The sequence below is a fragment of the Strigops habroptila genome, chromosome 2 (assembly GCF_004027225.2).
Source record: "Strigops habroptila isolate Jane chromosome 2, bStrHab1.2.pri, whole genome shotgun sequence".
NCBI classification, from domain to species: domain Eukaryota; kingdom Metazoa; phylum Chordata; class Aves; order Psittaciformes; family Psittacidae; genus Strigops; species Strigops habroptila.
Window position 1 is genome coordinate 11,706,495 of NC_044278.2, and position 60,948 is coordinate 11,767,442.

The 60,948-nt window shown below is 45.7% G+C and overlaps 3 protein-coding genes across 6 annotated transcripts; 2 read left to right on the plus strand and 1 right to left on the minus strand.

The window, feature by feature from the left end:
* Positions 1-8,291: 8,291 nt before the first annotated feature.
* On the minus strand, positions 8,292-24,796 carry CTC1 (CST telomere replication complex component 1). Its single transcript, XM_030472031.1, has 24 exons — positions 24,776-24,796; positions 24,550-24,701; positions 21,849-22,095; positions 20,755-20,951; positions 19,061-19,205; positions 18,371-18,673; positions 18,070-18,198; positions 17,499-17,725; positions 15,884-16,058; positions 15,597-15,797; positions 15,207-15,333; positions 14,899-15,013; positions 14,108-14,570; positions 13,683-13,772; positions 13,252-13,389; positions 12,893-12,963; positions 12,005-12,114; positions 11,502-11,667; positions 11,171-11,257; positions 10,927-11,086; positions 10,392-10,456; positions 9,968-10,130; positions 9,700-9,826; positions 8,292-8,771 (listed from the first exon to the last, which is right to left on the minus strand). Exons 1-24 carry the CDS (start codon positions 24,794-24,796, stop codon positions 8,611-8,613), a joined length of 3,840 nt encoding a protein of 1,279 aa, XP_030327891.1. The 3' UTR covers positions 8,292-8,610.
* Positions 24,797-27,062: 2,266 nt separating this feature from the next.
* TNFRSF1A (TNF receptor superfamily member 1A) lies at positions 27,063-44,161 on the plus strand. 2 transcript variants are annotated; one of them, XM_030472005.1, is made up of 10 exons: positions 27,063-27,228; positions 37,090-37,288; positions 37,492-37,620; positions 37,928-38,071; positions 39,473-39,554; positions 40,439-40,506; positions 40,717-40,839; positions 41,231-41,268; positions 41,830-41,989; positions 42,545-44,132. In XM_030472005.1, exons 1-10 carry the CDS (start codon positions 27,190-27,192, stop codon positions 42,889-42,891), a joined length of 1,329 nt encoding a protein of 442 aa, XP_030327865.1. In that variant the 5' UTR covers positions 27,063-27,189; the 3' UTR covers positions 42,892-44,132. The 2 variants fall into 2 exon arrangements, with proteins under 2 accessions (XP_030327865.1, XP_030327864.1); XM_030472004.1 differs by lacking the exon at positions 27,063-27,228 and having other exon boundaries at positions 34,927-37,288; positions 42,545-44,161.
* A 1,404-nt stretch (positions 44,162-45,565) lies between these two features.
* Positions 45,566-60,415, plus strand: METTL16 (methyltransferase like 16). Of its 3 annotated transcripts, XM_030472007.1 has the most exons (10): positions 45,588-45,803; positions 45,910-46,109; positions 48,945-49,085; positions 50,254-50,369; positions 51,107-51,249; positions 54,011-54,080; positions 56,914-57,003; positions 57,985-58,158; positions 58,252-58,891; positions 59,819-60,415. In XM_030472007.1, the coding sequence occupies exons 1-9, from the start codon at positions 45,676-45,678 to the stop codon at positions 58,867-58,869; spliced, it is 1,680 nt and encodes a 559-aa protein (XP_030327867.1). In that variant the 5' UTR covers positions 45,588-45,675; the 3' UTR covers positions 58,870-58,891; positions 59,819-60,415. The 3 variants fall into 3 exon arrangements, with proteins under 3 accessions (XP_030327868.1, XP_030327867.1, XP_030327866.1); XM_030472008.1 differs by having other exon boundaries at positions 45,566-45,748; positions 58,252-60,415; XM_030472006.1 differs by having other exon boundaries at positions 58,252-60,415.
* The last annotated feature ends 533 nt before the right edge of the window (positions 60,416-60,948 follow it).

Below are 60,948 nucleotides of genomic sequence, written 5' to 3' on the forward strand. Positions count from 1 at the left end.
TACAGAATGTGATGTAAAATGAAATGCCTCATTTTCTGTGTCTTTCTGTTTCTTGCCCCCCACATGTGTGTTGTTCCTTCTTGGAGCTTCCATGCTGTATTGCAGAGGGAACACGGAAGGATGGCACTACCTTCTAGCACATAATTTCTGTCTAAAAACATCTTCGTCAGCTCAGACAGAGGAATGTGTTTTCCCTCTGTGTGAGGCATCCTTTACACACCCTGGCGCTGATATTGTGCAAGAAGCTGTTTGTGAGAATTACACTGGCAAACATAGAAACCCTGCAGGGAACTGCAGCCAGCTTGGGCTGAGCTCTATGACACGAGGAGAGCAGTTTCAGACAGCATGGGCTACTAATCCTGCCAGGGCCAGGCCCTTGGGTTGATTTTTGTTAGACTTGAAGGCTCAGGCAGTCCCAGGGGTATAAAGTACTGACTGGCTACCGCTCTGTTTGGGCTGCACACAAGGACAGCTTGCAGAACCACATGCAGATGTGACCTCAACACTTTGTGGGGTTAGGTGTGAGTGTCTTCCCATAATTTGCAAGCAGACTTTGCCCTCAGTGTTCATTACTCAGAATGCTTTGCCAAATGAATATATCCTACTGATCTGCTGGAGTCTCACATCAGGCCTCAATAGCCATTCCCAGGAATGGCTTCCAGTGCTTGGTTGGTAACAGCTTTGGGCAGGCAGTGGGTTTGGAGGTGCAGTTAGTCTGCTGAGATACGTCGTGTTGTTTCTGACCAGCTGGTGCTTGAGATAACTAAGGTGTTTTCAAGACAGACACACCGGCAGTGCTGACAGAACTGCACCGGTGAATATTGATGTTTTTCCCAGGAGAAAAGCTCCCTTTGATAAAACTGCCTGTCTCCAAAGCTTGGGAAATAAAAATAAAATGGGGATGAACACGAGGAGGGGCTCTGGGAGGCAAAGGAGGAGGACTTGCTCTCTGGAAACACAGAGTGTAGCTGGAAGGAAAAACACAGCAAAAACAAGACTGTGGAAGACCTGGAAGGGGCCCTGCAGCCTGGAAAACTCCATGTAGGGTGCCTCTGGAGTTGGGTATCATTCCAGGATATCTCTCCCTTCTTAAAGGAGACAAAACACCCTGGTGACACACTGTGCTTGTAGCTCTGTGCAGGAGTGTCTAGTTTGTCCCCGGAAGATCTCAGGAGCAGTGCAGAAGCTGGCTCAGCAGGGCTTCTTGGCTTTCCCATAGCAGGAGGTGATTCACAAGGGTGCACTATTTGGAATGCCATGTCAAGACAGATCCCAGCAGTGGCACTCTGCCCCTAGAATTACTGCCCACCAAGCCATGAGGTGTGTAATTTTCTGTTTTAAATCAGACATTTTTCTTTAATAGGTGGTGTGGGAGGTCTCTCCTGTTGCCCCCGTGACTAACCAGACCTCTGCTTTTGACTGCCCTGGTGGGGGGGACCTGAGATGTTCACTGCTTCCTCATTCCTGAGAGTTCACTGCTTGGGCTCACCACTCCTTAGCTGAGTTCAGTTATTTAAGCAGGACAGCTTGGGAGAAGGAGAGGAGCTGTGCTGAACAGTGTGGGACCTTTGGGCACCTGGTGTGTGGCTTGTCTTCATAGGTGCCATGGCGTCCCAAGAAAATCCCAGTTTTCTGGAGGTATGGTATTATCTGCATCTGCTTTGGGACAGAGGAGGGAGGGAATTGCGTTTTTCAGACTCCTTGTCAGTCTCACCCTGCTACCAGGAGCTTTCAAGACAGCAGTTCTTTGCAGCTTGACTTTATGCTGCACTCACTCGAGCTACCTAAACATTGGTACGGCTTCTTAAAAACAATCGGTAAGGCCATGTAGCTGTCAGAGTCCCATGTGCAGGCCATCAACTGCAGCCAGGATAGAGATGTGTGTCCTAGAAACTGCGTGGCTATATTCCACTACCTTGGGTTGGAATGCTGTGGTAGGTCAGGGTATCAATGCCTTGAGAAAAGCTCTGTGTTCCTGCTGTTGTACGTTGGGATATCAATGTGTGGGTCAGGAGTAAGAGCTGGGAAGATGTGCAAGCTGGTTTGTGCCTCTCATTTGAATGAGCCTGCTTCCTTTGGAGCTATTGACCAAGTCCTGGTGAACTACAGTCAGAAAAAGAAGTATCGGGGGAAGGCCTTCAAAATATACCTCATATTCTTATCTCATGACTCGTTGAAAATAACCCCCACCAGATGGATGAAGTGGCAAACTTGCTTCAGCCTCCAATGAACACAGACCAAGTTTGCATCTAACCTGGACTGCTTGAACAGACACCAACAAGCTGTGTCTCTTGATCCCAAGTGGGGACTTTTCTGGGATGGATGGAGGCAGAGGCTCCAGCAGGGTGTGTGGAACACCCCTGCTTGTGCTTGTTCTGTCAGAAAGGTTTCAGCTGTGATGAGCATCCATCTCACCTGAGCTCAACAGTGGTGGGGAGAAGGACGGTCTATGTGAACAGAAGAGACCTCTCACGCTTGAGCTGTGCTCCAGCTTTCTCACACGGAGCATCAAGGAAGAACTAAATAGAACTAAATAGTGATATTATCTGCACCTTTTCACTGATGAGAGTGAGATCACCAGTAGGCATAAAGTAACACAGCATGAATATTCACTGGACATCGTATTCCTCATGCTTCTGGAATGCACGCAATAACCAGCTCTGTTGTTCCCAAGAGGCAGCCCAGCTGCTTTTGTCAGGGACATGCACCAAGAACCCCCTTGCACTGAGAGCCAGCCCCTGTCTCTTCACCCAACCCAACCCAAACCAAATAACCCCCCCCCAAACACTAAACAAAATAAAGTTGAAGTGCTGAGAAAAGCTGAGCTCTGCAATAATTAACTGCTGACTGGAATGGAAACCTTTCTTCTTGGGTTTCCCCTGCCATGCTATTTCTTTTCCATGGTAAGCTTTGATAAAAGGAGGAAGGCAGGGGACCTTCCTTACAGGTTTTTTGGTCCTCACACCTCCAAGCCCATTCCTGAGGCAAAGCTTACTCTGAGTGAAGCTAGAGATGAGGAGGATTATGCCTCTGCTGCCTGTCACAGCAGGGTGGCGAGCCTCTCTGTCCCTGGGCTGTGCTTGGCAGCATTTGGGTGGGGAATGAATGAATTTCATGCCCACTTCTGTTTGGCTGATGAGGAGTGGGACCATGGAAAAGAGGGTAGGATGCATGGAGCAGCATCCCACAGGCTGCTGAAGCGGTGCTGGGAACTGAGGGTGACAGCAGGGCTCCAGCTCGTGCAGCCCCAGCCATCTGCATCCGTCTGTTCCATTCCTCTGAAACGCTGGAAGTATGAGGGGTTTCGATGCATGGGAAATTGCTGTTTACTTGAACTGCTGGACTGGCCTGTTGCAACACACAGCTCCTGTCAGCATGTGGCTGGGTTGCCAGTGTCCCCTTGTTCACTCTGCACTCCACTCAGTACACATGGGGAGCTCACAGGCAAATTCAGACCCTCGTGGCTCTTAGCTCTTGCGGTTTCTGCAGAGGACACTCCAAAAGGTCTGATTTCCCCTCATCCCTGGCAAGGGGTGTTGAAGTGGGTACCCGGAATTGACATCACCCCCCTAAAATGAACGGCTTCTCCTGTCAGCCCTGTTGCTGTCCTGAACCAGGATGTGGAAGCACCTCTCTGGATGCAGAGCTATCAAGGCTTTGCAGCTACAGGAGCATGTGGTGCCTGTAAATGTGGAGGACAAAACCACAGGTGCTGGCCCATTTTTGCTGGTCTGTGTTTGCCTGTGAGCAAGCTGAAGATGGTTTTGCCCAGCAGAGGTGGTGGTCAGGCCAGAGGGTCCTTTTGGGGACCAGAGACAAGTATGGTGGCATCTGAAACGTTCAGGGACTGCACAGGAGGCATTCTGGCTCCTGGTCCCCTGCCATACCCCCCTCTGGTATTCACTGATGCAATCCCTTGCAACCTGCAGGCAGCAGCCCTCAGCTCCCAGCAATTTCCTCCCTGCCCACTCTTGGGAAGGAGGATTTGAATCTAGAGGGGTGAAGGCGAGTCACAGCTTCCATGTGTTAGCAGCTGCTACTTGCTCCATAGGCGTGAGAGCTGGGGCTGTTCATGGCAACCTTGGCTGAGTTTATAGCAACTATCTCGCTCTGAGATTGGCACCGTAGATACTGGTGGAGCTCCTCAAGGAGCTGGATGTGATTCAGCATACGGAAGAGGCTTTGTGTCTGCCCCAGAACGGGAAAGCACATGGTTGTCCAAGGGGATGGGTCCCCAGATGCCCAATGCCTGTGGCTGGAGGATATCCAGCCCTTTCCTCCCCGGCAGGATGAGCTGTGACCGCAGCCGCAGGGCAGCAGGGGGGTGCAGGCAGAGCACTGCTGCCCACCCCGGTGGTGAGCAAAGGCTGGTGAGATCAGGGAGGAAGCCAAACACGTCGCGTCTCCTGGCTCTGAGGGCATCTAGGCAGGGAACGCTTGGATACGAGATGCGAACGAATGTGCAAACTTGTATGAAGCTTTATGTGGATTTACCACATACTCGTGTGAAACACATGGTTCTGATCCCTCCTCCTGAGCACGCTGGTATGTGCAGACAGGGCTTCCTCAGAGAACCTGCTGCTGGCTTTAAGGATGAGGATGGAAGGGAGTCAGCAGGAGGGTAAGCAAGCCTTCTGCATCACCTCCCCTCCTCTCCATCCCCTCTTTCAACCCTTCTTCCCTCTCTCCCCTCCCTGCTGCTCCCTGCAGGAGGGGTTTGCTCTCGTGGCTCCATATCAGCCCTGTGATTGTGGCATCTGCGGTGACTGAGGCACATTGTGCAAGTGGCTGATGCAGGCACACATTAACCGTGGGAGGAGTTTGTGGTTGCACAGGCACCGACGGGCTCTTGTGTGGAGGCTGCCCAGATGTGTTGGGAAAGAGCGTGCTGCAGGCCAGCACACAGCTGTCTCTATGGGGAAGAGGACAGTGGTACCTCAAACGCCTGACCCGCCTCTGTGACTGTTGGGTACGAGCACATGAGCACTTGCCCCAGGATGAACCTGTGGGGTTTTGTGGGGGAACAACCCCCCAGCCCACATGAGAATGTGCCCAGGACCATGTGTGACAGCTCCGCTAGCTGCAGTGGGAGCCTGCACCCTGCCATGCTTATGGGTCTGTCAGAGATGGGTTGTGCTAGGCAAGGCTCATGGAGCATCCCAAATCCGACCATCTCACAAACCTGGCCCTGTTTCCAGCCTCCTCCTGCCCACTCCCTGGCTCATACTGGGTGTCTCCTGGAGCCTGTCTCAGTGCTCCACTCACCTCCCTGGGCAACTGGTCCCTCTCAAGTGCCACCAGGGACTGCCTGGCTTGCTTATGCCCCAGGGATGCAGAAATGAGCATCCTCCATTGGGACCAGCTACCTGCTCTCAAAGGCAAAGCCTGGGTCTCCTCCCACCGCATGGTCCCCACCTTTGATGATGAGTGCTCCCCTGAATGTTCACCACTACTGTGGTCATATGCTGCATCAGTCCACCTTGCTCGATGGCTGAGTCTTGCCCACCTCAACCTCCTTCCTGCACTGGCAGTGTAGGGTGTGAAGGAGGTGGGCTCATGGTAATGTTGTCCTTTCTTTTTCCCCCATGTATCTTGACTGCCATTGTCATCCTGGCTGTAGTGACTGTCCTGATCATTGGGTTTGGTGTCTCAGGTATGCGACTGCTCAGGTTTCTCGCTGTTACCTGTGGAACGATGAACTTCTGTCCTGCCTCTACCTCTGTGTCTCCATCCTGTGCATGGGATGAGGTGTGATCTTGTGTGGAAGTGACACGTACAGCCCTTGGCTTGCTTTATAAAGCTCATGTACCAGATGGCTGAGTTAAGAGGGCACAGGCCACTTCAGTTGTGGCCTTTCTCAACAAGGTATCGCTCCATCACATCGAACCAGCAGGAGCTGTGCTCGCCCTGGAAAGTCTGAGCTCTTGTGGGTTGTAAATAATACAGAGATTTACAGACACTGGCACAGGGTGCTCAGAGAAGCTGTGGCTGCCCCATCCCTGGCAGTGTTCAAGGCCAGCTTGGACACAGGGGCTTGGAGCAACCTGCTCTAGTGGAAGGTGTCCCTGCCTGTGGCAGGGGGTTGGAGCTGGATGAGCTTTAAGGTCCCTTCAACACAAACCGTTCTATGGGATTTTGTGTGTTAGCTGAAATGTCATTGGGCTTGGAGCCCTGAGCTTACACATACAGAGTCTTCTCTCTGACCTGATAGATGTCTGCCTTGCCGTGCTGTGCACCCTCTGGACCTTGGTTACTGTTCATGGGTGCAAGGCACTGTGGACTTTTCCCTCACTCTTCTCATGAGGCCTGCTGCAGTACAAGCCTTGCTTGCACCCGTTTTACTCAGACAACTCCACTGCAGTGTAGTATCTTCAGTGAGTAGTACCTACTACGAACACTTTTAACAAGGCTGGAGGGAGTTGCCAGCCTGCGCAATCCCAGCTACACCTGGAATAAGGAGGACTGAAGACAGTCAAAGCACATCAGCTTTGGGTGGGGGCTCTAGAGGCAAACCAGTGATGGAGAGCTACAGAAAATCAGCTAAAAGGAACATCTCTGTCTTTCCACACAGAAGAGTTACAACAGCTTCCCTGACGTCAGGACACGCTTCATGCTTTCTTCCCTCTTGGGCTGAGAACTTCAAGAGCTCCTCCCACTTCCAGAGAATGTAGTAGCACAAACACGAAGTCACCCGATTTCTCTTGTATTATTATTATTTCTTACCCATAACAACAACAGGATACTTTGGCTTCAGAAAGAGAGCGAGAGATGCGCTAAAGAGACTTGCATGAATAAAGGAAAAACTCTGATTGCAGGAAGATGTGTTCTCGTCTGTAGTAACCCAGCGACCAGAACTCTGATCATGGGCAGAATCTCAGAGACAAACAGGAAAAGTTTCCTGCAGCACATCTGGGAACTGGTCCTTCAAACTCATGAGTAGTAAAAAGGAAGCAAATCTTAATTCCCCTCAAACAGATTTGATTCATCCATCCCCTGTCTTGTGATGCTCTAAATGTACTAATAAAACATAAATAAGAGAGCCAGTTAATCTAGCTTCTCAAAAGACTATAATCAAACTTCCCTTCTGAAAAAAGATGTGAATAGCAAGATAGAAATGGGTTAGAAAATAGCTAACAGGCTTGGAATACGTCAGGTCTTCAACCTGGCAAAGGCTGACAGTGTCTGAAGTTCTGTATGAGGACTGATAATTGCATTTGTAATGTGACATGAGAGAGGAATGGTCAGTAATAAGTGTGGCAGCAGACAGAAGACTAACATACATGAGAAGTAAAAGAGGGAGACTACCCAGTAAGATACTAGTGGAAAGTTCAAATTCAGAAGTAAACACAGTTATTAAACACAGATGTAACTACGGAGACAAATTTGCCTTATTTGTTTTTAAATAAGTCGCTGTTTTGGCAGCCTCTTTTAGGACGGCATCTCAGAACTTCGTTGAATGGTGGCATCTGTCAGATCTTGTGCCACTCATGCTTTGGTCTTAGAAGCAGCCAGCAAGCCTTGAGAAGGAAGATACTTTACACATGCTCAGCACACCTACTGCCTGAAGTTTAATGTTTAACGTATAGCTCATACTAAGAGGGAAGGGGGAAAAGGCAGGGGAGAAACACTGAACAAAGCCCAAAACAGAGTAGCTGTTCAAAGATGCTGTTGGCACTACACACTGAATAAGGCAGGGAAGTAATTGTGTGTAGAATTTACTAGCCTGTAGAACAGGATGTTATTTTGAACAGTGTTATTCAGAACAGTGGATGTTATTTTGCCAAAAGGAAGCGCAGAACAGTTGGGTCATCACTGCAAGCAGATGGGAGAGGAATCTCTTCAATCTCACATGCTGTACCAGCTGGTCTGCCATGCCACCATGGACACTGGCAGTGCAGTCATCCCCTTCCTCTTCAGGAAGGGATGAGCCAGCTTGTACCACACTGAGTTCGTATCACAGCTCACTGTCCTCCTCTTGTTACTAGCCCCATATAACGTTCGGGCCCCTGTTTAAGCTGCAAAATAATGACTGTATAATCCTGTGCTTTAGTACCATGATTCGGTCTCTGAATTGTGACTTCTTCACTTCCCATCTCTTCTTGGAGGAAGAAAATGCTTTAAAACCAGCATTTTACTAATTTCAATTAGGTTAAGACTACTATCCCCTGTGGCAACTGTAGCTGATCTGCAGAACGCCTGGCTCTGCCTCATAAACCAAGGATCTGTGTTCTGCCTCATTTCTCATATAGCAAAGCCCCGTTAATATTAAGATAGATACAGCGTTATTTAAATTGCATTTTAATAGCTTTATTTAGTAGATACTACCACAAAGTTCACACATTGTGTGCCTTAGGCCCAAAGCAATGGTTACCACATAAGAAGCATTGAACATCTCTCTTCCAAACTGTAACCCAGTGTTGCTGGTGGCAACTGTCCAGAACGACTGTTCAGGAATTCCACCAGTCACAGCAGCTTCCAGGCTGCATCCTTCACCCTGTGCTCCCAGGCCTGTGCTCCCAGTAGAAAGGAGATTAAAAGAAGCTCCTAATCCCATCAGGTATTTCCATAATTCCTCTCCCACTGGGAGAGATGTTAAGCAGCGGCTCCCACTCAGCAGTGACTTGATGTCCTCCTCATCCTCTTGCTGTTCAGATAGCTCAAGGTGTCTTGTTCCACTTCCTTCACATTCAGGCACAGCAGCCTCAGCCGAGGTCCCACTTGTGACACAAATTCCACTTCATCACTCCGAAAATTCCTGAGCTGCAGTGGACCTGAAGGGGAAAGATAAAACCTGTAACAGCTCAGCCCAGCACTACTGCTCTGTTCTAGCACACAGCTGTAGGAGTTGCTGGGGGAGGGAAGGCCTTACAGCAGCTGCTTGGCATCTGCTGAACCTCAAAGGACAGCACGATTAATGAATCCAGGATGTAAGAAGATGAATGCATTTGGCCAGCACCCCTCCAGCTTGGAGGAAACAACATACTACACTGTGAAATGCTGTGAACTATGTGCTGCTCACACAGCTGATGCACTGAGCTTTGTATCTTCTATCACTATTAGCAACCTGGCCTTACAGACTGTTTTACATGAGAGCCAAAAGATAATGTCTCCACAGGAGAACATCGTCTGGTTAGCTCAGCAAATCAACCCCTGCAGTGCCTGAACGCATACTCAAACGTTAGTGCTAGAGCAAACAGCTAAGACAAATGTCCCCTTAACACAGCAACTGCATGGTTGTGGCAGCATGAGCTCAGGCACCAGCACCTATGGATTTAAAACTTCTCAAGCACTCTAAATTCCGTGGTCATGGTGAGGATTCCCAGGCCTGGTCTTGAATCTACCTGCTGCCCTGTCTAAAGTTAAAACCTGCTTCATTTGAGAGGTCTGCACAGTAACTCTGGCTGGCCAGAACCCCTTCTCATCCATGGGCAGGGATCCTTGCTCTAAACCAGCTTTATGCTTGTGTAAAGTAGGAAAAAAAAAAATACATAATATCGTTGTAGATAGTGACTTTCATAATATTATTTCTGTATTTTTGTAACCATGGTTCTGCTAAGACACATCTTGGCTCTACACTACAGAATTCACAATTCCATGGAAGTCCTCCTAAGACTTTGCTTTGTGGCAGCTCTCCTTCCCCAGCCTGGTGAGATGCCTCCTCCCTTCCTTCCCAGGTTAAAGCCAACACTGCTTGCTTACCAGGCTGCAGGATCTTAGAGGGCTTCCTGTCTAGGCTGAAATCCAGCAGGATAGGGCGACAGATGAGAGGACTCCTGCACAGGCTCCTTAGGTAGCAAGCAATGAGATCCTCAGGTTCCTCTACACACTGAGGAAGGAAAGGGTGTGTTGTCAGTTAATGTGCAGAAGGAGGCAGGGAGCCTCTGGAACACCTACAGCAAAGGTAAACCCAGCCCAGCTGAGGCTCGAGCCCAGCACACTGCTGTTGCTACGAGAATAACCCACTCACCCCAGTGCCAGTAGCTTCCCCGTGCTGAACAGACACACTGCCCCTGCTCTGCACACAGTTCTGCAGAGCTTCCCACTCGAGAAGGCTCAGGCCCAGCATTGCTGCCACGTGCTGGTTCCGGCACAGCACCAAAGCTTCACCCGTTCCATCCTCCACCAGCACCCTACGGAGAGAGCAGGAAGACCACGATGTGGAGGGAGGCCAGGACAATGCCTGGTCCCCTCACAAGGGTCATGTCCCAGGCAATGGATCTCAGTAAAGAGAGAGGGAGATTTGGTCGCATCTGGGAAGACGTGACAACTCCAACTTCTACCTTTGCTATTCTGTCCACATCCCATCCTTAATCTGATTTTTCTCTCCCCTCTGTGGTGTAATTTGTTCCCTCCTACCCACCTCTTCCCATACCAAGCTCTACAGTGCTTACCGTGCACTGGCTTGCCTCACTCCAGTGTGTGATGGACATGGTGGACTGTGTCGGGTGCACCTCCCCTGAAGGAAGAGTAAAGCTACAGCTATGTATGGGTACGGGGAAGGGTATAAGAGAGAGAAAGGGAAGGGGCACTGCTTCTTTTAACCCTCCCTTAATTACATATGCAAAGGATTAACTGCATTTCCCATGAGTGTCTTGGGAAAAGTTTGTATGGGGAGAAAAATCCTGTGCTGCAAAGTGCTGAACCCCAACAGCAGTGAACATGGGAAAAGCAGAGCAGTAACACAACAGGATTCTCCCCTGCAGTGTCCTCACTTCAGCTGCCAGCCTGCCTGGTATCAGATACATACTTCTAATCAGTTGTCACTCTGGTCCCTTTCTAATATGCAAGTCCTTTTCAGGCACTGGAAAAAGAGGGTTTGGAATTGGGACAGAACTCCTTTTTTTTTTCTACATGGTGGCAAAGGACGTGTCAGAGCAGAAAGTCTGCAAAGCTCCTCACAAATTATCTCTGTAGAAGCTTGAATACCTCTTTGAAGATGCTGCTGCAAAGTGAGCAAACCCACTGCAAGGACAGTGTCAATACACAGGACAAGTGGCATAAAATCCGTGCCTGGGGTAGGCTTTGCAGGTGAGGTTGCAAGCTGGATAGAAACACTAGTGAGGTAGATGAGTTTTCTCCTGCAGGACTAGAAGAAATAGGAATGTGAGAAACTTGGAACATAGAAACCTTTCTTGGGACACTGTATGGTGGGAACAGAACCTGAACTCACCTAAAAGGAAAAGGTAGGCGAGAAGCTGGTAGAGATATGATGCTCACACAGCTGGAGGCAATGTAGATGCAATAAACATTACGGAATCTGCAATATGAAAGAGTAGATGTCAGGAAGAGCTTGCAGAAACCAAAACTCTCAGTTTTCTTGAGATGGCTGGGCTGATCTTCCTCTGTAACATGGTAGGAAAATAATTTGCAGTAAGGGATTGGGATACATGAAGGTATGGACAAGGGATAAAGGAAGTCCACGAGAGGAGAGATTAAGAGATGGTTTCAAAGACAGTAAGAGAGTTCAACAGCCTAGATCAGGGCTCTAAAGACAGAGGTACCTTGAGATTTTGCGTTCCAAGTTCTGGAAGAGGATTGTGGCTCCAGGTAGCAAACCCCGGAGATGCTGCAGATAGGTGGAAGCAATATAAACGTCCAACACAACAGGGGAGCCTGGTGCAACTGAGACGCTGAGCTTCACGGTGTGCTCACTGGCTAGCAGACTCCCTGAGAGGGCACAGCACCGCACACACCATGAGCTCACTCACACACAGGCAGCATAATCCGTCACTGAGCTGGATCTGCTAGAGGTGTTTTCCCTCCCATCACAATGAGACTATCACTGTTCCACCTCTCAGATTTTCCAGGTAGAGTTTTCTCATTCCCATCCCCAACACACAAGCAGCGTAGTTTCCCAGCCCTATGACATGCGATGGAATGCAACACCCTGGCACACTTCCACTATTGTCAGATACAGGAGCACAGTTAGCCAAGGGCACTGCCTCCGAAACAGAGAGAAGCAAGAATCAATCTGTTGCTACTTGACAGGCTGTCACAATCTTACCTTTCTGCTTTTGAACGCTGACAGTCACAGATGGCTTCTCGGTTTTGGGAGAGGCACACAAGGTCCTCTCTACTATCTTGCCAGAGAACGAAACAAGGGAACCTGTGAAACTGAGAGCAGACCAGGATTTCTGAAGACAAAGGGAGTGGAAGAAGGTCGGACTTCAAGACTGTCAGAAAGGACAGGATGGAATGCTGCTGCTTGAATCCGGTTTCAGGGAACTTGCCCTTGAGCACCTGAGTTACTAGACTAAGGGCAGTTTGCTGCATCCTACCCCACCCAGGGTCAAGAGGCTCCTTTAACTTGCTTTCGCTTCTTCAGGCTCAGCAGTGAAGAAGAAAAAGGGAGAGGCATTACAGCCTTCCTATCTGCTTAACTCCTAATTGTTTTCCTTAATTAGAGGAAGAAGCTAAGCAAAGAAAAACTCAGTTTGCCAAAAGGCGCTGGGGAAGATTTCAGTGTGCATGCATGTCACCCCAGATTACATATGCTTTGAACAGACAACCTTCTAAGCCTAGTATTTGAGCAAATTATGTTAAAACAATCAAAAACCAATAAAAACCATCACACATTCAGCCTCAGTTTCCCTGCTGTGCCTGTTTCTGCTTCTGACAGGAATTTAGCAGAGACCTTTGGGACCTAGCCCACACCAGTAGCAGCTCAAACTTTTTCTAGACACCATTTTGCAGTCTTGTCACCAGCACTTCCTTTAGCTTTGCTACACAGGACAGGGGCAGCCTGAACTACTTGCACATAGGAAGGCTTCCAAACCATATTCCTAGGGCAGATAATTCATTGCTGTTTAATGTAATCCTGTTTCCAACAAAGATGAATACACACCCATTCCCTAAGACACACTCACATGTAATTTGGAGCAGACCAACATACCTGTTGCTAAGTACTTCCGGAATGGAGGAAATTCTCTGGTCCATGCCTGTCAGCACTGACCTGGCTGCCAGCTGGAAGTGGGGGAGACACAGCCTCAGATGGATTGCAATTTACAGCTGCCCCCAGCCAGGGCAGTAAAGACAAGCTCTGCACGCTTAGAACTACGTCAAGCTACTGATGCTTCCTCCACAGATTAATTCTGAAGCAGGAAAATATGAAGCCCAGCAGCATCCTCTGATGAAGTTTAGAGCAGAACAGTCTCATCAACAAGACATTCTGTATTGATTGATAGTTTTCTGAGCTAGTTCTAGAGAGATCTACAAGTTGCCTGTGAAAGCCCACAGCAATAAGGCACTTACCTCAGGCAGACGGGAGATCCATGTCTCATGCTGTAAGTGCCAGGTATCTTGGACAGGCAGGCACAGAGGGCAGGATGACCTGCTCAGGAACTTTACTGGCACAGGTGGAAAACAAAGCTTGTCAAACACTTCCAAGTCCTGAGAGAAGAGTGATAAGGCAAAAAAGAAGATTATTAAAGGAAGGAGATGAAAGCTATGTAGGAAAAAAGGTCCACTGAAGAACAATGGTTTAAAGTTACAAAAAAAATATAATGTTTTGAACTCAGAGCTCCAAGAATTTTAACCAAACACAGAACTGAAGCAGTTCATTGGAAAGACGGATGGGAATTCCAAGCCTCAAAAAGAGCTTAGTCACCCTCTGACTCCTCGACTCCCTCATGCAGTTCAACAAAAGTCTCCAAGAGGAAACAGCAAGACAACCTCTCTCTTACCGAGCAGCGGGGCACAATGAAGCGATACAGCCCATTCAGGTGCAGAAATGGAAACCATCGTAGAGACTTCCCCATAAAAAGCAGGAGTGCCTGGTAGGGGGAGGGAGAGAGAGAAAAGGTGATGAGAAATTTAAAATACAGCAAGAAGAGAGCAAGCCCAGCAGAAGATGTCTTGGTTGAGAAGTAAGGTTAGCACTGTCAAGGGTAAGAGAAGGGGGAGGCATTTACAGGAAGGTGACAGAGAAGAGATGGAACTCCCTTGGGGTGGCACAAGGAAGTTGCCTGCATAAACATGCATCTGTACCCAACACAAAAATCACTTTCCCATTGATTAGGAATCTAGATACTTCATTATCACACGGGCTCCCTGAGGAGTCAGCTCCCAGCCTTATCAAACCACACCCCAAAGCTGCCTCCTGCCTCACTTCTTGCCGTGTCGTGCCCTCTTCTCCATCACTGACACTCTCCTCCAGCTCTGGTAGATTCCCAATTTCTCTGGGGTGGCTCCAGAGCCGAGGTCTGCCCAGCCATAGCACCGTGGCTTGGAAACTGCGCTGCAGCTCCCATCCTTCTCCATCATCTTTCCCGGGTAGCTGGTAATTGCGTAACATAAGACCCTCTTTCTGGGTAACCAAGAAGAGTTGAGACACACAGCTTGTTGTTCTAGCGCTGCTCTGCACCTCCCGACAATTTTCATCACTGTGAGTATCTGGCTTGGGATCTTCTAATTTGAGCATTTTTGCCTCTGGGGTTTCCAGCTCAGATGTTAAGCTGCCGCCATCCCTCTTCCTCAAAGAGGAGCTGTTTCTTCTCCCAAGGCTTTTCTGGATTTGTCCTTCAGCAGCATGGAGAACCTGAACATCCTCATAGTAGAACTGCACGTAGACACTGAAATGAGAAATTGTAGCACTGAAACTCCCTGTTCCCGACAGGTGGTTGTCCAAAACAAGCACTTAGCTGGGAAAAGCACTTCTGGTGAGTATCTCACAGGTAGTCAGCAGGAAAGGGTGAAGTAGAGGGCAACTACCAGGCCAGGTGTATTCTGAACAAATGGAGATGGCAGGTTTGTTGTTGATAAAGATCTCTTTCTGCACACAGCAAAGGACAGTTGCTTTGGCACAACATACTATGCTGATCAGCAGCTTTGCCATAGTCCAAAATACTTGTGGAATTGAAGAGGAATGATTTTACTTGTGCACCAAACGAAGGGACTCACCTATGTTTTTTCTGCCTCACATACTCCAGATTTGTCAGGTGCTCCCAGGAGGGAAAATCAGTCTGAAGGAATCTCTCCACTACAAGCTGATAGGTCTCCACCTGCAAGAGCGATCCTGCAAACACAGAGAGAGGAGCTGAGCTAATAAAAAGAAAACACCAGTAAGCTCAATTTCCTCATTTTACAGTCACGAGGCCAGGCACTGCCAGTTCAGCATCTCCATCCTAAGTCTCCTCTTCCTTGTTTTGGAGCTGGATGGCAGAACACCAAAAACTCAGCACTCTCAAATTTAACTTAGTGGGACATACCTATGAGAGCTGTATGGGCAAAGGGGCTGCCATCCCTATGGGATATCACACAGGAGAGCGTGCTGCTCTTGTCCTGCAGCTGGAGGGAACTGCTCCTGGAGGAGACTCTCAGCACACCCAGTAGTATCTGCAACAGAAAGGAAGCTGCAAAGAGCATCAAACACTTCCCATCTTTGAAGGTTATAATCAAAGTGCATATAGCAGCAGCCTGAATTTGGCCTGTGTTCAACACACAAGTGAGAAAAGCAGTGTCATTCCCTAACAGGAAGAACAGGCCTGCACCAAACAGGGTGCTGGAAGGCACGGGAAGAACTGGGGAATGTCAAGGCACCAAGGAAATGTCAAGGAAGAACTGGGGAATCCCTCAAGTAAAGGGAACAAGGCACTCACCAGTCGGGGCTGGAAACTTCCTGCTGAGAGCGTGCAGTAGGACCAGGCCAGTCTGCGGTTCAGCTCCTGCGTGCCCATGTGCTGCTCCTCCAAGGGGGAGAGCAACTGTGATGGACTGAAGCCTTCCCAGCTCTTCTGCTCTGCCACACGGCAAACTGCAGACAGAGATGGGGCCTGGCATGGGGGGTTCAAGGTCACATACTAAGAAAACAAGAAAGAAATAAATGAATCAGCTGAGTTTCTTCCCATCAGACAAACAGGACGCAGCTCACAGACCATTTACTCACCTTCTGCAGAGGACACTGGTGTATTCTTTCTAGGATCTCATTATAAATATCTCTTGATTCCTCTGTATCTGGCACCGCAGCTCGTAGAAGGGGGACAAGGAACTTCTCAGCAGCTCCTGGGTTTCGGTGCATGGAGCGAAGCAACGGCTGACAGCGCCCAAAGAAACAAGAAAACCTGAAAAGAAGGATGACAAAAAGCATTAGCAGTTTTCACTTCTTAGTGAGTTTTGCATGTAAGTCAAGGGTTCTTTCTGCTTGTTATGAGTGAACGTGCTCTGTAGGACAAGAACTAAGGACAGCACAAAAAGAACATGAAGTGATTAAAAACGGAACATTTAAGGGCGATGCAGATTGATGTCAGACAATGAAGAGGGAAATATACACAAATGGAAGGACTGGCAAAATCTCAAAACTGAAGTGGACAAAAAACCACCCCAAAACACCTGAAAATAATCTCCCTCTAATCCACACAAATGGACCTCCATGTATTTTGCCTAAGCTTGGTATGATTACTCATATTAGGTATATTTGGCTTTCTTTTATAGGATGCAATTAAAAAATTAAATAAATCACAAGACAGAAGCAACCACAGGCTGCTCTGGTTCCAGTATTGTCCTCGCGTTGTGATCGTTTCACAAGTTTAGCGTATTGCTTCTGAATGTCTGGAAGGGAGCATACTGCCGACAGAAAGTGAACTCAAAGAGAGGCAGCAACTAACTCACTGCAACACTTTCCAAGCAGCAGCAGCAGGGCTTAGCAATCACATTTAAAGAAAGTGAAAAAGCTAATGAAAACTGAAACTTACAGCTAGCATCATTCCCAGGGCAAAACTGAAGCTGTCTGAATGGAAAGCATGGTAAAAAATCCACCGTGCCAGCAAAGCACAGGAAGACTGAGCATTCTATAAACTGCTACTTGACTGCTTGAGATTAAATATATAAGTTTTACTTTCTGAAGTCCAAGGCTGCTGTTACAGTGATCAACCATAACTGCTCCAGAACAAACCTAGAAATAAATCCAGGCCCACAGCTGTCATGCAGTGCAGCTGTCAGGGAGAGCAGGAAGCCATCTGGAAGACCTCTGCTAAGGCAGAGGCTCTCAAATGCCTGCACTACTGGCCATACTCAGAATATATCAAAGTGGTATGCTCAGCAGCCAGGACACAAGAGCCTTTATATTTGTTCTTATCTGGTTGTAGCAGCAGTTTCCAGCTCCAGTCTGTGTCCACCTTGACCTGCCAAGCAAACCATGTTGGTTGGCAGACATCCCTACAGTGCTTCCATATTTCAGGACAAAACTTCCTAGGCAGGAGTACACGAGTACACGCTCTGGAGTGCTGCAGCCTCCTGAGACCAGAGGGCTTAGTGCACATGCACTTGAAAAATGCACAGGATTTTCTCATAAGAGCAACTGCAAGGTACGAGCAACTGCAAGGTACAAGCAACTGGATACCGTGTGAAATCCAGATGAAAGGCTTACTTCAGTAAACCAGAAGTAATTACTGCTGCTATTAGTATCCCTCACAGTAATTTTGCAAACCCTTGGTCTAGAAGACACCCAGGTAGCTTACAAATCACATTCACACATAGGCTGACTTCAGAAGAACTGCCCTCACCTCTCCTCAAACGTCTCCAGGAGGCTCACCAGCCAGAGGTAGAGTGGCATACCAAGATTGTAGCGGAAGAGCAGCTCTAAGTAGAGATTTCCAGAAGAGGCTGGTGGCTGGTAGGGTGTGCTGAGCCTTGAAAAACTCTTCAGCACAACAGTGCTGCTCAGGCAAGCACCAAGTACAATGAAAGGGAAGGATACCAGAGGCTTCTGCAGGAGGTGGACATCGATGAGCTGAGATACACAAACATACAACTTAAGAGAAGAGATAGCTAGTCTGCCACCACTCCCCAAAACCATCACCCCACCCTAAATCCTTTGTCACTCTACTGGATTGTCTATAAGCCAAATGGGCCTGAGGAACCTGGCACTGCTTAGGGAGGAATCAGATAATAACCATTTCAACACTCATGATCAAACCTAGACACCAAGATCCCTAATTTTGTTCCAGCTATTTGACTTGCTGAAATAATTCCAATGTTCCTGTAGTCTTCTGTTAACACACACACTCGCGAGCTATGCCCAGGGCCCAAGTTTTTTCCACTGGATGCTTTATGCCTTGCTAAGTCTCAACTTACCTCCACACATGCTCCTGGTCGGAGCCCACGTGCAGAGTTCAACAGCTGCTGGTAAGCAAGGCACAAGCAGACTTTGTTATCCAGCAAAAAGAGACCAGCTTGGATATTGAGTATCTTGGTGACAAATCCCTAAACAGAAAGCAAACAGAAAGCTACAGGAGTGTAGAGAGTCCCAGAACACAAGAGTCTCATAGGCCTGAGGAATAAGGAAATACATTCATGATGAAAAATAAGATCTTGCAGGCCAGGAGCTGAAACCCTAGAGCATGAGCAGGTGAAGGGTAACCCTACAAATCCTTACCACATATGAGATGATCTTGGACTCTTTGGTTGATCTTGGCCTCTCCTCTTCAACTCTCAGCTCTAAGATGTCACTGAGCTGCTCAGCAGTCTCAAGGGAAGAAGACTGAGTGGATTCGCCTTGCCAGGCACTGTCCAGTGACTGCTCCCTCATTTGCTCTGCACAGTAGGGCAGAAGGCAGGAAGAATCACTGGTGACAAACATCCTTTGTCCAGATTTCTTCAGGCTGGTCAGGTTCAGGCCTGTTATTGCATACCTGCGACCCAGCTGGAGGGTATGATGCCATGCCAGCTGGCTGGGCTTCTAGAGCAGAGAAATCAAAAGTGACATCAGCATCTTCTGCACTGGAAAAACTTCTTCCCAACCCTGATAACCCCACTCAAAAAATCTTTTCCTTCAAGAGGACTGCCTCATACTCTTAGCAAAAGGGTGATATCTGCAAGATGTTTAGGGGCACTGTAACTGCATAAGGGAGGAGGACTATATTTCTGCAGGGTATAAAACCAGAGTACTAGATTTCTTACACACAAGACTATTGTAGGCTGCATGGAATACAATAAATAAATAAATCACTAGTAAAAGGAAGGATAAATCAAACCAGGAAGTCAAGGGCAAGCTTCAAAGAATTAATCAACTAGCACATACACAGATACAGACAGGGAGCCTGTGAGCAAAATTCCAAGGACTTGCCTGTACCAGCACAGGGACCCAAACAGCTGAGGCAAAGCACTTCAGAAACAGAAAGAAGAATGTCTTGTGGTGAATACAAAGGAGAGGCCCACATCGAGTCAATTCGCCTGCCACAGTGAGCTTTGATCTTTTCTTACACAGACTCCTAGAGGACAATTGAAGAGGCAAAGGAAATCAGAGATGAAAGAAGAACTCAAAAGTGTCTCAAAAGCAAAATAAACAAATATGCGGTATGCACTTTCTGGAAATAAAGGATCCAACATGGATCATCTCTCAGAGAGGTTTTCAGAACAGTATGTGGCTGCAAAATTCTTTAGTTTTATATGCTAAAACCATTTGACACTTTACAAAATCTTCATGTTTGAATACAGAACATGTTCCATGACAACAGCCAGATTATAAAAAGCTTTACCACAAATAAGAAGCTAATTATAGGTCAAAAGGCAAAGGGGGGGGGAAGTCACAAGCTTCAGCAGAAAAGAGAACTTGGCTCTGTAGATCCATGGAATGTGATGCTGTGGAAGCTCTAAGCCTATAAACAAAAGAGACTTAAGAGAATTAATAGAGTCTTCCTAACAATCTTGGCAGAGGGTGGAAGAGCAGCAAAACTGAAAGCAGATGAGAGAGAGGTGACATTTCTGCAGTCAAACCTTCACTTCAAAAAATTAAAACCAAAAATTCAAACAAACGTTTGTCATTTTCCTTTCAACTCCTATTGGACTTGAATAAAAGCGTCACACTTACGGTGAATAAACACACCCTTGAGTCTAAACCACACGAACACTTAGCTATCTTTATGACTTTTAAAAAGGAAGTCCACACACACTAGTACCAGCACTTCATTGGTAACATTTTTAAAGAAGGAACATGGAAAATTGTTCAACTATCAGGCAACAGCAGAGGAGCTTTATGTTAAAAGCCTGAGAATGTACACTGAAATATGGAAAGTTTTCTTGTTTAGAAAGGTCTGGTGAGCTATATGAAACGCTTCATCTTAAATTAAAGCAGATAAACCCAATTAAAACAAAACTAACAAGAAACTAAAGTAGCTTGACTAGTGACATTTTATTGTTATTACACTAAGAATTCTCTACTCGAGAAAATATGATCTAGCACCCCTGAAATTATCAACTTCAGTAAGATTTGCAATTCCATTGGCTACATTTTCACATACTGTAAGTATTATTTCCACTAAAGACAACAGTTAATATTAGCAGCTGACATTTAACCGGCACCTTTATCTCAGCAATCTGACAAGAACTTGACCAGTGGTGTATATTAATTCCATATTAGAATCTATAATTACTTTCAATAATACTTATAATACTTTTGGTTCACTGTATGTTCAAAGAAAAAGTTGTACTAATCAAAAGAGTGAATTTTGGCCTCAGTGAAAGCTGAATCATCCCTTTGCTCTCATGTTCTTTCTGTAATATCAAAATACACCTGGAAATAATTAAAATTTGCTTTAGTTTGTCAAAATACAGAATTAAAACTTCCAATAAAGCTTCCTGGAAAACAACTGATTAATGAAAAGTGGCTTAATTGTATTACTTATACTTCCACCACTCACTGTTATACTTCCACCTGTGGCAGAAACAGAATGCAGCTCTTCCTAAGCTCAGTGCTCTTCATGGTACCTGCCAAACCAGAGCAACAGTGCTATGATGGAGTTGAGCATGCTGAGTGCTTACCTGGAGGTAAGCAGTGTCTTGGCTGATGCTTGGTAGGTGACTGGAATGCTGTCAGGTACTTTCTTGACAAGATTTACTGGCACTGGGTCCACCAGGATTTCCAAGTACCCTGCTGCGCTCTGGTCTGTCTGTGGTATATATGACCAGCTTGGGAAGAGAAACAGTGACTCCAGCCACTCAAGTTCAAAATGCAAGAGCTAAGACAAAAAATAATGGGATAAATGCTTGAGATGAGTCGAGTATGTTTTCTCAGCATTACTTACAATGAGCATTACTAATCTGCACTTGCATGCACATCACAAACTCTTGTTCTACTGCTGGGCTTCATTTCTAAACGAGAGTGGTGTTTTCTGCTCACACTCTTATCTTGCATGGAAAACTTCTGTCCTTCCAGATGCAAATCTGGAACAGATTTGCTGAGCTCCAGCTAGCGTTTCCTGGGTTATAGTTGCATCCTCCTGGCAAGATGATCATTAATGCACTGCAAGGCTTAGCTATTTTCAGACTATTCCAAAATTCTCACCTGCTTTCTTTTCCCCTGTGTTTTCAGTTAGAAGTTCATACCAATATAACTTTTTTCCTTGTTTTCATCTCTTTGGAAAGCACAACCTCAGTGCTCTTTTCATCACCACTCTAGGGGTTATCTCTTGTCTAGACTTCCCATGCAATGACTTTCAGAAGGCTTTTAATTCAATTGTCAAGCAAACTTATTATTTCCTGATCGAATGTCATCAATGCATCACTGAGCACCCAGTACAACTCCAGAAAGTTACTTCTGCTCCATTAGTTAGAATCAAACAGAGGACAGTGCTATGACCTCCAGGTCTCCCAGGCCACCTCATACTGTTGAGAATTTAACAGAACTGTACATTAGGCCGCCTCTTTTCTCCAGGTCAGTGCATCCAATATTTGTTCTCCCAGCAATGACAAATTTGACATGTTCTGTCCTCTCCCCAGGACCTGTTTTCCTGCCTCTTACACAGATGTGTTACTTCCCTCACTAAACTTTGGCAGACCATTTGAAGCCCCTGGTGGTTTGTGACAGTGCCCCATGAGTGGGAATAAATGCAGGATCCCTCAGACTGAGGACCTACCTCACATGGAATTATCCCAGTATTGTCTTTCACATATAGACAACCATCTACCAACTTTTCTTTGTTCTCTTGCCTTCCATCTGTTAAATAACCAACCAAGATGAGGTAAGTCCTTGGCAAAGCGCTCTGCATGGGTAAAGCAGCTTGTCCTTGACGAGCCCATTCTTTAAACTCATTGGTGCTCCAGGTCAGATGGCTGCAGCATGGCATGCACTGCTGATGCTGCAGGTCAGAGATGGAGATAAAACTGGAAAAAAAGAGAAGCAAGACTATTGAAGGACATAGGAAAAACTCACGTCTACAAAGTTTAGGGATTACAGTGATCATCACAGAGGACAAAGCCTGGCTAAGTCAGAAGAGCCTCAGCTATTGGTGTGGTCTGATGACAACACATGGCAAGAACCAACTCGTTCACTGGCATTCACCAGTGATCTCTCTCAGCTCAGTCAACATGCCTGTGCTGCTCGAGCATCCCCTCTGAAATCAGACATCCTCTGGTATTATGGTTACCTGAGCAGGCATGCAGAAGAGTTGGGGAAAAAACAATTGAAGGGTAAGAACGTGGAACATATTTTCAAGTACATTTGGGGGGGAGGTGGGAAGGAGAACAGTTATTAATTCAGGCACTTTTAGCTTGAATGGGAGACTGTGTGAAAACCCCAACAACTGTTCAAACAGTTTACGTAACAGTTACGGACACAGGTAAATACAGACTAATTCCATCATTGTGTGCTGAAGTTGATGAACTGTGGTAAAAGCAGGATTGAAAACTTCTAGATGAAGATCTTGAGAGTTTTGTTACAAATTCTCTCCTGTGGATAGCTTACACAGCAAGAAACTGAGAGGCAACAAGCCAGTAATCTTAGACTGGGTCTTCACTTCTAAGATCAGAGCCAAGCTAGCCCTGAAACTTCCCACCTATGCTCCTGGCTTTGGAGAGTGAGGGGAAGAGATGTAACATCAAATGGGCATGTGAGGCCATCCACAATTTAGCATCTGTCACACTTAGACTGGCCACAGTACCAAATATGGGAGAGCAAGGCAGCATTCTCAGTAGATGCTAAGCCTTTTCAGTGTTTATATGATCCTGGCAGCATTCATCATCATTGTTTACTTCCTGGCTCTCTATGCTAGAGAATTAACAAAGTCTTCTCTCCGTGATAACATAAATACTGAAAGAGTGAATACAAACTGGCCTCCAGCTAGTGGTTTCGATACTTGCTTCCAGTGAGGTTCGCTGACAATTTTAGGTTGTAAAACCGGAGCTCTATTCTCAACACCCACTTGCTCAGTATCAGTACATAATCAAATTCAGAGAGTATGAATTTGATGAGTTTTACTTGATTAGTCAGGTATCAAAGGTTCAAAGCCAGCAACCAGTCTAGATGAGCGGTGGGTCTGAATGGGCAATAAATCATAGAATCATGTAGGTTGGAAAAGACCTTTGAGATCAAGTCCAACCATTCCCCAGCATTGCCAAGGCCACCACTAACCCATGTCACTGAGGGCCTCGTCTACACAGTGTGTGAACACTTGTCTATCACTTGTTACTTGGGAGCAGAGACCAGCCACCTCCTGGCTCCATCCTCCTTTCAGGTAGTTGCAGAGTGGTAAGGTCCCCCTTGAGCCTTCTCTTCTCCAGACGAAACCACCCACCCCCCAGGTCCCTCAGCTGTTCCTCATAAGACTTGTGCTCTGAATCATCTTGATATTGAAAAAAATAATCAGAACAGACGAATTTATGCAGGTACTTATGTAGCATATTTGGCAGGAATCTGAACAGGACGATGATTAGCTGAAAAATAGCATAAGCAAATTGCTTTGTGCTCAGAGTCAGAGCAGCACCAGTAATAATACTGATATCTATGATCTACAAGGAGAACGCAGAACTGGCTGTGTTTTCATCGCACGTGCTGTAAACTATTAGTAGAAAATTAAAGGCCATAAGACCGTAATCAATTTCAGTTGACCTTTCCCAAACCAGCTGTGCCAGGGGTTTTAACAGACATTCTTCCACCATAAGTTGGAGCAAGAGAGAAATAGATCCAGATGAGCTACACCTTCCAATCTGGATCTCTCTCAGCAAATTCTGTGTTTTTCAGGATGGTAAACACCCAAAAGCCTTTTACCAGCTAAAATATGGATCACGCTATCCTAGATTCCCCCTTTGGGAGACCACGCACCCGAAGGCAGACCTCAGCTGGCCGTCAGCCGTGGAGACCATACCCAGGCACAGCCTCCTCAGCAGACTAGCAGGATCCAGCCGGGAAGCGGCCGTGCAGCGCAGCAGCTCGCTCTCAGCAAGATGCCCCACTTCGGTTACACACTTTACCCACCGCAGACTTGCAGATACGGCGCTTAATCAACCCCGCAAGAGCGACCGGGGGCGCACCGAAGCATGTGGTTACCCGCCTTTGACAACATCCCTCCCACACCCGGCATCCGGGGCAGGCGCCGCACATGAGCGAGCGGCACTGCGCCGGCGGCAGCTGCTTCTGCTGCTGCTACAGCCGCTGGGCCGTGCTCCCAGCTCCCGGGAAGACCCCACCAGCCCCGTTCCACCGCCTGCCGCCGGGCCCTGCACGTGTGTGTGTGTAACTTCCTCCGGCCGCATGCGTGAAGGGCGGTCCGAGCCCCGTCCACTCACGCCTCTCCGCCCCTTCTCTCGCCTCCCCTTCTCTCCTCTCCGCCCCGCTGTCACCTGTAGCCGAGCAGCAGGTCCCCGCCACCCGCGCTGCGCAGGCACCGCAGCACCGCGTCCAGCAGCGGCGGCGGCTCCGATGCGCCGGGCCCCGCGTGGGCCGGGAGCGCTCGGCGGGTGAAGTCCTGAGCCGCCTGCAGCCAGCGCTGCTCCTAGGGAGAAGCAGAGAAACAGGCCCTCAGCGCCGTGCGGCGGGGAGGGCGCGGAGCCCCGCCGGGTCACTCACCGCCGCGCTGGGCTCCGCCATGACGGCACCGGGCCCGGCCGCGCGGATCACGGCGCTGCCATGGCGACGCGGCGGCGGGAAACGCGCAGGGCGCGCCGGGAGCGCCGCCGCCAGTCTCCGCCCTCATCCGCCCCTCCGGGCAGCGGAGCGGCCCCGGAGGTGAGGTGCCGCGATGGCGGTGGGAGCGTTCCCGCTCACCGAGGTCTCTTTCTCACCCCTCACGCTGGCGAGAAACGGAACCCGTGAGGGCTCCGCAGGCCGGGACACAGGGAGACGGCGGGGAGGGAGCGCGGCGTGGGCTGAGCAGTTCTGGGGAGAGAAGGGAAGTGAACGTACGCTGAGGCGTTGGGCATTAGTGTAAATGTCAAACACGCAGCGGGCTGTGAGATCGCGCTCCTGTACGAGCTGCAGGAAGAGGGATTCCTCTGACATTTGTGGTGTTCTGGGGAAATGCTTTTTCTTGTTGTGGAAGGCTGAAGCTCCACTGAAGGGTGTGCCTCCTCCACTCACACCACAACGTGATAAATCTGAAAGAGCCCATTAAAGATGTGGTTTCCTTCTCCACAGAACATACTCGTTGGTGCTTGAGGATTTTTCCCTTAGGGGATAATTTTCATAGAATCCCAGACTGGTTTGTGTTGAAGGGACCTTTAAAGCTCACCCAGCTCCAACCCCCTGCCACGGGCAGGGACACCTTCCACTAGAGCAGGTTGCTCCAAGCCCCTGTGTCCAACCTGGCCTTGAACACTGCCAGGGATGGGGCACCCTGTGCCAGCGCCTCAGCACCCTCACAGGGAAGAATTTGTGCCTAAGAGCTCATCTCAGTCTCCCCTCTGGCAGGTTAAAGCCATTCCCCTTGTCCTGTCCCTGCAGGCCCTTGTAAAATGTCCCTCTCCAGGCTTCCTTTAGGCACTGGGAGCTGCTCTAAGGTCTCCCCGGAGCCTTCTCTTCTCCAGGCTGAACAAGCCCAGCTCTCTCAGCCTCTCCCCAGAGCAGAGGGGCTCAACCTCCCCTCCTTTTTTGTATCTTCCTAATTCAAGGCAAGGAAAAGAACTAGACAATCAGTAAATCGTTTCTATTTCTATCCCTGGAGATGGCTGCAGCCTTATAATGTATTATTCTGCTATTTCCTTCTCACTTGCAACTGGAAAGTCAGAGCTGTCCCAAGCCTGAAGAGCTACGTAGCTGCATGGCCCTTGTCATTTTGTCCTGTGCATGTGCCATTGCGGGCTTCCACACTGCAGATAAGCAACTCTGCATAGCAGAAGCAGTCTGTGGGGCTGTTTGGCTTTCTTCACAGCAGTTCAGGCAGTGCACAGAGTGAATTGCACACAAATTTTGGGCTTACACACATGAAATGGGCATATTCTTCCCAAACAATGCTTAGTACCTCAATTTAACGTCATTGACTGTACGACAGAGACAGGGCAGAAAAGGGGGGAGCGTTCCCTGTCACAACCCGATCACTGGGAAATAGGTGCTGCGGCTGTTTCCATTCGGGATCCCTCTCCCATTCATGATACCTGCATCTTGTGGTTACAACCAACCAATTCCTATCACCCTTAGCAGACAAGCACTCAAGACCAGGTAACTAACCTGGCAGCTGGTTATATCAACTGGGAATAGTTCCGAAACAACACGAGGGCGAGATCTTAATGTGCAACATATAAAGGGGAGTGATTTATCAGTTTGCCACTTAACCCTGACTGTGTTTTTAAACGCTATAATTAATTAAGAACATATATTAAATGAAGCAGAGCTCACGTAGAATGCTACTTTAACTTTGCTTTATATTTGCATTGTCAATGCAGCTGGTTCATTGGAGCATACAAGAAAATGCATGTTTTAAATTAAAAAGTATAAGCATATATACTCTAAATATGCTGGTTTGGGCTGATAAATACCTTTCTTGAGAATTATTTAGGTGCTGGCATGGCAGCTGAGGTGCAGGGAGTTACTGTCTTACGACTACATGGTTGAGTTTCACATGAACTCAACATTAACAGGAGGGGTAAAGGAGAAACACTCATAGGAAATTTTAAGATAGAATCATAGAAGGGTTCGGGTTGGAGAAAGCTCATCCTGCCATGGACAGGGACACCCTCCCCTAAGATGACTCCTTTCCCATGTGTTTCCCAGCAGTTTTAGGCACGGGACACACCATCGGTCGTCTCTTTTCAGCCTGTTCACCGCAGTGTTAAAGGAAAGCCGCCGCCAGCGCTGGGTTTGCCCCAGTGGGTAGGCGGGCGGGCGGGCGGGGCCGGGCCGCCTCCCGCTTTCCTCCTGCCGCCCCTAGGAAGTTGGATAGGCGCAGCTCGGCGTTGAGCTGCTCCGGCCGGGGCCGGGCAGAGCTGGGGCGGCTTCCTCCGGGCGCGGCGGGACCCCGCCATGGGGACGTAGTGGGCCGCGGAACCATGCGCGGCCCGGCGCTGCCCTGCAGCTCGCTGGGGACGGTAAGTCACGGCGGGACGGGTCCGGACCCCGAGACGCCTCAGTCAGTGGCGGCGGCTCCGCTCCCGCAGCGGGGGGTCTGTGATCTTCTTCCCCGGAGCTGCGAGGCTACAGCGCGGTGTCCGCCGCGGAACTTTGTGGCCCGGGCTATCTTCGATCCTCCTGGTCCCCATCGTTCCGGGGCACGCGTGCCGTTCCTGCTGTCCGGGGGCTTTGGTTTCCCTCACGGCAGCCCCGAGACGCGGCGGGGAGCGAGCGGAGGGCAGCGGCAGCACCCGAGGAGCCGCTTTCCCCTCAGGTGGGCGGTCGTGGCGGAGGGGGCGGCTGGTGCCCGGCCGTCGACGTGAGGCGAGGCTCTGCCCAGCCCGGCCGGCGGTGCCGGCTCCCGCCCTCCCTCCCCGCCTACCGCTGGGTTCGCCTGCGCCGTTTCCGGGCTTTATCCCTGAGTGAGGGGAAAAGGCGGCTGGATTTCCAGGAATGGAGGAGGCTTTCCTGGAGCGAGGAGCAGGGCTGACCCGGCCGGGGGCACGGAGCCGCCCGGGCTGGGCTGGGCTCCGGTCCCGGGGAACCGGGGGGGTCAGAGCCGGCTGCGGGCGGGGGCAGGACGAGCTGTTTCCGATTCACCGGGCTCGGCTTTGCTGTGCGGTCGGCTGCCGGTGCCTGCGGCTGTGCCGCCGCGGACGGGACGGGCGCATCGGTGTGACTTGAAGCAAGGGAAGCTGTATTGCCGCTCTGCGGGCTTTTAAACAGAGGTTAGCGGGCGGTACCCACGCCCCAAACCGTGGGATTTGTTAAACTCACCGGGAAATCGTCGTTTCCCGGTGTGTCGAGCATCCTCGTTTAGATTTGACCCCGGGAACAGTGAGTTGTGCTGAAGAGCTTAGCCGCCTTTTGCATTGAATTTTAAGGAGAACAGAAAGCAAATGACATGAAGTATGAAAAAAGTACTAAAGTAAACCTTTTAATCCAGTACGGGGTTGTTTAACGAAGTAATGAAAACATCCCACATGCATATATGTCTGCACATAATCATCGTCATTTGCTTTTGTTGTCAGCATCCCTGGTGGTATTTAGAAGACATTGTAGATGTGGTACTGAGGGATGTGGTTTAGTGGTGGACTTGACAGTGTGAGGTTAACAGTTAGACTCCATAATCTTAAACGTCTTTTCCACCCTTGATGACTCCACGATTCTTGGGTATCATAGGTCAAGATTTTTAAGCTGTCCATTGTAACTTTGAAGATGAAAAAGTTACTTGTAAAAGAAATTTGTGAGTTTTATGAATAACCTGCCTGCTAGAGATGAATAACTGTTCAGTGTTGGCAGATGCGTGATAAAGCTGTGACAGTAGGGGTGGCGTCAGCACCACGACATGGCTGTAAATTCTGCTGGCGAAGTTACAAGGTCAAACTGTTTATTACCAAATACCTGAGCATTCTAGTAACTTGCGCTTGACTGCACTGGGCTTGTAATGTTGGGTTAGTTGTTAATTTGCTGTCAGAAAATTATGGCTTGTGGCTCAAAGTTACCTTCTTCCAGAATTTGTACTTTTTTGCACTGGGAAGCTTTCAGAAACCAGGCAATCAATAGAATTGCATCTAGCATTGACAGGACAACACAACTAAAACGGTGGAGTAGGAGAAGTTTACACCTTGACTCTAATTGTGGATCATTTACCATCTCAGGACCTAGGAAGGATACATAAACTGACTTGCATATAGATTTCAAAGCAGTTAGCAAACCTGGAAAAGTGGTTTAAGTGTTAACTATAGTGGTGCATATATTTTGCTGTAATTCAGATAGTATATGTGACAGTATTCATATTATTGGTAATAAAATGCACACAAAAAAGAATTTATTCCCCAAATTCATTAAATTATCTTCAGTTCAGTAATATGCTGGAGAAGAGTATCTGTCTTTCAGTGGGATTTGTGTTACTTTTTGAGGACATTTTTCCTCTCCTATTTACATGTCATTTCAAGTTCTCAATAACACCATACTCACTCATTACAGATAATGTTTATCTTTTCCATGAAATACTACTATTTTTTTCAGTGTTAACAATTCTCACTCTGTTGCGTGCCCTTCCATCCTCCATGTACTTTCCATATCATGCTACGTTTTGCCCTCATGGCCTTTCCCACTCCCTCGATGCCCCCCCCTTTTAGTTTTTGATTCTTTTATGTTTCCACTGATTCTTCAAAATTTCCTGTTGGCCGTTTCCATGCATTTTCTCATTTCGTGTGTCTTTAACCTTATTTCCAGGTCCTCCGTGTTTTCCATGTGCACTTCCAACTTTCGCAGTGAATAAAAGGTCAGCTGTCTTTGCTCAGGCCCTTTTATTCACTGTGAAAGTTGGAAGTGCACAGTGCTTCAGGCATTGATGCCCTTTGAAGGTAAAGGGAGGAAATGCAGTTTTGAAGTTAGAAGCTATGCTACATGAAAATTGAAAACCAAGCCACCAAGTGCATTGTAAAAAGGAACTGTTGGGCTTACCACCCTGTTTCCTGTAGTGGCCAACAGCATGTATCTACCAAGGGTTTTGGAACAGGGTGAGTTCACAACAATGAAAAATAAAACCAGTTTCCTGGCTTCCAGTGATCTGTGACTGGAGGAATTCCCAAGTTGAAATGGTGTCTTCATATTTGGAGCCCTGAGTGTGTTTTTTCTTCTGATAATGCATGTGATGATTGCTTTTGGAACCCAGGCACATTTCTGGCACTCCCAGCACTCTGGCATGGAGTCCCACACATCAGCTATGTGTTGGATAAAAAAGTACCTCCTTGTATGTGTTTTGGACCTTTCTCCTGCTTGTTTAATGTAATGCCTCTTAGTTCTTGCATTGGGAGAGAGAACAGCCATCCCAGTTCATGTTCTCCATGGCATCCGTGACTTTAGGGCCCACTATAGTATCCTCTACCAGTATTTTTAATCATTCCCTTTATGACAGCCGGTCTGTACCACTGATCATCCTTGTTACCTTTCTTTGTGTAATATCTGGGTTAATACATACTCTCAGGATTGGGGACCAGAAACACAATCAGGATTCAGTCCTTATGGATTTATATCTTGGCATAACAACACTGTCTGTTTTGTCCTCAAATCTTTTTCTAATAATTCGATTGCATTTCTGACTGCTTTCTCCAACCTGGTTCATCCAGTTTTTTACCTGCTTACTAATCTAATTTTAATTTCTATTTTTGATGACTGTCCACTTGTAGCCAAAGGGATCATTCTGATATCTGGGTCTTTGCTTATTTCAATCCCAGTTTGCTAATTGAAGTTCTCACAAGTAATCACTATTGTCAGTTTGGATGCCTTTCCCTTTTTATTAAGTAATCCATTTTCAGCATTAACAAGGCTAAAACTAATTTTGTCATTTTTCTCCTTCTTATCCATGTTCTTTAGGGGCTTTTTTTTTTTTTTTTTGCTTGGGGCAGATGTGTTGTGTTCTCTACCATAATTTTGTCCTCATCCCTGGATAACCGAGCGCTTCCTTTTAAACCCTTGGTAACACAGATCTTTCTATTGGGAACCTGACAGTGGAAAGAACATCTCAAAGCAATGTTGCTACGTTTCTCAATTAAACCAGGAGTATTTCAGTTCCAATGAGTAGGACTCCACATGTGACAATGACTTTTCCACTCTTTATCTCTGCTAATATGAAATACAAATTTCTAGCTTTATATACTGTATATATATATACACACATTTTATGATGTGAAGTCCACGATCTTTATAAATAAATCTCTTTGTTGTCGTTATTTTAAAATGAAGATATCTAAGGCCTGCCTTCATGGTGTGAAAGCTGTTTCCAGTTTCCTGATTTTAGACAGGGCCCTCGTCTGATCTTCACAAAATGGAGGATTATTTGCAATAATAGCTCTTACATCCTTCTTTTGACCTTTCCAGGTTTTAGTGAGCAATGAGAAATTATTCCTGTAAATGTTGCTTTAATATACATTTCTCAATGTGTAAAGCAGAAGTTCTGGTTCCCTATGCATCTGTGTGTAACAAACTAAAAAAACAATGCAAATCTCAGAGCTTTTGGAAATGCCTGAAGCAGTCAAGGAGCATAAGGGTGATCTTGCACCGTGATTTCTTTGGTAGCTCACTACTCTGAGCAGGATCTCTCTTTTCCTCTGAACTTCCGAACTGGCTGATATTTTATGACTCATCAAAAAGGCTAAGATAGGACTGACACGTAGCTGGCTCGTGCATTGGTGTGTATCATGCTGAACTCTTCAGCAAAAGGAAATTTCTATTAATAAACACTTGAGAAATTCTAATGACTTATAATGTCTTTTATTTGCAGGTAGTTCTTTAGTTTAAAAATGGAAGTTGTAAACTGGATATCTTTCCTGAGAGAAGCAGTTGAGTAAGTTGTTGGTGGGGAAACAATTTATTAAATGATGAATATGTTATGTACCACAAAAAGGAGTAAGCCTCATAATCTCTGGATTTTAACAGCACATCTGGATTTGTAAAATTGTTTTATTCTGAAATTTTCCACCTTCTGCTTTTGTAGTAAGGATGTTTAAACTCTGGAAATTACTCATTTGGATTACTTTAAACATTATCTTAGTGATGGGCAATACTATGTGAATTGTTTGGAATAGTCATACTTGAGCATCTGCTCCAGCAAGTATTGCCTTCCTGTTAGTTCACGTGAACAGGCACTGGGGTTTCAAGGTGCTGTGTATGAGGACAGGAGTCACTTCTCTCCTGTTCAATCCCTCCCTTCCCATTCAGTTTGCTTTCTGTGACTGGCTTTTGTCCACTCCAGACACCTCTAAGCATCCACCAACTTTCTAGGAGAGGGGAGTCTTGCTCCCAACATGACGCTCTCCATCCTCTCTTTCTTGTCATACTGTCATACCTGTGTGTCACTGTACCTGCCTTCTCTGCCCTTTTGCCTGACGGAGGGGAGCCTTGCAGGCAGCAGCAAGGCTACATACAGCTCTGCACAGGGAGGGCAGAGCACATGATACAGAGCTGCAGCATTCCGTGCTGAGTGATTTGGTATTTCCTAGCCTTGTGGACATTGGCCGGTAATAAAGTAGCCCTGATATGCTGCACTTCCCTGTGCTTGTCCCTCTGTTTCAGGTACTGTGCTGCCTTGGAGTGAGTCCAGAGGAGACCACAATGATGATCAGAGGGCAGGAGTATCTCTCCTATGGAGACAGGCTGAGTTGGGATTGTTAAGCCTGGAGAAGAGAAGGCTCAGGGGAGACCTTGTGACAGTCTTCCAATACCTAAAAAGGGCCTACGAGAAATCTGGAGAGGGACTTTTTACAAGGTCATGTAGTGATAGGACAAGGGGGAATGGCTTTAACCTGACAGAGGGGAGATTGAGATTATATATAACAAAGAAGTTCTTCCCTGTGAGGGTGCTGAGGCGCTGGCACAGGGTGCCCAGAGAAGCTGTGGCTGCCCCATCCCTGGCAGTGTTCCAGGCCAGGCTGGACACAGGGGCTTGGAGCAACCTGCTCTAGTGGAAGGTGTCCCTGCCCATGGCAGGGGGTTAGAACTGAATGAGCTTTAAGCTCCCTTCCCACCCAAACCAGTCTGGGATTGTACGATTCTTTTTCCTTGGCTGGAGAACAGTGTTCTCAAGTTCTCTTCTTATTTCCACCCTGCCCTCCCAGTCTTTCTTGCATCTTGCTACTTTCTTCACTTTTATCTTTGCTGTTCCTTTCTTTCTTTGCCTTACTCTGTAGAGATGTCACCTCACTTGCAGTTCTCTGTGCATGGTCTGGTGAGGCAGAAGCACCAGCAAGGGTGTGAATTGTAGCGGTGGCAGTAATTCAAGGATATTTGAGGTTGAAGATGCTGCAGGGGCTCCAAACTCCTATCTCAGCTGCCAAAACCTTCCATAGAGGAGCTACTGGGCTTGTGCAGTGTTGTGGTTTTTTTCACTGTAGCTGTCAGGCAGTAAGTGCTGAGACACGAGAAGGAGCTGGGGTTTCCTCACATGTGAGGGCACTTAGCTGTCGCCCCGAGGGGCAGAGTGATTTAGGGAAGCAGCATTCTGGTTTTATTGTGTTCATTTCAGCAGCAGTTGCAGAAGTAAAACCTAGAGTTTCTGCTGACTCTTCTTTTTCCTGGATGCTCCCTGCTCACTAAGAACGTGAGTCACTGGTGTGCGTGATGTGGTTTGGTGGTTTGAGTTATCATTTGGCTGGTGCACGCTGTCCACTCTTCTATGCAGCACTGGCTACTGGCTACTTGTTTTTTCTCTGGCAAGTGAAAACAGAGCATGTTGTAGATCTAACAATGGGAAACCATTTTCAGTTGTAGAAATCTCTGAGCTTTGCCTTGGTGAGCTGTTACCTATGACTTGAGGCTTCAGTATTTGTAAATGGAGCTATATCTAGCTGGTGACCAGTCACCAGTGGTGTTCCTCGGGGTTCAATTTTAGGACCAGTTCTGTTCAAGGTATTTATCAATGATCTGGATGCAGGAGATGAATGCACCGTAAGCAAGACTGCTGATGATACCAAACTGGCAGGTCCTATTGACTCTCTTAAGGGACAGGAGGCCTTGCAGGATGCAGGACAGGATGTAGCTAGGCTGGAGCATTGGGCAGTGATTAATGGGAGGCAGTTGAACAAGCAGAAATGCCGGATGCTGCAGCTGGGACAGTAGCTCTGGGCACAAATACAAACTGGGAGAGTGGTGGCTGGAGGCAGCCCTGCAGGAAGGGCCTGGGGGTGCTGGTTGGCAGCAGCTCAGTAGGAGCCAGCAGGGTGCCCGGGCAGCCCAGAGGGTAAACCCCATCCTGGTGCATCAAACACAGCACAACCACAGGTCAAGAGAGGTGCTTGTGCTGCTGTGTTCAGTGTTGGTGTGGCCTCACCTTGGGTGCTGGGTGTGGTTCTGGGCCCCACCATTTAAGAAGGATGTGAAAGTCCTTGAATGGATCCCGAGGAGGGCACCGAAGCTGGTGACAGGGCTGGGAGGCAAGTCCTGTGAGGAGGGCTGAGCACTTTGGGCTTGTCTGGTTTGGGGAGAAGGAGGTTGAGGTGCAACCTCATCACTCTCTACAGCTGCCTGAGGAGGGGAGGTGGAGAGGAAGGTGCTGAGCTCTTCCCTCAGGTATCCAGGGATAGAATACATGGGAATGGTTCAGAGCTGCACCAGGGTTTAGACAGGACATTAGGAAGCATTTCTTCACTGAGAGGGTGGTCAGACACTGGAACGGGCTTCCTAGAGAGGTGGTTGATGCCCCAGGCCTGTCAGTGTTCAAGAGGCATTTGGACAATGCCCTTACAACATGCTTTAATTTTTGGTCAGCCCAGAATAGGTCAGGCAGTTGGACTGGGTGATCATTGGGGGGCCCTTCCAACTGAAACAGTCTAGCCTATTAGTCTATTCAAATTGAATGTATTTCCTGAATTTTATGAAGTGTGTCCTTGGTGTAAATCAGCAACTGCTGGCTGGCTTGGGGAGCTGCTGGAGATGGTGGTGGGCGTTTTTTCCGCTATGTGAATACATTTTTCTGGAAGGCCGAGTTACTGGTTTGTGAATCCCTTGTGGTCTGTGGCTCTCTGATTGTGATCAGTAATAATGTGTTAACTCTGGTTTGATTACACTTATACACATGCTTTCACTTAATCTGAAAAACTTAAAACACCTTTCCTGCTTTTTATTTGGGTTTTAAGGTGTACCTGACCAATTTTCTGTGGTTTTGGCTTGGTCTTTGATGCTTTTCTTTGTTATTTCTATTGCTGATTTGTCTGACTTACGGGCCTGCTGTATATATTCCCATGTCCATGGGGATTAATCATTGGCTAGAGAATCAGGATTCTTGCTGTCAAGCCATCTGTGTGAATGAGCTTTTACTCATTTTCTTGCAGTCAGTCAATCTGTAAGACTGCCAATTGCTGAAATGAGTTTTATTTCTTGCCGGGTTGTTGTTGGAGTGCTCACATTTATCCTGTGGTCAGATAATTAAGCTTGGAACGATAGTATTTAAATATGTGGTTTTCTTTTTCCTGTTCACCATTTTAGCATCTGGTCTATTGAATATGTCTTTGTATGACAGAGCTCTCTGAAAAATGGGGGTTTTGCTTTGTCAGAGTTGCAAATTCCTGTCTTGCTTGAGGTTTTATGTTGCTTTTATGTATGCACCTTCCTCCCCAAGGCTTTAATTTTGAGAGAGCAACAGGGCAGCGTGGAGCTGTCATAGCCATCTCATTTTGCATATCCTTTCTTAAGCTTGCAACCACAGAATTGGTATCAGTATTGTGGTTTGCCCTTATTGCTTTACTTTGCTTTTGCTATAACTCTCCTACCTGAAAATGCAAAAGAAGCTGAACTCTGAAGCTGTGCCTGTACAGGCATCCTACCACCTCCACAAAAGCAAGCTGGGAAAAACATTACAATGTAGGGAAGTTGGTGTAGTGAAACTCGGTGTGAGATCGTATGGACAGGGCATGGTGGTGTTTCTTTGCAAAAATATGAGTTGATTTTCATGCATTCACTCAATCTAATGCATAGACTACACCGGCACACGCTCTCCATGACATACTTGGAAGTCCTAACAGGTACATGTCCAGATGATGTGGCCAGGATCACTTGTGTGCAGCACAGATGGCAAGGGATGCTGTGATGGCTGTCAGGTCTTGATCGTGCTGCTGGGGTTCTTCAGACTAGGTTTTGGACAAGTCCATCATATTCTTTGGGAGTCATCAGCTGGAATGGGATGGGCCTTTGCCATAGAAACTTGCTGGCTTCAGGCTCCATAAATCTTGGGCCAAGTTGTTTCCTGGCTTTGTTTTTTTAACTTTTTTATTGTATGCTTATTAGCTTGTCTGAATGTACGTGTGAAATAGATGCCAAGGGTCTGTTGTTCTGTCGGGCCAACAGGCAAAGGAACCATGTTCGTGATCTGCTGCAGTCTCGTGACCACCCTCCTGGTGCCTCTTTTGTTGATGAGTCATCTACACTGTGCTCTCACCAGTGAGACCTTTTGGCCATGAAATAACCAGCACATTTCTCAATTTCGCTGCTGGGAATAGTGTTCTGAAAACAATGTCCAGGGAATGGTGGCTGCTCTTTTAACCCTTTGTTCTGCTCTTCCTTCCTGCGTGCGTATGTACACACACTTGTGCTCCCTTACAGTCATACTGCAGTCATGCCAGTCTTAGTATTTGTCAAAATTCTTGACAACTGTCATCTTAAAAATTAGAATAGCAAGTAAATCCTGAAGGAATAATTAAAAAAAAAGGAAAAAAGTGCACATTTTTATGGCAGACTCTTCAGACTGAATGTTAGCGGCTGCAGTTTAAGAGGAAGAATGTATGTTTGTCAAGGGGAGAAGTTGAAAACCTAACTTTCCCATGTTTCTAGGGCTGGCTTGCTCAGGAGAAGTTCTGGAAGTTTTTCTGTACTTTGCCTGCAGTGAGATCCTTCTCAGCCTTCTTATTCCAGACTTCCCACCTGGTTTATTTATTCAGTAGAACTGCAAGTACTGGACGTGTTCTTGTCTCTGGAACTGTTTCTGGATGGGCAGTCTTACTGCCTCCCTTAATAAAAACACTCCTGTGTTCTTGAGTAACTTTCTTGCAAGCTGCAGCATTTTCAAGGCTTTCCATCTATAAATTGCACATCAGAAAAAAAATTTGCTTTATATACAAGCAGTTTGTCATAGAGACCATTGTATGGAGTATTAATAACACAAATGACAGGCATGAGGGTTTTTTGGCTGTCTTTTTTCCATAATACCAGAATTTGTCACGTCAGTTGAACTCACTTTTATAATAACATTTAAGTGCTGAAGTCAGCTGTGCAGTTTGTAAGGGGATATGATGTTTTCTCTCTTCCTTTCCCTCTCCCTCCTTTTCCCTCTGTATTTACAGATTATCCTAACATTTGTCTGCATGTTGACGAAGGAATCTGTAGAAATTTCTCCAGTAGCATACACACTGCAAGTCCATCAGGTAGCTTTGGATGGAAGAGACCCCTCTAGACCCTTGAGAGAAAAAAGGCAGATGCAGTGTCAACTGGGACAATATCTACATCCCAGAGAGACCCACTGCTGCATGAGATGCCATGCAGGTATGTAAAGAAAGGACAGTAATGGTGACCTTCACCGTAGAGCATTTCCCTGTGCGCTCAAACTGTCTCTGTCCTACAGCTACATCAGTGCTCTCTTTACTTGGCACCTATCCCTACCTAGATAAACTGTTCTTCCTTGTCTCTTATTTTGGGCTGTCTGTGACCTTTGCACTGATCACTTCTGATAAGTGATTTTATTGCAGGTACCTACAAGGCAAAAGACTGTGATCGGCCTGACCAGGCACCCGTCTGTCTTCCATGTGCTAATGGCACATTCACAGCTGTGGATAACACCATGTCTAAATGCTTCCAGTGTACACGTTGCCGTACAGGTGAGCTATCTATAGAACTGAGGAAAAAGGGTGGTAGTTGGCGACTGGAGGCTGGAGGGGATGGCAAGGTGAGTGAGGGAGCTTGGAAAAATGAACAATTGATTGGGCAGAAGGACAGTGTATGGGAAGGGATTGGGGACAGCAGGAATAAGGGTTACCAAATTGCTACAGTCTGAGACATAGTTTGCAGGCCTTTTTGGCCTTTCCTGGGAAGATTAGGGGATCACAATGCCTGTCATCATAATAGTGCTCTCAGCTGAAGGTGAAGGAAGAGGTTGGAATAATCACTTCTCCTTTCTTTCCTCAGAATTCCAGCAGATAGTAGAGACTCCCTGCACCCCAAAGCAAGATACCATATGCGGCTGTCGGAAGAACCAATACCAGATTGGCCTGGCCGATCTCTTCCAGTGTAGGAACTGCAGCCCATGTGTCAATGGGATTATTGCCAGCTGTGAGTATGGCATGGATATAGCTCCAGTACAGTCATACTGTTCTAGGGTAGACATTAACAGCCCTCTCTTCACTTTCTGACATGCTGCAGCGCCTTGCCCTGAAGTGATTGTAGTTTTGGATCAACTCTTGGTTTTGCCTGCCCCCTTTCCCCAGGAAGACTGCCATTTTTTGCCTGCCTTGGTATCAGTACCTATTTCCTATCACAGTTTCTATCTTCCTTCTGTGAATGGTTTCTTGATTTTGGCTGTTACGGGGAGATACTCTTTACTCAATTCTGGTACCTCTGCCTTGCATGTACTGAAGCAAGGTCTTTACGCTCTAGAGCAGATGTCATGAGATCAAGAGATGCTCAGGTAATGCCACCGAGTGGCATCGGGCATGACCTGGGAATGGTGCAGGTGTCTGGGAGAAGTACCCGTGTTAGCTGTCCTAAGCTGCCTAATCACCAGTCAGGAATCAGAGATCTTAACCAAATACTGCTTACTGCCCTCCGCTTCATGCTGTAGTCTTGTTCTGTTCATGCCCCTTACCTTGTTGTCCTCAAGCTCTCTCATCTTGTTTGCAAATTATGCTTCTCCTGAACCCTTTCCTGTCTCGTACCCTGAGTAGTGTGAGGTTTGCTGTCCCCCTGGTGCATGTGTTCCTTCTGGTGCTCGGTAATCTTTCTCTGTCAGTTTCCACACTTATGCCTATCCTCAAGGGTCATCATCATATGCTGGCCTTGAACAATTTCCTTCCCTCTTGGCTGATGTAGGACTGCTTTAGTCCTGTCTCTCACTTGTCACAGAATGCATGCTGCTAGTTCTAGTACCTTTTCCCCTCCTGCAAGTTTATGTCCTTCCATCACTATTCTTATCTGCTCCTCCCTATGCTTGTTTTACTCGGTCTCCATACTGTGACTTGCTTAGAAGCAATATATCTTTGATTTCTTACCCCTCCACTCACAGCATAGCAGATGACAGGAGTGAATGTGTGTCCCATGGCTTGAAGTGATTTCTTCTTGCCCTGAACTGACTTCCTCACCAGCCCCAGCTGCTAGGGGACCACTTCTCCCTCATCTTTGCCTGACTGATGCGATTTCTTCTTCCTGTCACACTTGAACTTGAGTGACTTCTCCCACTTTTGCACTGGAACTGTCACTATCCTTTAGACCAATTTCAGCTGCACTGTAATTTTAGTCCCTTTCCCTGCCTACCAGGACAGGGGTACCCTTATTTGTGATTGTTTTTATCCTCCCCCAACCTTGTTCTCAAATGTAGACCGAATCCTTTTTTCTGTTCTTCGGAGGCAGTTCTCCAGACTTGGAGGGATAATCTCCCACCCATCTTGGAGTGGACTTTTCTCCATTTATTTCTGTCTCTGTCCAGATCATGGCAATGTTTCCTTCTTTTCTCTACAGGTACAAAGAACAGAGACGCAATTTGCAGGTGCAAGCCTGGATTCTTCCTGACATTTAGTAATGCTTGCAAGCCTTGCAACAGGTGAGCTTTTTTCTCTGTATCCCCCTGCACTGAAGGAGCATAGGAGAGACATAGGAGACACGAGCCCTTGTCGTGGTTTAATCCCAGCCGGAAACTCAGCACCACACAGCTGCACACTCTCTCCTCCCCCTTCTTCCTCCCCCTGCTCCCAGGGGGATGGGGAGGAGAATGGAAAGAATGTAACTCCCACGGGTTGAGATAAGAGCAGTCCAGTAACTAAAGTATAATACAAAACTGCTACTACTACCACCACCGATAATTATAATGATAAGGAAATAACAAGGGGAGAGGATACAATTGCTCACCACCCGCCGACCGATACCCAGCCCGACCCGAGCAGTGATCTGGGCCTTCTGGGTAACTCTCTCCAGTTTCTATACTGGGCATGACGTGCTGTGGTATGGAATACCCCTTTGGCCAGTTTGGGTCAGGTGTCCTGGCTCTGCTCCCTCCTGGCTTCCCGTGCCCCTCCTCCCTGGCAGAGCATGAGACTGAAAAGTCCTTGATCAGGGTAAGCAATACTGAGCAACAACTAAAACACTGGTGTGTTATCAGCCTAAAGCCCAAACAGAGCCCTGCACCAGCTACTGGGAAGGAGAAAAATAACTGTTACAACTGAACCCAGGACAGCCCCACAGAAGGAAACTTTTCTCAAGGCTCTGTCCATCTCAGCATAACTTTATAATATTCTGCCTTTCTGGGGCAATTGGGTCTTCCCCTCTGTGACCCTCTTTGTAGGCATTGGCCCACTAAGAACCCAAAGTCACCAGCCACACTGCATTGCTCTGTTTTGCAGGCTTATCTTGACTTGTCTGTTACTTAGGATTGTTGCAAATGGCTGGTGTTTCATGTCATGCATGCTCACCTCTGATTTGCTTTTTCAGCTGCATTGGTGAAGAATGCTTGCATTGTCATAGCCCAGTGACTGCCCCACCGACTTCAACTGCGCTGAGTGAGTACTGGGGGAACTGAGAGGCAGTGGTATCTTTTCAGTGGAGGCTTTTGTTCTGTTAATGGCTTTTGTAAAGTGTTCTTTTCTCCATTCTCTCAAACCGTTCTTTTTCTCCCTCCTATTTACACATCTTCACTTGCTGTTCTTCCTCTAGCACTTGCCTCCTCCTTTCTCAGTCACTCATTCATCTGCTGTCTTCCTTTTGTCCAGATGGGAGCCTTGTCCTTGGCATCATCGTTGCAATATTTGGAGTTATCTTCATCCTCTATATTGTAACAAAAGTAGTGAAGCTCATCCAGAAAAGGAGGGTAACATCATCTTCCTACTCCTGTGGTGAGTATAGCACCATACGTGGTAATGTTATTTGGGATAGACATCATTCTCTGTGTGTATGGACACATGTGAGGGAGGGGAATAAGTGGGATCCCATTGCTCTGCTTTGCTGCAAGGCCAAAGGAACATGAGAACTTGACAGCTAAGCTTCTTGGAGCAGTAGCTCTTGCAATTCTGCATCCATGCCCATAGCTGTGACTGGAAGTGCATGTGGGCTTATTGCTGGAAGATGTGCATTTTGCTAGAAAAGTTTTTTGAGGGCACGACTGCATAGCTGCTTACCTGTTTTGTTTTTTTTTTTGGGGGGGTGGTGGTTAGTGGGGTTTGGTTTTTTTTTGGGGATGAGAGGAAATGAAAATAATTTTTGCTTTCTCTTTTCTTTTCTTTAAAGTCTCTTTGCCGAGGACAACCAGGGAGCCAGTATCTGAGGTGAGCAAGATGATGGGTATAAGAGCTCTCCTTCTGTTCTCAATTATGTTAGCCCGGGATCCAGAGTAACAGTTTTCCCCATGGGGCTGTTTTCAAATGAGCTGGGTAATAGGGCTGTTTAATTCAGAAGTTTTCGTGAGGGTGGAGCCAGTAACATTCTACTTCCCCTCTTCAAGAGGATGCTTTTCAAACTCCTGCCTTTTTGCCTTTTTCTTTCTTTATGCATTTTTTTCCAGATAGCTGGTCCTTAATCCCTTTTTCTCCCTATTATGCCCCAAGCTCGGAGGATTTAACTAATTTTACTTCAGATCTTGACCCTACAAACCAATCAGTGTTGCCTCACAGTGTTCTCTGAGGTCCATTGTTGTTCTGCAAGTAAGCAGTAGTTGAGGTGGGGTTTTCAGAGCCTTACAGGCTGATGGGAATGGTGGCATGTGGAGCTTCTAAAATGGTGGTGATTTTGGGTACCAGCTTTACTTGGTTTTGTAAAGAAATAATTTCTGCCAGACTATAGTTTTTTGATTCCAGAAGGGAGTTAAGCTAAGAAAATGTGTCTTTCAGGTTGAGGAAAAAAAAGGTGAAATTTCCATCCTTCTTCCTGAGTCCCGGAAAGAAACAGAATTGTTGGTGAACGCGACACCACCACCTGCACCTCTGCCACGAAGCTCACATGAGTTCCCGGACTGTGTCAGACCTGCCAGGAAGACACAGCTTCCAGACAGTAAGTGAAACTCCCTCATCCTTCCCTCCTTCCCCAGGCAAATGAGAACCTGGCTATGCAGATGCAGCTTAGGAGGATGTTGAACAGACCTTACCCGGTGTATATGACCTGTGTCTATACTTAATGAGTGGCACAAAGGCAGTACAAAGGCAGAAGCACACCCAGAGCCTGTGAGGCTGTATATGCTAAATATCTATGTGAGGTCTTTCTGTTTTCCTTTTTCCCTACCAGCAAAATGGATTGTCATGTGTGGTGACATGCTGTCAGTCTTAATAGCTCTGGGGTGGTGACCCAGAGCATTTTGGTTTTGCAGGAATATGTGGTAGTGAGGCCTAAACATGTGTGCTCAGCTTTGCTCATAACTTTACACAAGAGCATGTGGAAGCATTCCCTTTGCATTTTGAGGCATAAGAGCAAATCTGTGTGACTCGGTAGAAGAAATGAACAGGAGCAGGCAATACGTGATCCCAGGGCACCATCCAGCCCTGGATTTATTCGCGTTCTCCTTGACGCTGCACAATATTGTTTCTCACATTATTTCTTCTCTTTTCACAGGCCCTTCTATTCTCTACACTGTGGTGGATCATGTACCGCCATCTCGGTGGAAAGAGTTTGTGCGGCGTCTGGGGCTGAGTGACCATGATCTAGAGCGAATTGAGATGGAGCATCGGTGTCTCAGAGATGCCCAGTATGAAATGCTTAGACTGTGGAAACTGCAGATGAGCCACGCTGCAACTGTGGAGCACATCAGCTGTGTTCTCAACCAGATGGAGCTGAGTGGCTGCAGTGAAGCCATTCAGGAGGCTTTGCTAAACCAGAGTTCTCCTCAACCTTGCAGCTTCCACAGCCATCTTAAATCTAGTTCTACTTCAGTTGCCCTGGCTGAGACTGTTAAAAGATGATCCCCCTTTCCTGTCCCCCCCCTTTCCTGTCTTCCTTTTCCCATACCTCCCTATCTCTCTAACACTCAGCTGGGTTTGTTGGAAACAGCAGCACATTGTGCTGGAGGAAGGCTGAGGCTTGCTTCTCAGCCACCACATATTCACCACCTGAAAGCCAAGACAGACCTCTGCAACAACTCCTTTCCCAGGGAGGGAAAGCAACTCATAAAAGAAGCGGTGTGACTTTGACTAAGATGAAAACAGGAGCTCAGAGTGACTTAGATCAGCTGCTCTATGGACAAGCTGTTCCTGATATAGGTGCTCCATGCAGCATGTGGTAGGTAAATTTGTAGAGTGCCTTGGTTAAGCTGGCTGTTCAGGTGGTAGAGTACTTGCTCACTTTTTGCAGATCTGTTTCTGCAAGATCAGGCAGTTGAACTGGCTCACATTGCAGCCCTTGGATTGCTAAATCTGACTCGCGGGAAGTGGAGGGAGGTTGTCCTTCTCTCTCAGAGTAGGAGAGGACTGCCCCCTTTCGGCATCAGCTGTTATCCCTGTGGTAAAAGAGGCATGGAGATTCAGAAGTGGTGGCTCTGTGCGAAACGGGAGGATGTTATCCCTTCCACACGCTCATTTCCCTCAGGTTCAAGTGGAACAAGGTTTCTGAGACAGTGAGTCAGATGAGAAGGTTGGTGCTTTTTTCTCAGTCTTTTTTTTAACTATACCTAGAAACAATGTAAGATAGCATTAACAAAACACCTGCCTGTGTGTTTGTCCAAGTGCAGAGTGGGAAGGAATGTGTGCATCTGTCTGGGTGAGAAGATATCTGTGTACCTGGTAGCATGAACACCTTCTGCACTTCTGTGCTTGCACACAGGTTGGTAGGCTTGTGTCTACCTGATGATCTCTTTCTGAATGATTTGTTGGATCTGATCTAACTACAGATGGGAGTGTGTATGTGTACATGTGTGTGCATATATATATATTTAGCAACTGTTGAATAACTTCACACTACTTCCTGGGCTACATTCTGTGATTGCTGCCTGGGTGTGAGAGCCATTTGGTACTATCTCCAGGCTAGCACCATCACTTTTCTCATGGGTATTACACTGGGTGAAGTATAAATAGCAAAAATCAATTAGCTTGCATCAGGTGCAGGCTAACTTTTAATGTGGACTGGTTTTAGTCTCTCATCCATTGGCCAGAAAGAAACTTTCTACTGTAAATACACTAAGTGCTCTTAATTAAAATGTGTATTTTTACCTCTGCCTCCGTTCTGGTTTCTCCATATTAACTTCTCTTCTGTGACTGCAGGTGGGGGCAGAGAAAGGGGAATAACTTCCAGAAGTTGCCAGAGTAGGTGGCTTGGTGGTCTGATGATTTAAAAATCAAACCAAAACCCAAACCAAGACACGTTTTATGAACTTCTGTATGTAAAGCATAGCTGCCCTCAAGTCACAGGAAGCTGGCTGAGGGCAGGAATTAGGACTGAAATGAAATTAGGCTGCAGGCCTTCTCAGATATCCAAGAGTTAAAGGGGAAGCTAGGATATTTAAAGTTATTTTTTAAACAATACACAGTGAGTCATTTCGATTCATATTTGGCTTTTTAAAGAGCAAATATCTTAAAATAATAGATTAATGCTAATCTCACAAGACCATGTTTTTATCTGAGAAACCAAAGCACCGTGTTAAGGCAGTAAGGACTGTTCTGACTCCACCGATGAGGAAATGTGGAAGACGCTGACAAAGCCAGGAACTGAAGTAAATCTTAATTCCCAGTCTGAGGCTTTGTTTTGTTATGCTTATATCCTATTTTAATTGAGCCTGATTATTTTTTAATCAAAGGAGACAGTACAAAGCTCACTGTAATACAGAGTCTTTCATAATTCATGTTCGACAAGCACAACTATGATAACTACTCGAAGTACATGCTCTGGAGGTGAAACTGTGCTTAAAGTGGGGAAAATGTCATCAATCTTCTAAGGCCCCCTCTCCAATCCATCATTTAAAATCCAGCTCTTCTGAAGTTCAGTGTGCCAGGTAAGCTGCAAGCACCAGGCCCCTGGCTGCTGCTTGGTTGTCAGTGATTTCATGCACCAGTTATACAGTAATTATAGAATCCCAGACTGGTTTGGGTTGAAGGGACCTTAAAGCTCATCCAGTTCCAATCCCCTGCCATGGGCAGGGGCACCTTCCACTAGAGCAGGTTGCTCCAAGCCCCTGTGTCCAAGCTGGCCTTGAACACTGCCAGGGATGGGGCAGCCACAGCTGCTCTGGGCACCGTGTACCAGCGCCTCAGCACCCTCACAGGGAAGAACTTCTGCCTGAGATCTCATCTCAATCTCTCCTCTGGCAGGTTAAAGCCATTCCCCCAACGTTAAAGATCTCCTCAAGGCAGCGGAGGTGACTTGTGCGGGTGATGGCTGTGGGTAACAGACGCTCTGAGCCCGGACAGGACGGCTGCCAGAAAAACAGGACTTCGACCTGCTTCCATCATTTCATTCTTTTGTCTTTATTACCCACTGAGTATCTAACTCTGAGCCGACGAATGTCTATAAAACATTCAGATAAAGTACGTCGGCCGCTTCTCTATTCTGCCTATCGCGCCTCGCCGCTCCCCCGCCGGCGCGGTACGCTATGGTCTGACCGGGGCGGTGCCCGGCTCCGTCCGCCCCCCGCCGCCTGCCGCGCCTTGGTACGCCCCAGGGTACCGCGGTGCGCGCCGGGACGTGGGTCGGTCGGCCCGCCTGTGCTGGCGGAGGCTGTTACCCCGCTCCGCTCCGGTTCCCCTCTCGCCGCCGCCATGGCCCTCAACAAGTCGATGCACGCACGCAACCGGTACAAGGACAAGCCGCCCGACTTCGCCTACCTGGCGGGCAAGTACCCCGAGTTCCAGCAGCATGTGCAGACCACCCTCACCGGCAGGGTGAGGTACGGCCCGCGCGGCGGCGGCGGGGGTAGGCCGGGCCGGGCCGGGCCGTGTGTGGCGAGCGGGAGGGCGCTGGCTCCGCTTTAAGCGCTGGTTTGTACCTTGCAGCCTGAATTTCAAGGACCCCGAGGCAGTGAGAGCGCTGACGTGCACCCTCCTGAAGGAGGATTTTGGGCTTACGATTGACATCCCCGTGGAAAGGCTTATTCCGACCGTTCCCTTGAGGCTGAACTACATCCACTGGGTGGAGGATCTCATCGGTCACCAAGATGCTGGCGAGCGAGTGGTCAGGCGAGGCATTGACATAGGTACTTGGAAAACACTGTTTCGTGTGCTGTTTGCTGTCAGTGAAACTAGCTGGTGAGGTTTGTAACACATCTATAGGTAAACGTGAGTTTTGAGAGACAAAATGAGCTGAGCTGTGTTTGCCATGGAGAGATGGGCAGTCTGAGTGCATTGGTATGTCATTTGGTTTCTTGGTGGGCAGCGTTTCTCTGCACAAACCCAAGAACGGCCATAGCAGGCAGCTGTTCGGCTTTTTGTGGCCTTGAACTCTCTTGAGCGTAGCTTTGTGCGGTACCCAAAAATGATGCTGCCACTAACACAGGCAAAAATGTCACTTCAGAGAAATTAAAACAAAATGGCAATTCTTCTCAGTCTTCTAACTAGTGAATTATGTTAGCCATTATTAACTTTGCTTTTGGATTTCTGCATGAGAGAGTTTGTGAGTTGCATAGCAGTGTTTTCTGATGTTCTTTTAATAATGTTTTTCTGTGGTTTCAGTTGTATTTGACAGATGAATGATCTGTCTTTATAAACTTTTTTTTTTTTTCCCTAGTGCAGCTATTTTTATGAGTTAAATTAGAAAAGGGGCTTAGTTAGAAACGAGGGCAAATACTAGCAAAGCTGTGTTTTGGTTGTAGATGGTCAAAGATTTTCTGTTTATTGTTGAGAACAAAATATTTTTTAAACTGGACTGAGCATCCACAGATGGATGATGGTGCTGTTTATTCAGTTTCAGTATCTGGATTATTGAATCATAGAATCAGCGAGGTTGAAAAAGACCTTTAAGATCATGCAGTCCAAGCATTCCCCAGCTCTGCCAAGGCCACCAGTAACCCATGTCACTGAGGGCCTCGTCTACGTGGTGTATGAACACTTCCAGGGACGGTGACTCCAGCACTGCCCTGGGCAGCCTGTTCCGATGCCTGAGCACCCTTTGGGGAAGGAATTGTTCCTGATATCCAGCCTAAACCTCCCCTGGTGCAGCTTGAGGCCATTTCCTCTTGTCCTGTCACTTGTTCCTTGGGAGCAGAGACCAGCCACCAGATCTCCTATAGCCACCTCCTACTGGGTCATATCTGGACAGTCTGGATAAAGCAGCAGATTAATGTGAACAGTTATTCAGTGGAGATGTGCATTTATAAGATATATGCTTATGCACAGATTTTGGTTTTCATTAGAAAAAAATAATGGCAAGCTCTGTAGCAGGTAGAAACTGTATTTCACATACAGATAATAAAACTGGCAATTGGAGTCCAAATTTTGGGTGATTCTGTATGAATTATTTAAAAAGCACCTGTGATGGTACGTTTGGATTTAGTTCACATCCTTTATTTTTGTTGATAGACTCTTCCTTTAGGATTTCAGAGGTTTGTTTTTGAAGATTGTTTTCTGCTGAAGTAAACTCATAATGAAATTGAGAGAAGCTGGAATTTCCTTTCTAACTCATGTTTTAATGGTTGACATTAAAACTTTGAAGTTACTGACGTCCTCAAAGCTAGTTACTGTTTTCTTGGTGTTTGCTAGTATGACTTACTCTTTTTGTAATGGAATTTTTGATCTCCTGAAATGTACTCACTTGTACTTTTAGCTGGATTTGTGATGGATACAAACTTTGTATCATCACATGGTGTGTGCATAGTTGCTTTTCTTTCATAACTTTTAAACTTGTTAGCCAGCTTCTATACATTTGATAGTAGGTTTCATTTTTGAAAACAATTACTATGAACTTCATCATGGGTAGAAGAGACAGATCCTTTAAGTCCTCCAAATATTGCAAAATTTTCAGTTTGAGTCTGCAATGAGTGTTGATGTTCCAACTCCTGGAAAGCAGTAAGTCATCCAAGAGGGATGTTGCAGGAGTGCTGCAAATAGCCACATGCTTTTGTATACTGGCAGACTTTGTTAGTTATGCTTCAGTAAGTCAGTAGAACAGTAGGCTCATGATACATCTCTGAACTCCAGGTCTGTGGTGGTGAGATACCTTTCTCTTTTCTTGTATCTCTTTAATCCTAAGTTTGACTGTCATTGGTAACATGATCACCTAGATATGCCATAATCATGAGGAGGAATTATTTTGTGCTATTGTGTCTTCTTGTTTGTTACCAAATTTTTATCTGTTGTGTCTATCTTTTTAGATCTTTAGATCTTAACTGGCACTTCTGTTTCTTTGACTATTCTGGGCATTAGGGAAAGACAGTCTGAGGGTGGTGAGGCACTGGAACAGGCTGCCCAGAGAAGTGGTAAACGCTCCATTCCTGGCAGTGCTCAAGGCCAGGTCGGACGGTGCCTTGGGTGACATGGTCTAGTGTGAGGCGTCCCTGCCCATGGCAGGGGGTTGGAACTGGATGATCTTAAGGTCATTTCCAACCCAAACCATTCTGTGATTCTATGGAACAGAAATGTTTGTAGGGTTTCTTTGGTTGTGGGTTTAGGTTTTTTTTGGGGTTGCTGTAAGCATTGAAGAAATTTATTTGTGGCAGATAATAGAAAAATGCAGAACAAAAATGTATACGTGGTTGATAGGTTCTTTTTTTTTCCCCAGTAAAACCAGAATATATTTGGCTTTAGCTATAGAAATTAATCACTGTCATATAGGAAAAAAAAAAAATTTGATAATTTACTAGAAAATTTATTGCAGATTATTAAATTCTTTATTTTATTAAAAGTGTGTATTTGACAATGCTGTATTTCAAATCAAGAAAATAAAGTTCATTAAAGAACTGAGTAGCAGATTATCATTAATCAGCATTTTTCTTAAAATCAGTTCTTTTTGTTGTAAAAAGTACATACTTAACAGCCACACTGTGTATAACAGCAGAGACTCGTTTTGCCTTTCTCATGCCTTTTCACTTCTGCAGGGACAGGGGCATCTTGCATATACCCACTGCTAGGAGCAACTTTGAATGGCTGGTATTTTCTTGCGACAGAAGTGGATGATATGTGCTTCAATTATGCCAAGAAGAATGTGGAACAGAATAACCTGTCTGATCTTATAAAAGGTACGAGGTAATAACATATTTAGTAGCACCGGGTGGTCCGTCCATCAAATTTATGTCTCTCCAGTTTAGAGACAAGGATGTCGTGCGGGATGGTGTTACAAGGGAAGCAGGAGAACAGATATGCAGAGATAAAGCATCGCATTTCCATGTCAGTAACTTTAAATGTGAATAACTTCATATAGGGAGAAATGCTAAGTGTTTAATTTAGAAATTTAAGATTAGAAATCAGTGAACAATGTGTTAATGTGTTTTTAAAATGAACTATCCTTCTATTCTTATAGGATTTAAAACTTGTTTATCTCTTGTGTATAGATTTCTGTACTCTGAAATGCTTGTGACTTACAGAACTGCAGCTTTGAAGTTAGTGGGTGTTCTAGGTATTATTCTTGCTACATATCACCTGAACACCTTAGTGATAGCCTGCTACCCTAGTGACTTTGTTTTCTTAGGAGCATGATAAACATAGGAAATGTTAGACAGAGAGGCATGCCTTCTGCCTCTATTCTGAGTATCTTCATTCCATGTGCATTATCTGTGAGTTGCAGGACTGGTAAAGTCTGCAAGAAGTCCTGCTTCTAATAATCTTTACGCATGCTTTAACTGGACTTCATCCATATTTAAATTCCTGCTCCTTGGGCTGGAGTTCCTGTGGTCTTCAGCAGATATGTTACACGACCACAGTTTCCAAGGGAATGATACAGCCTTTGGGGAAAGGCAGTGGAGATCTGCGTGGGATGTTTGCCTTCATCCTTGTGACGGGGAATAAATAATAAGTTGGTGAACCCTAGTAAGCAGAATGTTTTCCAGAAAGGAACTCTCATCTTTTTCTTTTGTTGTGATTCTAATCAGTTGTTTAAGACTACAGTGTTAATTTTTGGTGTGTTTGTAGTTGCATCAGAGAACTCAGTATAACTCAAGCAGTTCCGAATGTTTTAAACAGACTGGTGTAGTTCTGCTACCGTATATAAACACACGAGTTGTTTATATGCTAATCCTCGACCTGAAGTCTCTTTTTGCATGTTGAGATTTGTTACAGTTTTTGGTAGAAAGCATTGTTTAGAAAGTACGGCTTTTATACAATGTATTGTTTCAAGATACACTGAAATGCGAATGGCATGCTAGATAAAATGTGAGGTTCCTTACTGACCAAATTCCTGTTTTCTATTAGTGGTTAAGGTACCACAGAAGACTCTTCTAATGGATGCACTGAAAGAAGAATCTGAGATCATTTACGATTTCTGCATGTGCAACCCCCCCTTTTTTGCCAACCAGCTGGAAGCAAAGGTAAGCTGACAACCTAAATGTTGCATATACTCAGTGGTCAGTGAGTGGGAGGGTAGCGCCAATTTAACCTCTTCTCTTGGGGATGGTTGAGTGGAAAATCCCAAATCATTATGACATAGCATTTAAGTTTTCTTTTTGCCTACGCACTGGCCCCAGAGGAGTTTTGAAAAAGTGGAGGATGACCTGTAGAATTCTTTCACAGGTTCTTGCTGTCTTAGAGCATTAGTTTGGAAAATAGCTGTTACATCCAAAATCAGCTGCCTGCTGCATACCTGTGGTACAGAGGAATTAGCTTCTGGCGTTGTGTCTGTCTGTGCTTTTGTTTCCTTAGTGATCTCAGCAATATCATGCATGTCAGAACAGTTCCTTCAATACCCACTGAATGCAGTCAGAAATGTAACTGTATAACATAGGGCAGAAAAGATTTAAGTGTTGAAATTAAACACTATAGATTGTGTAGATGCATGTAACTAGCATGTCTTATATGTATTTGAACAATGTATTTCATATTAGCAGGATAGTGATGTGTGACAAGTAACTTGCCTAGGTTTGAGATTGTAGGGAATTCACTCAGTTATGCTTATTTTGAATGTATTTGTCTATTATCCATGGTTCTGATAGCGTGGGGAGGGTAACTAGAGGTGCTTGCTACCCATTAAAGATTGAGGCAGGAAGCAGTGTACAAAGCAGCCTAACATTTCATTAAATGTTCACCTCCAATGTTCTTTTTTATCCAGGGAGTGAATTCTCGAAATCCACGGCGTCCTCCTCCCAGCTCTGTGAATACAGGAGGGATCACAGAAATCATGGCTGAGGGGGGAGAACTAGAATTTGTCAAAAGAATTATTCACGATAGTCTACAGCTTAAAAAGAGGTTACGGTAAGGGCTTTGTTCCAGTTAAAAAACACCCAAACAACCCCCTTTTATCATTTGTACATGATTTCTGCCAAAGAAACAGATATTTTAAGTATGAATGTAGCTGTGGTCTGGTGGTATCTGATTTGTTTAATGATACATACACATCAGGAATTAGTCTCAGTTTATATAAGGTTAGTTGTTCTTGAGGATGAAAAGTTACAACTTGTCATTGGAGGTATTTAAAGGCAGAAGGCAAAAAAAGCCCTGTACAAGTGACACCTGTAGCATGCAGCTGAACGAGCACACATACTTGCTGAAGACAGTCAAGTGAATTCGTAAGGTCTTCTGGGTTGGGGGAGGATTTATGACATTGCCTGTTCATTATCTAAAAGTTGCTGTCTTTTTGTGGCTGAACGTTGGTAATTTGCAGCTAAAGGACACTACTGAATGCTGTCTTGGATGAACATAAGCTGCAGGAAAAAACAGTGAGACTTTCTTTTGAACAAGATGAACAGATGGCACATCCTCAGTTTTCTGACTATCAGACTTTCGCTCCCCCAGTGCTGTGCATTATCATTCTGTCTCTTCTGGAAGATTACTTTTGGTTATTTGTCTTTGTTTTAATATCCTTCTAAATTACAGCTACTAAATTTTTTGTGTGTGCGTTACCACAGCTTCATCAGTGCCCTAAGCAGAGGAAACACAGCCTGCTTTTTGTACATTGAAGAAGTGTTTTGCTTTTGGTTTGTTCAGACCCTGCTAGGCTGAGCATTGCATTACAACCTCATCTTCATCTGTCTAATACCGAATTTTTTCTTTAGAATGCTTGTTTTCTAGTAATGGGCCTGGAAAAATTCAGACTATATTCAGTTTTGGGAAAGAACAAGACAAAGCAAAACTGCATTGGGCTCTGTTAGAAATGCTTCTGTCTTGTGTTTTGAAAACGGTTGAGAAGGTTTGCAGAGGCTTCACTTTTGCAAACCTCGAAATGTGGGGCTTTTTTGGGCCTTTTTTTTTTTTTCTTGCATTATAGTCTTCCTTTCTTTGTCACCCCCAAATCTTACAAAATATAAAAGTGGGATAGATAGTATGGCAGAGTGATAAAATAGAGATTTTGATGTTCAGAAATGGTTCTCTAAGGTAGGGGCAGAGGATGCATCTGTGATGACTTCTTGAAAGGCAATAGCAACATGGTTTCTGGTTCCACATGTTGTGCGTAGATCCAGGGGAAACTTGCTTTTGATAAGTTGCCATTTGATGACCTTGAAAGGAGTAGCAAATATAGTAGGGAACTGAGTGATGTTACTTTCAAGGCAAGAAGTCTTTGCCTTGAAAAGGTGAGGTGGAATTATGAGGAATGCATCATTCCTGTATTGCTCCCCTTGGCAACACCACTCCTCCAGGAAAGAGGAGGGTATCTCTTGGTCTGATAAATTGATAGCATAAAGCATAGAACATATCTCAGATGTTAAATACGTATCATAGTTAGGGAAAATAAGAATCTGTTACAGAAAGAACAGTTTACTTAAAATACTGTTTCCTATTTTGCTAAAGATAAGGTTTGGCAACTCCACCAAAGGGCAGTGTAATGAACTGTTGTAAATAGAGATTCCCTTGAGCCAGGACGTGTTCTTGACTTATTTACCCCCATCCCCACTTCAGCTAGGAGTCACAGATTCAGGATGTTGTCATTTTGGGAAAGATGTGTGTTTTTATTTTGCCAGAAATCTCGGGTTTCATGTAAGTATTGCTGCACGAAATTCTACCTGTTGCATTATGAAGGAAGCAAATTTAAATAATTGTCCCGTAACACCGCTGATAATACTTTAGTTTACAATATATTTAATTTGTATATGCGAGCAATTAAAGTGCTTGTCTTCAGCTTAAATGCATATTCTTGAGAAAAGTGTCCTTTGATAACTGGGAACTTTTTAACATCAAATTTATGAATAAGCTTTTTGAATCCAGTCGTCAAAGAAGTATGGAAGAGGGGATTGTTGAGCTCGAATAGTGATTGAGGTGAAGAATAGAGGTGTAATGTTTAGAGATACTGAAGATGTGGAGCTGGGTGGAAGGATAAGATTCACCAGAAGGGAAAATAAATGTCTTTCCTTTTTTCCCTGTTTGTGTTTCCTCATGAGGTATGGGTTAGGTGATGGAATCGTGCATAACAAGTTGGAAATGAGCAGAAGTGGTAGTCAGGTGCTTCTGAGGCACAAATGCTTGTCAATAGTTGAATATTGCTTTTTATTCTGATTCATTCTCCAAAGAAAGTGGAGAAATTGAAACAAATTATTGAAAAGGGTAACATCTTCCACATAACTGAAGTCACTCTTTGAAACAAGATTCTTGGTTGTTTAGGTGCTGTTTCAATAATAGTCTTAATGTATGTCATAGAGTCACAGAATGGTTTGAGTTGGAAAGGACCTTAAGAACATCTAATTCCAACCCCCTGCCATGGGCAGGGACACCTCACACTAGGCTCTGTCACCCAAGGCTCTGTCCAGCCTGGCCTTGAACACTGCCAGGTGTGCCAGGCATGGAGCATTTATTTCCTAAAACCTTGAAGAGATTCCCCTGTTCAGTTTGTTTTTAAGCCTCTGTTCCAATATGTGTTGTACCATGTCCTAGTTGCTGTGTTTACGAGTGTGATTTTTGTTGTTGTTGTTTTGTTTTTTAACTCTCCTACTGTTCTTGCAGGTTTCTGAAGCAAGTAGTTCTTTCTGGCAATTGCCACTTTCAGTTGTCTGTGTAAAACACTTTGTTAATGTGTTCTTTGCAGATGGTACAGTTGCATGTTGGGGAAGAAATGCAGTTTAGCACCATTGAAGGAGGAACTTCGAATCCAGGGGGTGAGTTTGTTGTGTAGTCCTGTATATGTTCTATAGAATATATACTATGTTCCAGCGCAGGTGGATAATTATTATTGAATTATTTTACTGAGGTTTTTATTTGCAAGAAGAAACTGTGATTCCTTGTTAGGGAAACACTCAAAGTGGCTGAGATTTAATTATTGTAGATTCAAAGCTGATAGATAAGTAGTACATATTGTCTGCAGATTTATGTCTTTATCACATGTAGGAGCATGTCTTCGTTGTGCTACAACGTACAGGGATCCTGCTTTAAAATAACTTTAGCAGGGCTGTTGTTAACAACCACAAAAATATAATCTAGCTCTTTTTCCTCTTAGCTAACATGAAATTAGCAATTTGCTTGATAAAAGAAATGGTAACATCATTCAAGAGGCAGCATTGGGGTTTTTGTGTTCAATTCTGGCACCAAGTAAAATTGAAACTTGTGCTACTGTTCTCATGCGAGAAGGCTGCGTAAGCACTTCTTAATGGCTTCTGGAGGAAGTGTAGTCTTCCCTAGTTTCCATACAAAGAAAATGATTGAGAGAGCTATTCTTGTGTGTGGTGGAGGGGAGAAGGAAAGAGAATGCCTGGTGAAATCGGTTCCCTGAAGGATGAACTGCAGGCCAGAGGGAGTCCGTAAACTCAATGCAAAAAACAGATGCTGAGCTAGGCACAAAATTTCAAGTATCTGACATTTTTCCCTATCCTTGAACTGTAGCACCTCAGTCTTAGTAAAGGAAATATGTGCCTTGTAACCAAGCACATGCTGTGTTGTGGCTGAGATTACGATACAGCATGAATGTTCCAGAAAATCTATTCATTGTTCAAACTGTCTTGACATTTGCTGTATGTATTGGAAATTCTGATAGGATTAGGAATCGAAAGGTGGGAAAAGTTCTAGCACAAAGGCACCTTTCCCTCTCTCTTTTTTGAAGGCACTTCTGAAAAGTAGTATACTGGATTTTTTTCTTTTTTATATTTTCCCCTCTCTCTGTGCAGACCTGAGGCTTATGCTCTGGAGCTGGTGATAATTCAGAGTGAGGTGGTGTTGTGGTTTGAGCCCAGCCGGTAACTCAGCACCACACAGCTGCACACTCACTCCCCCTCTTCTTCCCTCCCTCCCGCTCCCAGAGGGATGGGGAGGAGAATGGAAAGAATGTAAATCCTATGGGTTGAGGTAAGAACAGTCCGGTAACTAAGGTATAATACAAAACTACTATTACTACCACCAATAATAGTAATGATAAAGGAAATAACAAGGGGAGAGAATATAAAACTAAAAGGGGAAGGGGAAAAAAACCAATAAACCCGAGTGATGCCCAATACAATTGCTCAGCACCCGCTGACCGATACCCAGCCTGACCTGAGCAATGATCTGGGCCTTTGGGTAACTCGCCCCAGTTTATATACTGAGCATGATGTGCTGTGCTATGGAATACCCCTTTGGCTAGTTTGGGTCAGGTGTCCTGTCTCTGCTCCCTCCTGGCTTTTCGTGCCCCTCCTCACTGGCAGAGTGTGAGACTGAAAAGTCCTTGGTCAGGGTAACCATTACTGAGCAACAACTAAAACATCAATGTGTTGCCAGCGTTGTTCTCAGACTAAAGCCAAAACACAGCACTGCACCAGCTACTGGGAAGGAGAAAAATAACTGTTACAGATGAAGCCAGGACAATATCCCAGTGTGGTTCCCACCACACTTTTTGTAATGTGCATCACTTGTGTTTATTGTTGGGGTTTTTTTTCCCCTTCCCTTTTTAGTTTCATATTCTTTCCCCTTGTCATTTCCCTTATCATTGCTATTATTGGTGGTAGTAGTAGTAGTTTTGTATTATACCTTAGTTACTGGGCTGTTCTTATCTCAATCCGTGGGGTTTACATTCTTTCCATTCTCCTCCCCATCCCTCCAGGAGCAGGGGGTGGGAAAAAGTAGGGGAGTGAGCGAGCGGCTGCGTGGTTCTGAGTTACTGGCTGTGTTAAACCACAACAGGTGGGATGGTTGATATTTATCCTTGCTAGTATCTAGCACATTCTCCATACCATACATAAATGCCTTACAGCATCCATGTATGGAATGACTAAACAACACTTAACATCTGAGTTACGTGTTCAAAGGCAGTGTAAGTTCAGACTTGACTTTTTGGGGCAAATATAGAGAATTGTCTCTGGGCACATTTCTTCTACCTGCAGACAGGTGAGTGGTTTGGTTTCCCAGCCTTTAATTGCCTTTGTTCTGTGTTCCTTTGCTACAGCAATGGGTTCAATATTCACATGTGGAAGAAGAGCAGGTTCTGAATGAGGAGAAGGGATGTGCTTTTTGCAGAATCAGAATGCAGATTGTGTTGTGTGTTGCTGAACATGAAGCTTTGAAAGGCTACCAGGCATGGTAGAGCAGGGATGGGTAATCCTGGGCAGTGGTACCAGACTTGGCACTGGCCAGCTTCAAGTGGCCCTGACATAGAATCAGAGAATGGTTTGGATTGGAAAGGACCTTAAGATCATCCAGTTCCAACCCCCCTGCCATGGGCAGGGATGCCTCACACTAGACCATGTCACCCAAGGCTCTGTCCAGCCTGGCCTTGGACACTGCCAGGGATGGAGCATTTACGACTTCTTTGGGCAGCCTGTGCCAGCGCCTCACCACCCTCACAGTAAAGAGCTTCTTCCTTATATCTAACCTGACATCCATGAGCCATGTCAGAAAGAATGTCCGTTTCTGTCATGAGAAAATGACTCTATGCTAACTTTGTAATTTTAAAAAATTTGAAAACGTGCAGGAAACCAGTGTTGTTTGTGAATATGAAATGAAGTTTCGTATTGCTGCTTTGCACAGGTTCCTAAAGTTACTCATACTGAATTCTGTCAAGGACGCACCATGAGATGGGCACTGGCGTGGAGTTTCTATGATGATGTGCAAGTACCTGTAAGTAGCTTAATTCTGGTTTGTTTGTCATTGTCTCTGCCACTTATTTGAGGAAGGGCCTAATGAGCTAGGACCACTGTGAAACAAATTGTCCTTCTTCAGAACACCGGATGTGCAGTGGGATTTCTTAACTGGTCACCAGTCTGTTAGCAGTTGTTAGATGTGATTCAGGAATAACCTATGTTTAGGAAGGTAAAAGAAGCCTGTGTAGGAACTTCCTTTGGGTTTCAGTGAAAGTAAGGATCACTTGTAACATACTTCAAATAGCAAGTTAGTAGTATTAAAAATATGCGAAGTATGGGACCAGATTTGAGTTTTGAGCTTCCCTCTGAGAACTTGGTTTTAATTTACTGTATAGATTCTGTACCAACTAGACTTGAACATGCCTAGCTCAGACTTGCTTATGAGAATGTAAGTGGAGCTTGTTTACCTTACATAGTGTGAGCCAGTTGCTTTTCTGGATCCATATGTACATATACTTGAAGATAGGTATAGACAATAACCAGCCTTATAGAAGATGCAAGTAAACCTTCAGTGAACTTGGATCAACACGTGGATATTAGCACTATTCCTGAGAGTAACCACACTTTTTCAGCTCACAGAGAATAGTTTGAAGGAACCAATGAAACTTTTTGGCTAACGTCTGAAGATAAACTCCCTGTCCATCAGGCTAGTGTAAGGTGCATGATCCTGTTAGCTGTTTTTATTCTCCTGTTAGCTGTTTTTAATCTAAAACTCTTTGGAGTGAAGTGAAACACAGGCCATGTCAATGACTGTTTAGTGACTTACATTTTACTCTTCATAGAATCTTAGAATCAACCAGGTTGGAAAAGACCTTTAAGATCATTGAGTCCAACCATTACCCCAGGACTGCCAAGGCCACCACTAAAACATATCACTCTTAATCCCATGTCTTCTGAGCACAGAAGTCCTCCCACTAATACTGCATAGCTTTGTAATTTGTTTTCTTTCTTCTTCTAGTCACCTCCCTCTAAAAGAAGAAAATTAGAAAAACCACGAAAACCAATTACATTTATGGTTTTGGCTTCTACAGTCAAAGAGTTATCCATCAAAGCTGCAGCTATGAGTTGGGATGCTGTAGAAGCCATTGCTGTGGTTAGAGCCTGGGTAGAGAAGATTCTCACTGATCTGAAGGTACAGTATTAACTATTATATGTTAAAACAACATCCTGCTTGAAAGCATACCTGTGAGAGGACAGTACGAAGTTCTCCTGTTTTCTGCAATAGGTTCAGCACAAACGTGTTCCCTGTGGAAAAGATGAAGTTAGCCTGTTTGTGACTGCCATTGAAAACTCCTGGATTCATTTGAGGAGAAAGAAACGAGAGAGAGTAAGGCAATTACGAGAACTTCCTCGAGCTTCTGAAGATGTTCTGCAAGCAATGGAAGAGGAAAAAACCAGCCAGAAGAGTGAGAGCAACAATTCAGGCTGTGAAAACCCCAAGACTGAAGACTCTGAAATGAGGTTTGTAGCACCTGATGAGGAAGTCCAGTTGACCACAGGTGATGAGCTACCGGAAGAGTCTGCTGCCAAAGAAGAACATTGTGAGCATGTGAAGGAGGAGGAGACAGAAGCAAAGCAGGGAGAAACATCACTTGGCAAAGGTTCCAGTAACGCAAAGGAGGAATCTTGCTCTTCAGAGGAATCTAGCAATCTGACAGTTGAAAAGGAACAAAGTCCCAAAGAAACTAGCAGATGTTTTCTCTTTAAGTGCTTAATGAATGTCAAGAAAGAAGGAAATGATGTATTAGTAGAAATGCATTGGGTTGAAGGGCAGAACAGAGACTTGATGAACCAGCTGTGCACATACTTACGGAACCAAATTCTTCGACTGGTTGCTAGTTAGCCCTTTTTCCTACTTTGGGAAAGTAAGTCAATCCTCAAATTTTGTAAGCTATTTTTAATGGATTAAAAGTTTCAGAAGTTTCGGTTAGCAAAACCTGGCTTTCCCCCTTAAAAATAATATTAAAACGGAGATAGAAGTCCCTTTAATATTTTAAATAGCTTTGTCAAAGCTGCGCTCTATTGGACATGAGGTCATGGGGAAGTAATAGATTTTGTGCTGCGATTGTAAAACTACATGTTGAAGTGAAATATGTCTGTTTTGAGTATTTCAGATAGCAACAGTGCTTATTCTGGTATTTTTTCTGGTATAATAGACTTATATATTGTTATTAAGTAGAAATCTTTACTGAAATATTTTCTTCAGTATTTTTTCAATAATGAAGCAGGAAATGGTTAGTCTGCTGTGGGAATTGTTTTCTGTGGTGAGGAGTCTTCAACACAGGTTTTATGTATGCCTCTCTTCCCTTTGATGCATTTAACCTTTGGTCTGCAGAGCTGGATACATCCTCCAAGGGTCAATTCATTAAAATAATCACTTCAGAAGAAACACGTGTTGTGCCTTTATGGTGCTTGGACTTTGAAACACAGAAGAGGCTACTGTTAGCATCTGATTTTGTAAACTTTGTTTTAACAACAAAATAAGCTTTTTTGAGCTGCTTGCTTTAAAGAGGTTTTAACTATGTTGGCTGTTCCATTAGACCATTCCTTACACTAATTCAAATAGAATTGTCTGAAATGACAGCAGTGTTCTTAAAGGGTGTTGCTTCCATTTCGTCTTCTAAGAGATTGCTTTAATGACAGGGATGAGAGTACATGCTCATATTCATGGGCCAGAAATTCCTTATGCAGGACAGAGATGGGTACAGAAGCTTTAGGCTGTTGTGGAGGCAGACAGCTGGAAAGAAGGCTGCTGCTTGCACACCTGACTCCCTGCTCCTTTTTACCACCAGCTGTTTTCCCAGTGTTCCTGGGCCAGTGACCGGTTCCTGTGAGCAGAGAGGATGAGGGGCATGGCTCTTGGGTGCCTCAGAGAGGGTGTGTGCGTTTGAGACGATGTGCACTGGCAGTGCTTCACATGAAGTCGGCCTCCTGAGCTGTGATCCGTTTCTCTGTAGAGATGTACAGAACATGGAGAGAAAGTTCTCTCTAAAGAAGTTCTTCCCTGTGAGGGTGCTGAGGCGCTGGCACAGGGTGCCCAGAGAAGCTGTGGCTGCCCCATCCCTGGCAGTGTTCAAGGTTGGACACAGGGGCTTGGAGCAACCTGCTCTAGTGGAAGGTGTCCCTGCCTGTGGCAGGGGGTTGGAGCTGGATGAGCTTTAAGGTCCCTTCAACCCAAACCAGTCTGGGATTCTATGAAAGTTTTTCTGAGAAAGTGGAATGTGCGTGTGTTAACCCACAATAAAAGATGCGCTGCTGGTGGACAGAAGGAAATGCTGCATATGTTCATGCCACTGGAACCACTTTGTTCACCCATAGCTGTCAATGTTTCTGGAAAGATTAATATGTTGTCTTAAGTTGAAATTAAAAGCAACTTGGAAAAGCCTTCATTTTCCCCCTCGAGTGTTAATCATTATGTATCATGCTTCCTAGTACTTTTGCAGGTGATGATGGACAAAGACTTGCATTTTTGGGTATTGTAGAGTTTTCACATAACTGCTTCTGATACTAATGTCATGGGGGAGAGGTAAAACTAGTCCTACTCTTTTGGAATCCAAAGAGGTTACTTTGGCTAGCTGAGCCATTAAAAACAGAAAGCAAGGCTGTTTGTCCTTTGTGCTATTTCATCTTTATCATTTCAGTCGATCTTCCTGCAAGGTCGAATAAGCCCTACAAGGTAAGCCTGTATGCTTTTGGCAAGATTGTTTGGTTAAAACAGACTTCATTACCTTGCTTCATTAATTACCTCTGTCTTTTATCTGTGTGATAACATAACTTACATTCCTGAGTGTTGCTTGAACAAAGCCAGGTATTTTATACAAAGAAAACCAGTCACCTGCGGTCTGGATAACTGTTTTAGAAGTTCAGACATTGTCTTGACATTTCATTTAAAACAAATACTATAGTGATTGGTACAGTGTCC

Bases quoted from the DNA above. Each gene is read 5' to 3' on its own strand.
- CTC1 (XM_030472031.1), bottom strand. From the start codon at position 24,796: ATGGCGGAGCCCAGCGCGGCG. The intron at 22,096-24,549 runs GTGACAGCGGGG...CTTTTTTTCCAG, and splicing joins GACCTGCTGCTCGGCTACAG to TTTTATCTCCATCTCTGACC. The intron at 14,571-14,898 runs GTGAGTCCCTTC...TTCTCATTTCAG, and splicing joins GTGAGGCAGAAAAAACATAG to TGTCTACGTGCAGTTCTACT.
- TNFRSF1A (XM_030472004.1), top strand. From the start codon at position 37,036: ATGATGTTTTCTCTCTTCCTTTCCCTCTCCCTCCTTTTCCCTCTGTAT. The intron at 37,621-37,927 runs GTGAGCTATCTA...TTCTTTCCTCAG, and splicing joins GTGTACACGTTGCCGTACAG to AATTCCAGCAGATAGTAGAG. The intron at 39,555-40,438 runs GTGAGCTTTTTT...TTGCTTTTTCAG, and splicing joins GCTTGCAAGCCTTGCAACAG to CTGCATTGGTGAAGAATGCT.
- METTL16 (XM_030472006.1), top strand. From the start codon at position 45,676: ATGGCCCTCAACAAGTCGATGCACGCACGCAACCGGTACAAGGACAAG. The intron at 46,110-48,944 runs GTACTTGGAAAA...TCACTTCTGCAG, and splicing joins CAGGCGAGGCATTGACATAG to GGACAGGGGCATCTTGCATA. The intron at 58,159-58,251 runs GTACAGTATTAA...TTTCTGCAATAG, and splicing joins AGATTCTCACTGATCTGAAG to GTTCAGCACAAACGTGTTCC.